The sequence below is a fragment of the Manis pentadactyla genome, chromosome 12 (assembly GCF_030020395.1).
Source record: "Manis pentadactyla isolate mManPen7 chromosome 12, mManPen7.hap1, whole genome shotgun sequence".
Taxonomy (NCBI): Eukaryota; Metazoa; Chordata; class Mammalia; order Pholidota; family Manidae; genus Manis; species Manis pentadactyla.
This window is the reverse complement of record NC_080030.1, coordinates 100,216,200-100,288,288: the sequence shown is the minus strand read 5'-3', so window position 1 is coordinate 100,288,288 and position 72,089 is coordinate 100,216,200.

Here is a 72,089-nt window from a genome sequence, read left to right as displayed (position 1 = left end):
CTCAAATATCTTTTTTAAATGTCGGTGTCTGTAACTCTCATTAGGGGTCTAATCCACCTCCAAGCCTGAGATCTGTAACTGACTTTGGCATGTACAGTACCTCGTCCTTATGCTATTGTCCAAAATCTCACCATCAGTGACCTGCTGCCGAGTCTCTGCCATTACGTCTTGGGTGATTCTTCTCTCTGTTCGCCACACTAGCACACCTACTTCCTGTGACACTCATCTGGATTGCTGGACTCCACATATCAGTGAGTTTTTAAATATATATTTTTTATTTTGTAAATGAATCAAATTTTCCTCATTTCTCTCTTGATCACCAGAAGAAAATCAGGAGAGTGGAGCTTCCTCTCTTTGTCCTAAAATTCCAGATTTAGGAAGGAAAGGAATACTTATAAAACTGGAATGTCCCTCAGATAATTTTTGGAGTCAAGGAACAGACAAAAATATGTATACAAATGTCCTTAGATTTCTTTGTTAGACTTTTATATAATACATATTTGTTTCTATTGTCTTAAAGAAAATTATAGTCCAAGGAGTAAGGCCATAATTTATGTAGTTGAGTAGAATGTCTAATAAGTACCTAATATTTTAAATACAATCAACTATATTGATTCTATCATCCAACTAATGTTTAAAGGTATTCAAGACCACAGTGAATTGTTTCTGTTACAATTTACTTTCTCTTCAATACTCAACAGACAGGCTGATTTCCAAACTGGAATGCCATAAATATAAAATTATACAAAATCTTTTAAAACTTCAGCTTTCTGGATTAATTTTCCTAACAAAACTACTATACACCAGGAACTATTTACCGGACCAACTCAGGTCCCCAGTCTCAGAGACCTTACAGTCCAGCCAAGGTAGCATTCAGATATACAATTCACCCTATTTTTTGTATAAAACTTCTTAGAACTGATGAGACACTTCTCTCACTGCTATAGCAGAGACAATGGCCTATGATCCCCACATTGTGGATACACAGGAAGACTACATCTTCTGGGGCGCTTGTATCTAGCTGGGGACATGGTCAAGGGAATATGGGGGGGAGAAGATAAATTTCACTTCTGGGAAAGACCCTTAAAATATCTCATGCAATCCTCCGTGGGACCTCTTTTGCTTTACCCAATGACTGAACAAATGAAGTGAGTCCAAGACAGAATTCCAAACTGTGATGAAACCCAAAAGAAAGGAGTTTGGGTACAAAGGGTCCCAGAAGAACCTCCTGACTTTCAGGGGGCGGTGCCGAGATGGGAACCAAAGGGTCATTGTGTTACACTTCTGGGATTTCAGGTTTGTGTGTTAACTTGTCTCAATAAGTCTCTACGACCACCAGATCACTTACTGCTCTGTGTTGTAATACAAAGGCATACACAAGCTTAGCAGGGAACGTAGGGCTTTGGGTTCCTACACTAAAGAGCTACAGAATTTTGCCTTTTTTAACAGTAGCTTATTTCCTCCTGTGGATTTTTTCCTGACCGTGTTTTCAGACCATGTTCTGAAAGGGTGTCATTCTTCATTGAAAATCACATAATCCACCTTAAAATTATTAGCTACTGTTTATATAACACCAAATACCAGGCAAAAATTTAATCCCATGCAGACTTCATTAAAACCCTTTAAGGTAGATACGAGATACTATCACATCCATGGTTATATATGAGAAGATGGAGACTTAAAGAATCAAAATTAATTGGCAAATTAGTAAATTCTAGCACAAGTGTTTGACCCTAAATAATACCCCAACTCTAAGTTATTTTAACATAACTACATAGCATCTTTAATTAGAATATTTCAAATAATGGTATGTGACAGTTTTTTATCTTATGGTACTCATACTGACTCCTGAAGGCCCTCATTTTTTGTAGGGTGTTATTTTTTGGACTGTGTCCTTGATAGGTGAGTTTTCCATGTAGCTAAGTTTCAGAAAGGTGGGATGTCTTTTCTTATAATAGATTGGTAATAATCCCTTATCTAACATATATGGATATGATTTTGAATGTCAATTTTTAAAAAATATTTTTATTACAGAAAATATTCAACATAAACAAAAATATTTACTTGACCCCCATATATCTGTCATACAGCTTCAACAATAATCAACTCAAAAGGCCAATCTTGTTTCTATATATCCCTCAAACCCTCCATATTTATTTTGAAGCAAATCATAAACTTCAAATAATTTCATTTGTAAATGGGAGAATAGATATCTTTTAGATATCTCTGAAAAATAAGAAAACTTAAAATATCTATAATTGCAATGCTAATATCACACCTGAAAATATTAAAATAATTGGGTAGGAATTCTTAAAAGATATTTGCTAAATAACATACATTGAGTATATGTTGTGCTCCAGGCTTACCTGAACATCTTCATGCCCTAACCAATAGATTAAAACAACTTTGATTCTATACTCAAGTTATATACCTAGTTCTTTTTAATCCCCCAGAAGTCTTTAAGATAGCTGTTATTTGAAAGAGGTTTTCATTTGTAATTGTTGTGAATTTTACATCAGTGTCATTACTTCAAATTATTGTCAATAACCTTCCTATTACTAGTTATTTGCAGCTTGTTTGTTATAATATCTATATTACCTAGGAAGCAATAGAATTAACTTACCCCAAGTTATTAAATTTTTCCTTGCTACCAATGTTAATATTCTAGAAGTGAAAAGTAGGACTTAAAAGATAGCTACTAATTGCCAGGATTCCATTATCAAGTGCATTAATAATTCCTAGAAAGCATGGTCTGGTTTAACTGGAAGTCAAATCTTGATCTGTTTCTGGCATCCTGTCTCTTTCTTGTGTATCATTTGCTGCATACATGCCTAACTATCCTTGTTGTTCAAAGGGGAATAACAAGATAATAATACACATCCCTGTCTGCCACACAGAAATCTTGTGAGAATTAATACTCAGAAAGGACTTCAGAGCTTGGTGAGAAAAGGCACTTTAGAATATAAACACCATGCAATTATTCTTATTACTGTGAGCTAGGAAAATGCTAGGAAGAAATAGCATGATTATTGTGGCATCCATTAAGCCAAATAAGAAAGCAGGCTAGTGGGGAATCCCACCGAAGATAAAAATTACTTTGACCAATTCTTCCTTCCCTCCAGCCACCAAAAGAAATTATTTTTATAGCCATGTTTAAATGGTATCCTAACTTCTTTTCATTTTGCTTAAAATCTGTGATACAGGAATTGTGCTTAAATGAAATTTCCATAAGCTTTTACATATTAAAAAAAGCAAGTACATTTTAATGCACATATTGAACATTAAATCATTTTTTGCTGCAGGTTATTGCAAGTAAATAATAATTGTAGAATAGATTATTTTTGATGAGACAGAATAAAAATAGATTGCTAATGTTCACCTTAGATTTTCTCATCATTTTATTAACAGTTCAGCTAGGAAAGGTATTTTTATAATGATGGGCAGGAAAATCATACTCATCAGTATGCACCCATATTCACATGTTGGTACATGGAAACTTAAAATTAAGGGCACAGAAATATCTGAAATGCATATGACCCTTAAAATGATTTGCTAGAACCATTTTCTCTGTTTAACAATTGTGTCTTCATTCACAAAGTTCAGACAGCAGATTCATTAAGAAATATAACAGAATTTAAATAGGAATTGGTTTGCTTTTTCCAGACTTGTCTTTTCAGCAAACAGGAACTGGGCATAAACTAGTGAAGCAGATTAGATTACTAGTGGTCTAGCACAAACTTCTGTCCTACTTCCGTGCCAGCTATAAACTCAAACCCTCTCCAGCCCCATTTACTCTTTGTATCTCCCTGAAATATTTTTCTTTACATTCAACTCTTTTACATTTCCACATATGGCTTGCCCCCAAACCTAAGTAATTTTGCACTTTAAGACATTGTGAAACTAAAGATTCAGCCAGTTCTAAACAAGAATAATAAAACAGCAATGCCTTGAAAGGACAGTTTGAGCCAGTGCAGACAGGGAGCAAAGAAAGCTACTGCTGAGCTTGCATTGCCCCCTATGGCTGCTATCTGACAGTTCCCCAGGAAAAGAAGCAGTGCGCTCTGTCCTGTCTGTGTACATCAGCATCTGGGCACTGTGCCCTAGGCGTCAGCTCACTTCTGAATAAAGGCCTTACAGCATGAGAGCATCAATTCATGCTAATATTTTGGAAATGTATATGCTTTATTTCAACTCTTATGAATGCAGTAAATTAACAGCTCATAGACTTTACCCTTCCGTATATATTGTCAACCTTACACAAATTCTCAAATTGTGGTGGTGAAAATTCTTTTAAATAGCAAGCATTTTCATAGTTACTTTCAAGTATGTAGCTCCTCTTTTTCCTGAACTCTAATTGTACCTCTTTATCAGTTGGGTACATGTGGCACTGAGTTGCAAGCTTAAGTCGTGCACACACCTATGTTTTCACTTCCACACTCCGTGGCGAATTCTGTGAAAGCAGAGGCTCATGTCACCGCCCACCCGCACAGTGGGAGCAGAGTGCTGGGCTCAGAGAAGCTGCCCTGCCAACTAGGGTTACTGATACGACCTTGAATTCATTTTATTACTAACTGTCTTAGGTCCTGTTCCCTACAAGCAGCGCCTAAGAGAGCAAACTGGTTATACTAAGGGAGTGATCTTTAAGCAAAGCCTGAAAAGAAGAAAGGAAAGAACTCACCAAAGATGTCTCAGGTAACGTCTAGCCTTGCCTGATCTTTAGCATGAATAGGATGGGAGTTGGAAGCATAAATTACACCACAAAAATGCCCTTTCTTGAGGCAAGAGAGCCAGCCCATTATACCCCTATAATTTTGGGCCATTAGCTGCAGCCACGGGTGGATGGTGGGAGGTGTGTAGCCTCCTGGGTGAAGCGGCAACCTCAGTGGAGGGCAACTCTCCAGAGAAGGGGGCAGCTGTGAGCCAGCACTCCCAGCAGGTGAGGGGCGATAAAGGGGCAGGTAAAGGGCATCTGGGCTGAGCATCGGCAGCATTGCCTTGAATGCACTTGTTTCTTATATCAGATTTATTCCATCTATTAACACGGATCCTCCAGGACCCTGTGGTCACAAATCTTGAGGAAACTCACTAGCTGCTGCAGCTGGTCTTACGGCAAATGCTGATGATTATCCCTCTCTTCTGTCAGTGTTTCTGCATTCTTCTCTCTCTGGAACTTGCAATGGCCTTGGTGGCTTGCCTACTGGAGTAAGAATCCTGGAGGGATGAGCCCCTGTTCTCGAGCCCTTATTAGGAAGATCACGGTGGCTGTACTTGCTTGTGCACAGTTACAAATCAGCATGAGAGGCCCCAGAGACACCTCGCTGCCCCACCCCTGTGGATCACCTGCTGCCAGGCAAGCTCTTCCCTGCTCTCAGCAGTCCTGACTCCCAAGGAAGGTACGGGTCAATTACTCTTGCTATGTGTTTGCTGGTCTACTAGCACTAGCTGCTCCAAACAACCAGGTGGCAGTTGTGCCTCCGCATGTAGTAGGAATCTTACTACCTTCCCAGATGGAAAGGACACCTCTAGAAACCCAGAACCTCTAGAGTCAGACGTTTCAGGGTAGGAAGTACAAAGTCCCTGGACAGATCAATGGGAATCATGGTGAGCAGGGCCATTCCTGCTTTCACCCCTTAGTTCCCAAAGCCACGTGTATCAGTTCGTGAGAGATACTGTAACAAAATACTACAGCCGGAATGGCTTAAACAAAAGAATGTATTTCCTCGTAGTTCTGGAGTCTGGAAGTGCAAGATCAAGGTGCTGGCAGAGTTGGTTTCTCCTGAGGCCTCTCTCCTAGGCTGGCAGAGAGCTGGCTGCTCACTGTGTCCTCACGTGGCCTTCTTCCTGCATGCATGCATCCCTGGAATCTCTTCCTCTTCCTTTAAGGAGACTACCTGGTAGACTAGGTCCCTACCCTTATGGGACCTCATTAACCTTAATTACATCTTTAAGGGATCTGTCTCCAAAATAGTCACATTGAGAGTTGAGTCTTCAATATATGACTTTGGGGGTAGGGGCCACAATTCATGTCCAAAACCCTGTGAATTCTACCTGTTTCTGACACAGAACCACATAATGGATGTTGGTTTAAAAGTATACCACAGTCTGAAAACCAGTGCCCCGTCCTTTCAAGGTGGCATCTCCAAACTGGTGCCCCAGATGGTAGATGGTAAGACCAACAACTCCCATGGTCATGTCCCCATTTTTTTCCCTTCCAATAAAAAAAAAAATGGATCTGTTGGTCTGAGATGTTGTTATCCCAGATTTCATACCAGTAAATCAAACTCCACGGGCACTCAGAGTATGATGTTGTTCAAAGTTTTATGGGTAAGAAAGGTGAACCCACGTGTGACAATCCTTGTCAGTGAATTCTGCCTTTTTCAAGGCAGAGAGGGTCCCATGAAATCAAATTGGCACCAACTGGCTGGTTGGTCTCCTTTGGGGATGGTATCATATAGGACACTCAGCATTAATCTCTGCTGCTGAAAAGTCAGACATTCAGGAGCAGTAATTGGTTAGATAGGTCTTGGTGAAACAGAGCACACATTCTTGGGCACATGCATGGAGTCCATCTCTGCCACCATAGCTCTTCCACTCGCAGGCCTATGATGCCATTACCATCATGGTCAAGGAGAGAAACTGATGGATAACAAATAGCCAAGTCATTCTGTGCATTTGGGTGTTATGTGCTGCCTCTGTAAAAGATACATGCTAGTGTGTGCAATGCAAAGACCTTCATTCTTCCTTTCCACTCCCATAGAGCCATCTGCATATTCCTTCCCAGATATCTTTAACCTTAATTTCACAGTGTTCCTCTTCCTAGATCCCTTGATCACCATCTGAATTATTTATCACTATGAAATCATTAATATTATTACCTCCAACCATTTCTCTCTTTACACAATAACCAAGAACTTGGCTCTAAGCCCTGCTGCCTGGTAGGTTTCCACTCCCTCATCACTGCCTTTCAAAGCCACAGCTGAGCAGAAGTATGGTGCTTCAGCCCCGCATTTCAGGGTTGTACCAATGTGCCAACCCATCTGTTGAACCAAGCTCAGTGTTTTATCAACCTGTCACCTGGTCACAGAAAATACCTGTAAGGCCTGTCACAGGTTGTGTTCCCTGAGGACTAGGCTCAGTTATGGGATTCAGAATATAGGATGTTTACTAAGGAGTTGCCTTGGGATCAACACCTGTAGAAGGGAGAAGAATGAAGTAGGATTGAGAAGTCAAACTATAATGCGGCCTTTGGCACCCCATGTAAATCTCCAGATAAATATCCCTGGTAGGTAGCAAAGTGGCCCTTCAGAGTTACCCTAAGAGTTAGCCTAAGTTGGATGGAAGTGACCAGGACTTTATACCTGCAGTGACTGCTAAGGGGTGTGACCACAGCTCTCTCTGCAGCTGAGGCAATCCGTGAAAGATCTGAGAGCTGAAAGGTATCATTTCACAGCCCCCAGCAGATGGGGCATTGAGCCCTCCATTGAGGAGGGAGCTGAGAAGCTCACCTCAGTGTCCATCATAAGGCCGCTGGTATAAGCTGAGATTTGCTGGTGCAACAATGACTGGTAACGGTTATAGCTTCCTTGTTTGTGCATCTTTCACAAGCCGTCTGGCCTTGCCTGAGCCTACATAGCCTGATGTGTCACTTCCGTCTTATAATGGATCAATGCTGGACCCACCCTAACCAATCTTTTTTTATTAAGGTATCATTGATATGCAATTTTACACTTGGGTTTCACATGAGCAACATTGTGGTTACTACATTTCTCCTACTATCAAGTCCCCACCACATACCCCATTACAGTCACTGTCCATCAGCATAATAAGATGCTATAGAGTCACTACTTGTCTTCTCTGTGCTGTACTGCCTTCCCCGTGCACCCCCCCATATTATGTATACTAATCATAATGCCCCTTAATCCCCTTATCCCTCCCTTCCCACCCACCCTCCCCAGTCCCTTTCCCTTTGGTAACTGTTAGTCTGTTCTTTGGTTCTGTGAGTCTGCTGCTGTTTTGTTCCTTCAGTTTTTGCTTTGTTGTTATACTCCACAGATGAGTGAAATCATTTGGTACTTGTCTTTTTGCTACTGGCTTATTTCACTGAACATAATACCCTACCCAATCTTTTGATAGTAGTCTTACATTATCCTGCTCACAATGAGAAATTCTGGTTGCACAGTCACTTAATATCCCATTGTCAGATGCTCCGTCTCTACCAGAGTCTACCAGCACACCAAGACCTGTTTGTAGAAGAGCATGTAGCTCTCTGTTGCATATGACAATGTCCTTGCTCCAGAACCTCAGTGATCTATGTTGCAACTCTTCAGTTGCAGCTTGAAAGAGTCTCCATATAGCATGATCATCTACCAGAAATAACTCCAGATGGTTATGAAGTATGTATAAAGTATTTACGAGGTATGCATGAGGTCTGCCTGGACATACGGCCTAGTAACAGGCTACTTGAACCACCTACAAAGTCATTTCTTGCTCCGGCCTCCTTCAAACCTAGCAGCTTCCAGATCATATGATAAATGGGTTAGAGCAGTATTCCCAACTGCAGAATATTCTGCCTCTGAAACCTGAAGAGGTCTGTCTAGAGATATGATTCTTAGTAGAAGGAGGTGCAAGATGCAGTAGCTTGTCCTTTACTTTGAAGGGGATGTCCTGGCACGACGCAGACCACTGGACCACCACTCCCCTCTAGAAAAGTGCCCTTTGGAGGCAGCTTCTGAGTATTTGTGGAGTCCACCCCTCACCCTGTGTCACTTCAGAGGAATCATGCTTGCATGCCCTAGGCCACCAAACCTCTACCCTGCAAACATAGCATTAATGAAAGTTCCTAAGTATTTGTGAAGTTTATCTCCCACCAACTGTGCACACGTGTTTTGCCAAGGAACCCATAATTATTGCCACTTTTTGTTCAAAAATATAGTGGACCAATATGATACTCTGCAGGATATCCAAGTGGCCCATACCCCCTCTGAAATATATTATGAGACAACGAAAGATTTAACATACCTCCGAGGACAGATGGTAAGTGTATATTGTTGTCTGTCCCATGTGAATGTTAACTGCTTCTGATCATCTTTTCTGTACATCAGGAAAAGAATGTATTCCAAATTCTACAGATCCAAATTCTACATATCCAAAGTTGTGTTAATGCACCCAATGGAAGTGATATCTCACACAGCTGCCAGGACTGGAGGTGCCACTTGGTTCAGTTTGTGGTTAATCTGCTCTCATCTTTCGTGAGGCATCTGGTTTTTACATGGGTTACACTGATGAATTGAATGAAGATATAATGGTACCACGATCTTTACAACCTGTAAGGATTTGTGGAAGCACTAATCTCTTCTGTTCCCCTGTGAATACAATATTTTTATTTTGATCTTGGCTGAGGAGGGGAGAGTGGGGCAGTTTCAGGGACTTTGCTTTCGCTGCAGCAGCTCTTATTGAGCTAGTCAAGGAACCATAAGACAGTTCTGCCAACCGCTAGTATGTTAGGACGAGGCACTCCCAAACCAAGAAAATGACTAGCAGGTGAATCTGTGGAGGCCTGGATCCACTGTGAGACAGGCCTAGGGCAGGAGTCCCTTATCAACTGCTCCCATACACCTTTGCTGGCAGGGAAGCTATGAAAGGCCTTTAGTTTCTTGGGTATCACCATCAACTTGAATGGTGCAGGGTACCCAAAAGGCCTCAAATGATCGGGATATTCCTCTTTCCTCTTGTGTTTAGTTACCCAAGCAAACGGCTCTAGGTCCCTTTGGGAAAGGACTGGAGGAACATTATTCTGTACAATTGCCATGATATTAAAAGGGTCTTTCTTATAAATGGGAATCTGACTTCTTAAGTTGATGGATTCTGGGTCTAAAAACTGTACAGGTCTGGAAACTTGGCCAAGGCCCATAACTTTCCACTGGAGTGGCTGATCTCATCTGATTTTAAACAGATGACAGGTCATAAGTATAGATAGCACAATTCTATATATTGAATATGTAAAATGTAAATGTAGAAATTAAATTCTAAAAAATTAAAATATTTCAATAAATTATATAAAGAAATTAAACATTTTAAATATATAAATAGTAGACTGAGAATATATTCAATATGTATAGTGCTATCTATCTATCTATCCATGGGGCCCAAGTCTATCACACTGTCTCGCCTACTACCCGTCTCAACCAGCTCGCTATGAGCTTCTACATGATGCTGGTGCCCTTCATAAAAGGACCTTCTGAGAAGCAAAATCAGCAGACAGGTTTGCAGGATCCACAGAGTAAATCCTTTGCAGGGCATCTACTTTTCTGAGCCTCTGATCACTTCCATCACCGCTCAGAGCAGCCTGGCATCTCCACTACATTAGATGTAAGCCACTGATTTTCAAGCTTCCAAGAAGCTTCCAAGCAGTGTGTTAGAATCATCTCCAGGCTGTTAAGTTCTGGGTCACAGACGGTACCCCCATATTGACATATTTTCACTTACTTATTCAGCTTTATCCTTCACTCCACCACTTCGATCCAGCCCTTCAGGACTCAATCTCAGGAATACTTTCCTAGTTACTGTCGTACTTGTTAGTCGTTTCTGCAACTTGTTTGGCATTGAATCCAGCCCCTCCCTTAGCAGGCCCAGTACTTTACCAGTTGAGTTATGCTGATCTCAGTTGTTGGTTATGAGACCAAGAGGGGAGAAGGGGGCAGATTCGGAGAGGGTTAGCATTGTTGGGTAAGGCACCTGCCTCATTTGAGGCTTCTGCATAGTCTTCAGTCAAGAGGTGAGAAAGGCTCTACCTTTCCAGGGGATTAGACAAGCTTAGAAGTTTCTGGGAAATCCAGGAGTCCAAGGTTTACATTTATACACCCAGAGAACCTTGTCCTGACTTTCGGGGCCACTTTCTGTACCTTTCAGGGCTATGGCTTCAGCATTCAAGACCTTCATAGACTGAGAGTTATGTTTTCTCTTGTGGTCTGTGACTTTCACAATTAAGTCCTATGCCTGCTCTTCAGTTCTACCTGCTTCAGGAGCTGAAGGGCTTTTTAAAAGCTGCCAGAGAGGCTCTCTGACTCTCATTCTTGGCTTGAAACTAGTGATTGATTGCCCCGGGCCTGTTATTTCATCTCTTCAGAGAGCCAATGGCATTGAGAAATCACCTCTCAATTCCACAGTCTTCATAATTTATATTCTCTTAGGCCTTTCAAATGCCAGAGATGTTTCACAAGCCAGTGAGCCTCCTTTCTGCCAATGCCTTGTCCCTGCTGACCTCCATAGCAGCCTTAGCAACTGCACTGTTGCTGCACGTCAGAACCTTGCAAACGCTGCCTACCACCAGTGATGAGGTATTTGTTGCACACCAACCCTCAAGTTTCTAGCTTTAGAATCCCATTCTTGAAATCTGCTTCCTACAACCACTTGCGGTATCATTTTAGTTCAGTTTCCCTCAGAACAGAGCCCAATACAGGGTTCCAGATGCTTTATTGAGGAAGACCTCTTCAAGAGCACCTATAAGGGTAGGTGTGAAATTGCATAAAGAAGGGAAATCAGGAATGTGGTGTCAGGTAAAGTCTAGCCATGACCTGATTCACAGAGATAGCAAGGAGTTGGGAATATAAATCTCATCAAAGCAATGTCCTCTTTGGAGGCAAGGAATCTAGACTTCTAGACCCCTGTTTTCAGTTAGACATAGTCCACATGCCATCCCTGAATGGGGTAAAGAGTGTCCCAGCCTCCCTGGCTAGACTGCTCCCAGAAGCCAGGGACAATTCTCAGCGTGCAGTGGGTGGAACACAGAAGCCAGGGAAGTGGGATGGGAACTGTGATACATCTGTGTGCAGCACTTGCCAGTAGCTGGGGTACAGGTGTAACTACCCAGGAAAGGGGATGGAGACAATGTACCCCAGCTTCCTCCAAGCTAGAAAAACGACTGCCCTTAACATCAGGAACAACTTTTAATTAATGATCCCAGATAGTTTCTTTTTTGATAACTTAATAAAAAACTGTTTGGGCATAGGAAAAAAAACTATTATATATATGGATGTCCACATAATTAAAGATCTAGGAAGAAGTTGCGGTAAGACCACATGGGAATTAAAATACCTGTGTGGACAAAGTCACAAGATGACATCAAACAAAGGACAAGTTGGCACCACGTAGCTCTTGACTGGAGAGGATATGCAGGACAAATTCATTTAGCTGCCAGCCCATGCCCGTCCTTTAGGAGAGGCTGCCAGCCAGCAGCAACTCAAGCTCTATCTAAACATAGGTTAAGAACTTATAAAGTAACCAATTCAGAAATTCAGCTCTTAACAAATTAATTACAACATTATCTGCTTTATCATGGATGACAGAGAAGAGATTCTTTTGAATACATCAGTAAATCTTTAGTATCTAAAGGAGCAAAAGAACTTAAAACCTCACAGTTCTATCCACAGGGTAATTCAACTACTGAATCTGTTCTTACCAAACTGAAATCAAGAAAGTATGTCTTTCATATATTATTACCTTGTTCATGCACATTTACCTCCCTGGCTAGTATCCCACTCCCCATACCAACCCAGCAGCCTGGCCTTCCTTTGATATGAACTAAAAGACCTCCAATGCTAACATCCCCCACACCAGTCCATTCCTAACAAGGACACTAGGTATTTTCATCTTCTTTCTCCTTTAGAGGACGAATAAACTTTAAAGGACCATTGTCCATTTCAATAAGATTTGATCTACACATTCCCAATACAATCCCACAAATAGGATTGAGAGTACATAATGCAGAAAAGAAAATTTTTTTAAAAATGTAGTAGCACTACTAAAATGCAAAAGCTATCAGAGGTCAAGAAATTTTTTTTTTTTCTGGAAGTTGTGAGAGAGAATGACCTAGATTAAAGGAAAAGCTGGTTGGTGTGGATTAGCCGAGGCCACAGGACAGTGAACCCCCACTTTCCACCGCAGGGTTCAGGTGAGCCATAGAGTCTTCTAAGATTTTAGAATAAAAGCTGTGTCTCTGCATTCTTGAGCTGCCTACTGACGGCTCTCACCTACTGGGCTGACTTCTATGGTGACCCCACCCACCCAAGCTCCACTCACTATGTCAGGATAGAGACGCCCCTGACATGAGAGAAATGTTAATGAAACAGTACAATGGAAACTGCCTGAAGACCATCAATAAGTAATTATTCAAATAAGGAATACTGAGCAATTGTTAAAAGATATGAGTTAGATCCAAATTAAGATTTAAAAATTGCCAAGACATATTAAGGGATAAAAAAGGTATGGAAGAGTTTCTACAACATGGTTACATTTTTATTTGAAAACTTTGAAGTGTTTAAGTAGATGTAACGTATAATATGGACAGAGTACATAATGCAGGCTTAGAACAGTGTCTGAAATAATATGTAACAAAATGTACATAATGATTATATGAGTGTTGAAGATTATAGACAGTCTTTTTACTCTATATTTTTGTTTACTGTGTAAATATTCACTTTTTTACTCAGAAAAAATCAATAGAAATGTTTCCATTGACAGTGGTAGCTTACCATTTGGAACTGATAAAAATATTGATGTTTCATGGCTATGCATGGGCACCCTCTCTTCAACATGTGTTCTTTTTTTTTTCTATTATCTAAAAAATAACTTAAGGAGAAGTTGAAATTCAATTGGAAGGAATTCTGACTGTTAGGCAAGATAGAATTTTGCCTCACCTTTGAAATAAATGTCTCCTTATTCAGGTTATATGTTAGTATAGCTCTGGCAAAGTACAGCCTTCAAGGACAAGCTTAGTATGGTGGCCCTACTTCTTCTATGGTTCTGTGTGGAAGCAATTTATATCTTTGAAGTTTGGTTATTTGGTTATTTATTTACATAGCATAAACTTCAGATCTCTGTTTCTGTTAATGGTGGATTAAATAATTCCTTCTAACTCCTGCTAAAGACACTAGAAAAATTGAATAAATATAAGAAAAACTAGATACATAGACAAATATTTGAATGCATTAAAAACCCAAGGTCGAGATCTGGGAGAAGGTGAAACCTAAATAGATGAGTTTGGCAGTTTAGGCAACTTCTCCCCTAGGGGCATCTGCAGTTCCTGAAAATCTGACTCAAAGACCAAGGAGATGAGCAGCAACTGTCTTAGGGATCAAGGTGAGGAGCTACAAGCAGGTTTCTCAGGAACTGATGTCCTGCTTAAAATCATCTCTACTCTTGAGCTTGGATTAAGGTGATCCCAGATTGCTATTTTGTCTGACTGCCTGAAAAAAACAAAGATAAATCTCTGGGCAAAATAAAATTATCCCAGATGAAAATTGATAAAAGTTATCTGAAGTACAGGATGAGATGACTTTTGTCCAGAGATTTATCTGTGGTTTTATTGAGTGTTATCAGTTGCTTTCATACAGTTTGCTCATGAGTCTTATTAAAAAAAAAAGTTTTGTGCACACACCCATTCTATATGGACATCTATTTTGAAATGAAAACATGCTAAGTAGACTAATATATCACGTAGAAAAACTAAAATAAATTAAGGATAAAAAAATGTAAGTGGAAGTTCTCGTATTTTTTCTGGCATCTCACTGAATCTGCTTATACACTTTTTGTGGGGTACACCCTTCTTTGGGGAGCATTAAAAGAGACATCATTCCCATTATAACACAAGAATTATTAATAACCTGTACTGATACTGCTTTGGTCATCTAGTATTATTGAGAAGTGAACAGTCAATGTAGTTGCTTTCCTACGTAGTGGAACTTTAACCCATTACAAGTAGGAAAGCACTCTGGCCAGCTGCCAAGCTGTTCAGTGAATGCCCGCCACTTGCCAAACATCGTGACACATCATTTGTGTCCATTATCTCATTTAAGTCTAAGAACCATCCTGTGAAGTATGTATTATTACGCCCATCTTACAGGTAAGAAAGTAGATTTTCAGAAGATTAGAATGTTCATGACAGGCACGTATTCTAGAAAGCATAGCCTAGATCCAGGATTGGAATTCACATTTGTCTAACCCTAAAGTCAATAGTCTGCCCCATCGTCTTCTAGGCAACCTAAAGCATGTGCAGACACAACGCTTCTTTCCTGCATACTGCGTTTCCAAAGAAAACTGAAGCAGAAGAAAAATGAAGGCAGACAACCTTACCTTCTTGAAAATTATAGTGCTGCAACTTTTCTCATCAATGTCTATTGAGCTTTGAGGATCAGTTAGAATGGTTTAGGGTACCTCTCCCCACCTACTCTCATAAAATAGCCATCTCCTTTTTAGCTTTCACTCTTTTCTCTGGGCCACTCACTCCAGATATCATGATGGAACACTACCATGCTCACGAAACCTAGTACAAGATATTAAAGAACTTTATCACTAGAACATAGTACTTCAGAAAACATAATATTAAGCCAAGATTTTCTTCAAATTATTCTTAAATAACTATTTTTAGCAGAATTTCAGACAGAATCAGTATAGAGTTTATATACAGGTCTCTAGATCTAGAATGATATTTGAAAGTCTGGTAAGAATTTCTCAGGAAATATGTTCTTAAGAACATACTGAGATAAAAAAAGTAAAAGTATTACCTTACATTGATAGAATTCTGCAAGTGTATAGCAAAAAAACACCATGGATATCCTCAGGAAGGCTTATAATAAAAATGTTTTTTCAGTAAGAATAACAATAGTGGTAGAATCAGAAAGAAAATAATTCATATATATATATTTGGATAAATTCATTTCTGATTTTTTGAAAAAGTGAAATTAACTCTTAAATCATGCAATGTTCAAACTTAAGAATATTTCATTTTCTGGCATTGGCTATGGCAAATTTTGGCAAATAATGACAATTTCACATGATTTGCAACACTATCAAACAATTGTTTAAATTACACTCATAAAATATTCTCTGAAATCTCAAGAATTGTTCTGTAGCTTCACAATTTCCCATATTTTATACTAGTATTTCTCTTTTGTTGATGCTATTTCTCAAATGCCAACTAGACAATTCAGAGAATTTACTCCCATTTTGATTTAAAATGCTTTGCTTTTTAATGAGTATTTAGATGAGACTGTTGTCTCCGATATCTATTCTTCCCTCTTCTAGGAAAAAGAACCCCAAGACTGAGTTAGGCACACATGAACAGCTTCCTGGCTGTGTCCACAAGGGAAGGGGTATACCACACAGTGACTTTCTTTCTTCCCTCCCACCAGGTATGAGAGCTGGAGAGGGATGCAGTGAGGCGGCAGACAGAAGGAGCTTTGGCTCCTGACACTTGAAATGTCATACTGGCCATGGACCAACACCCATACTGATGCGACAGACTGAACCTCATCCTGCTCAAGCCACTGTATTGGGGGTTTCTTATTGGAGAATCCTTTCTTTGTCCTTAAAAGTACTGTTAGAGATAGAAGCTGATTTTTCAACTGAGACAGCACATAGACTCATAAAAGGTAAAGGCTAAACAGATTTTTTTGTTGTTGTTTTTACTTTGGAATAGAAAACAAAAGGAAGAACAAATGAGCAGCTACTTTCATACAGGCATTCCAGAATTTGCTCATTAAACAAATGCTTATTTGGTATAAAAAATGCCAGGTACCTTGCCGTGAATTGAGATGTAGAGATAGTCCCTATCATTAAGGATATTATTCTCCAGTTGAAAGGACACACAAACTGTCAAGCACTAACTCACTCATTCATTCACTCGCTCCCTCATTCAAATATTAGTGTGGGCACGCTGAGGTGTGGAAATACAGAGTAACAATGGCCCAATGCCTTCTGGTAGGTAAAAAGATCTTCTCTTCTTAGGGTGTGGTGCCAGGAATGACTTTTGGAACATTACCAAGAATTAAGAAGGAATGTTGAAGAGGCACAGACAAAGGCATTTGGGAGTGGGATTGTGGCCAATTTGCATCCCTGGGGTTTCTCTTGGTTGGTCTATACAGATTGTGTCTAGAAGCAAAACAGCCAGAAATAAAACTAGTAAAGTTAACAAAGGAAGATTATGAAAGACTTAACATGCCATGTTAAAGAATTTGATTTTAACCATTCAAGGTTTTTATCTGAATAATTACAAGTTCGTCACTGATGACTCAAGTAGGCTAAGAACTGAACAGTCTCTGTTACACTGAAAGATTAACTGGAGTGCATAGGGGTAGCAGAGAATAGCAGGAGTATGTTGGAGAGAATCCAAAAACCAGATTTCCACAGGTTGTTTGTTAGTAGAGGAATACATGGGCACAAAAATGAAGAGAGATTCCTGTGTCAGGGTGCTTGGTTGCGGAGAATGGAGGGAAAATTAGTTACTGAAGATTTACCACCTATGGAACGGTCATCCGCGGAACATTTCAAGTTTCTCTCTTAGGGCAGCACAACCCACTAGGTCACTGAGTTTTCCATTATCTAAATTTGGTATTCTATCAGAAGACGGGTTTTATAACATAGCTTATGTCTGCTGCTATGAATATGCTTTAGACAGAACATCCAATTGGCATCTGTGACTGTTTCTTTGCAGTTTAGTATTATGCCTTGCCTTAATATTATAAGGCGTTACACGAATCTCTTCCATACTGGCAGACATGCCCCTGGAATGGTATTGTGGGAATCCAGTAATAATCCAGAAGGCTGCTGACATTCCTAAGACCCGACTTGCCCTTTCGCTGCCGAGCTGCGCTGGTGCAACGTGCGCACAACACAACAGTCAGATGCTTACGACACAAATAAATCTGCATGGCTACTTCTGTTCGGACTCCGCTTTTCCCTTACTCTCTGCAGCATCAATAAACCATGGCCTGCAAGTGAAAGCCAGCCTACAGTTTTTGTAGGTCTCTAAGCTAAGAAAGACTTTTACAATTTTAAAGGACTAGAACAACAACAGAAATATGCCTGAGATTTATGTGGTCCACAAAGGCTGAAATATTTACTATTACGTCATTTGCAAAAAAGGCATCATTTGCAAAAAAGGTCTATCAACTCCTGCCCTTGAAATGGTACAGAGGTATCCTATCACTTCGGCCTCTGCCTGTCCCTTTCACTATCTCTGCTTTTAAGAGGACTTACGTTTCCTCCTAATTCTCCTAAGTCTCCTAAGGTTTGTCTCCATTTCTAATCCCTGCCACTTAATTGACTGCTCCCCAGTTCTTCCCATCTTTCCTATATCACTTGCCTTCCATCTATTTTCCCTATTGTCCAAATTTTTGACCTCAGTATAGAGTTGCTGGACATTTAACAGCCAATGCAAAAAAAATGTTCTTGTCTGTGACTAATTACAAAGCATCATATAGGAGATCTTTAAGCATTCATCTTCCCTTCTGCTGCTTCTGCAGCAAACAAAAGAAAGTTAAAAATGTTGTCCCTTTATTTCATGCGCTCCTTTTTCATCTAGCAACCCTCCCTCACTCATTTCTCCTCATTTCACTTTTTCTCTTTGACTTTCATGATCCTAATTAGCTCTCGTCCATCCACTTGCTATTAATTTTCTCACCTCCAAGCAATTCAAACAATCCTGTTTTCATCTGCTTGAGTTTTTTTGTTTGTTTGTTTAAAATGTCAAATGTAGTCATACACATATCTTAGAGTTTCCTAAGTTATGCTTCACTTTTTAAAGATGAATTGAAGACTGCAGAAAAGTAAGCTGGACATTTTCTAACACGGGTCTTCCGCTCTTTCCAGATAGCAGGCTTGGCAACTGCCGATGATCAGCATGAGAAGGAGCTACCACAACAGCTGCCCACTTTTCACCTAATTATGTCCATGAAAATGATAAAATGCCCTTAACTTTTTCCTCATTTTACAGCATTAGAACCTCTACTCCCTCCCTAATTTACAGACCTGTGAGAAGTGTGGTTATAACAAGGTCCTTCATTTTTCTCTGATAGTTTCACCATCACCTTACATTCCAAACAGTTTCTTTTAAAACCTCAGTGGTATCTATTTCAACTTATTTTTTTTTACACTCAAAAGACACGTGTGCTTTCTTTCAGGGCCCTCTATTACCACAGTCTTGTGCAAATGATAGGACATTGTGGTCCAAAAAAGTCCAACACTATAAGCAGTATGAAAAAAAGTTTCTTGTACAAAGTACTAACATCTACTTGATCCATAAAGACAAAGGGGTTTTCTCATTACTGGGATAATATAGAAATATATTCCGGCTATGCAAGGCAAGAACTTCAAGCCTGAATGGCAACAACATTTCTATGTAATGAGTCTGCTTACACACACCAAATTTAAAAGTCTTGGGTTTTTTACCAGTATCTTTTATAGACTAAATCAAACCCTAAGGATGTAATCAAATTAAAAGGATTAGTGCTCATTAATAAGCTGGCAGTAATATTGCATCAAAAGTTTGCTAAGTGTCTCTCTGCAAAACCAATAGATAAAAGCAGTCAGTGCATAAACGTGTCTGTCTACTGCATTAAAACATGACAAAACTAATATTTCTTAGCATTGCCAAAGAACCATCTATTTCTGAAGATCACACCAGTTCCCATTGCATAGGCCAGTAAGGGTCATTAAACACCAATGGGTCTCTGAGTCCTTCCTCAGAGTCAATGACATTGTAGACTTCACTCAGGATCTCATTTTCCTCCACAAGGAAGGTCTGCAGGGCAAAGAAGGCAAATGAACTATGAAAAACATAATCACTGCTTTTACTGTTGCTTTTTTTGTCATAAAAATTCCATTTATTTAAATTCCATTAAAAAGCACATTTGGCTGCCGAGAGCATAAATATACACTTTTATTATACTTAGCATTTTTCATTTTCAAAAAAAAAATTTTGACACTTGGTTAGATAAAAATGTTAAAATATTTTCAAACTACCTGTTTTAGCTAACCACTTTCTATATGTTTGTTGCATACCATAAATGCTGGAAAAACAAGTGATTTGGGATGCAATGCAAAAACTCTGTATATTTTTTTCCCATTAGAAGTTACCAGCTCACACTGATCGTTATCCTCACCATGTCATGTGCCTGCCACTACGACTCTTCCCAAAATGCATTTCTTAGGAAACTGTGATTTAAATGAATTGAGCTATAGTCGATAACATTTTTTTAATCTCATTTTTCTAATTGCTCTGATGTATTTAATAAATCTTTTATTGAGCAAGTTACAGTGCTAGAAATTCAAGAAGGCTCTTTACTACAATGATTTCCTGAAGACAAAACTGTGACTCGGTCATTCACATCTGTCTGTACACCATGGATGACTACCAAAACCAAAGTTTGGGGGAAATACCCAAGCAATGGCATTGACGATACCTCTGCCTTAGAAATAAATTTAAATTAAGCTGTCAAATATTAGAATCATTCTTATTTATCAATACATGCGAGACTAAAGTAAGATTACTATTTTAGGGAGATAAGGAATTATATCTAATTTCAAGATACTCCCAGACTTGTGCACATGGGGTGTTTGGAAACTATTTGCCATTTGGATCAATCTCCAAAATTGTAAGGAGAGGGCAGAAGACTATGCACATTATGATACCATTCATATAAAGTTTTAAATCATTCCAGAATAAGTTTATAAATTATTTGTAAATGATACATATGTCAATATGAATCTAAGCATACAGAGAAGACGCGTCTGAAGAAGGTAAGGAGGGGAATAGTTCCAGGTAGGGGTACACAGGAGTTCAACCCTAGCAATCTATTCCTTTAAAAAACCTGCAGCAATTACAACAAAATGATAAGGTTAACAAATAGTGATAGTGTGTACATGTTATACATTATATTGGTGCGTATATTTTATGTCTATGTGGAGTATGCTTAGTAACAAAACACATATATGCAAACAACACTACTGTGGCCTCATTGCTCTGTCAGTGAGCCAGCGATGGCTTCTGGACATCGGCCCTACGCTGCTGACTTCTCCACAGCAGGCTGGGGCCTATTAGCTCCAAAGCCCAGTGGCACCAAAACTCCCAGTGCTGTACACATCCAGTTGTTACAAATGTAGGCTGAATAAGCAGAATTTTAGCTATTTAGAGCCTTCCAGCCTTGCACGCCGCACAGAGCTGCACCCAGTATCTGCTTGTCATACACAAGATAAACTCTGCAGCTCTAAGAGACCTGAAGCTGCCGCTGCCCTTGGGAGCTCTCCACCCAGAGGCTCTCTGCTGTTCTGCAGAGGAGCGTCCGCCAGGCTCATAACGCCCTCTCCAGTCTCCTCTGCCCGGAGCTCCCCACTGCCCTCCCCCGCCTCTGGGAGGTCTCCTGCTCTGAGGGACTTGCCCGCTTAGCAAACCTGCCACAGCAGAGCCAAGATCCTTGAGCAGCCCTCACCCCTCAGACTCCGTACCCCTGAAGAATCGGAAAGGCTATCAGAATGAAGGTCGGAAGACCTGAATTCTAAATTCTCTCCACTTTGGCTCTTTCGGTGATCAGAAGGGTTCAAGTGATGTTAATCTAGCTGAACATCTCCTGTCTTTTGCCAAGAAGAGGATTATTATTTCTCCAGTAATGATGCTAGCTGAGAGTTCTCAGAGAACTACCAAAAACAGATGGCTATTTAAAGCACTAATCGATTGTCCCAGAAGAGGGCTAGCATGGTGGTCATGGGGTTCCTGGGATCCTCCCAGCCTGCTCTGCTTGCCCTCTGAAGCCCTCCTCTCGTTATTACCGTAGGGCAATGAGCACAGTTCCTATCAAGCATCAAAGACACAGCACTTGAAACTTACAAAATAAAAAATTAAACTAGGAAAGGAGGCAAGCGTGTTTTATTAAAAGTAAGAATTTTAAAATACTAAGACAATGACAATAAAAGTGGCATAAATGAAAGCATCAGGTAATAGTCATAAACAATAAAATAAGCTATTAATTGTAAAAATGAGGACTTAAAAGTATGTATGTGTGAGAGTATGTTCTTTTCCTATACGTATATATAAAATGATCTTCTTGGCAAAAAACTGGAGATGTTCAGCTAGATTAACATCATTTGATGTTAATGTTTAGGAAAAATGTTTATCATGGTCTTGTTTATTTCACATGTATGCTAATATAAGCATGAGCATTTATAGAAGAATACTTAAGAAAACACAAAAATGGGACAAGGAGCAAGAAAATTTTCTTGTGACTCTCTGTACCATTTGATTTTTTTTTTTTTTTACAATGTGGATGAATGACATTTACATTGAAAAAATTTTAAGACAAAATAAATATCAAAATTGCCCAGATTTTCAAATTGAATTTGCAAGTCTGGATTTTAACAAAATTCCCAGTGTCTAAAAAGCTATTAATATCTATAGAATGTCAGCAGGTGATTTTGTCCCAGTGTCACAGATTTTGACCTCTACTCTAGTCTCAAAATTCTACCACAAATCATTGGAATTCAGAAGTGTAGAAATCCTATATCTTAAGGCAACAAATAATAAGAATAAAATAGATTGCTTCCTTCCAAGATTTGATGTAAATTAACATTATAATGCATTGAATCTGAAAATACACATTTTGTTTAACTCAAAATAAAGGTAGCACTTTTTTCAGACAATTACACTTCAATTAAAATACTTCAATATTCATTTTTATAACCCATTCAGCTACTTTCTCAAGACTAACAATGAGAGAATATCTAAATATTTTGTGAATCTTAACTGCTTAGCCTTTCAAAATATTTTTTCTATACTTGTATTTTAGCACATCTGCTAACTTGTAACACATTTCTGCTAACTTGTAACACATTCATATTTCTCTTCAGAGCTGCTTCCTGAACACAATGACCTGCTCCAACTTTACATGGGTGACACTGCGGCTGCAAGGGACAACAGGTGCCTTCCCCATCTTCCATGCCTCGGAAGAGCACCTGCCATCTTCAGAAATGATTTAAATGACCCAGGCTTAAGGCATTCCCATTGCAACGATTGCGGTTTCTTGTAACTGAAGAAAATTGTATGAAAGCTGCATCTTCTCTATTGGATTCAAATTCACAGAACTGCAGAGCTGAGATTCAGAGCGCCCTAATAGGATGTCATATAGGAAAACACCAAACTGGCTCTGAGCGATGATTCCTTTTCAATTTTGAAAATAATAATGTTAACCATTGCATCATTATCTATTTTCCTTCTGCTAGATGTTTTATAGGAGATCTATATTTGGGAAAGTAGTGCATTACCTCATGGCCCTACCGCCTTTAATTGTGGGTGTATATAAACATATACACATGTAGCTATTTAACAATTAAATGAAGATACTAAAAATATTTTAAAAATAATTTAGCATATATACACATTTGATATCCTAACAAGTTTCTTTTACTTTTTTTAAAGGAAAGTAAATAAGACAGATTTAAAAAAACAGTCAGCCCAGGAACTATCTTTATCTTTGAGATAGTGGGGAACAGTCAGCTAGAGAGAATGAAGCTACTATGGCTATGACAAAGTCAGGGGTTTGGAACCCTGGCCAAGTACAAGCTGGTAGGGCCTGCAGACTAACTTCAGCTCGTGCAGTTTCTGGGCATATAATAGCTGCATAGTTAGAAACCACTTCACTGCTTCACCTGAACCCTACTCCCAGTTTCCCTTTCATGCCAACCTCACAGCAAGGTTTAGAAAATATTTTATCTTTGAAGAGACACCAACTTACTAATTATCTACCTGACAATATACACAGATTTGCATCCAAGCAGGAGCTCTTTCTCCTGGAAATAGTTAAGATGTGCACAAAATTTAAAGCAATAATGCAAATGTTCTTCACTGTGGAAGAAAATAGAAATCATTTGAAATAATAAATCTGTTCATTTTTTCTCACTACTACATAACAGAAAGAAGCAAACAAAATTCTAGTGTATTCCTCTATAAATTTTCAAATCCATGTGCTAGTGTAGGGGACAAACTTTTTCTATAAAGTGCCAGATTGTAAATAACCTAGACTTTCTGGGCCTTTAGGGTCTCTGTCCAACTATTCAACTGCACCACAGTAGCAAAAGAGCAGTTGTAGACAACACACAAACACCTGCGGTTCAGGCAGGACTTGGCCTTTGGCATTTGGGCCATAATTTGTCAACCTCCATGATGGTCTATAACATCTTTACCAACGACACAGCTTATAACTATTAAAATGAATATCTATACATACATATAAAGGACAAAAATTATCCATTCCCTACTGAGGTATACATGCAATTCACTCTTAAATTAGGGCATTAAATCAGTACATTTCTTTCCAGTACAGGTTTACCCTGCTATTGAAGATAAAGCATTCCTCTGAAACCTTTTTTAAGCTGAAATGGCTTAAAGCTAAGAAGCAATTACCATTAATTGATATGGAAAAAATTTTGAGCATTCCCAGACCCCCAAAAATACCCTCTCTTAGGCTTTTCGGATACCTGAGGACACATCTTGCTGATGGATGCACAAAACAAATCGAAAGAAAGCGCAGATGCTCACAGACGCAGACGGAAGCCATGGCAGCTCGCTGCGGAGGTGCTGGGAGCGGTCCCCGGGGAAGGGCTGGGCGGCGCCACCGTCTGCTTGGGGTGCGCGCTACCTCTGCAACGGCTCGCCGCGAAACACCCGCTGCCCACTCTTTTACTTTCTGCCTTTTTTCATAAAAGCAAAAATCCTCTTTGGATTTCTTTCAATTACTCAAAACAGGTACTCATGTCGGTCTTCGTAAAGGTGAAGTGGCATATCGCAAACTTTTGAAAAGCAGGGGATATCTGTATTTCTGGGTCTTTGCATTTACTATGAAATTTTTTTGTTGTGTTTTAAAAATACTAACTGACCGTACTTGAGGGAGGGAAAACTACCATTTTAAAGGGCAGCGCTACTGACAATTGAATTCTCTGCTAGGTGATCTGGGCACTGATATATCACGAGAAAACAGAAATGGATGTTTTCAGTGAAGACCCTAGAAAGTGTGCTTTTAATGAAAGATTAGTTAATAGATGCAAAATGTACTTCCTCCAAAACTCGAGGTTCAAAGTAAAAGCTTTCTAGAAGAGATGTCTAGAATGCTCTGGATACTGGCTTAGTCCCACAAAACCACAGCACGGCCTTTATTGAATTACCATCCCAGGAAGCCTTCTGACAGCCCAAATGCAGTGTTTAGTAAGCATTTTACTCCAGACAGCTTGAAGACGCATGGTAGCGCTGAAATTACAATATGCACCATGACTTGTTCTGTCAACCAACTTTAGGAATGGAGCACACATATCTCTGTAATGAGCTGTCTGATCCACCCAGCTTACCTGTGGCAAACAGGAATAAACGTGACTAACCAAACGCTGGCATATTAGTGAGATGCAAACAAAACCACTCTTTTTCAAGAGGCTTTAAGCAAGGAGATGTCACCAAACATAATTTACTCACATGTGCACATTGATGCGAGAGAGCATGCACTTCAAATTTTTCAGCACACATTAAAATTTACTCCAGGGCAATATTTCTTCTAATGTTTCTCATAATGTTGAGATCTGACTAAAGTATTGATTAAAGTCTATAGAGAAAGAAATGTTATGTCTTTTGTCCATTGTGGGCACAAGAAGTGATTAAGTCCGTTGAATTTTCTTCCAGGACACATGTATTCTTCACAGACTAAGCTTGCTTTGTCAGAGATTAAGGTATTAAGTTGTACAGTTGAAGGTTGGCAGGACATACAAACTAGGAAAATAAAAAATACTTATAATTATGTAATTATTGTAAATAATTGTAAGATATTGCTGTATTTGTTTATAGATATGAAAAAGGGTGAAATAAGATTATGATTGAATGTTAATTTTGTTAAAAATCTATGAAGCCTTTTATTGGTCAACTTTATTATACATTTCATTGAAAAATTTTTCACTACTAAAATGCTAAAATAATGTTAGGCAACTTACAGACTTTATTTTTGGTAGTCGTACATGGAGAAAATCTAAGATCCATAAGAATAAAAAGGGTTGTTCAAAAAATTTATATAGAAAAAAAGAGAAAAGACAACAGGCAACCTCTTTTCTCAATGAAAAAAAATTTTTGAATGTTTTTTCTTATCAGTGAGAATCACTTCTCTTGAACATTAACCTTTAGCAAAAACAGATTATACAATGTACTTTAAAAAAGACTTACAGCTAAAGAACATATGACCAAATTGGTCTCTGGGTCTTAGGATAGGTCTCAGTGAAGACTATTATGTCTGTGGCCCACAGTGTGGATATATCATTGTTTTTTGAATTTTTGGCAGTTAGACTAAACTTCATTAACAAAATTAGGTTCTACCAATCCTTGCAATGCTTAAGCAACTTACAAATTTGAATATACAATGTATTCAAGAAAACAGAAAGTATACCTAGGCTTTCATAATATAATACTGATGTTCTAATCTAGCTCCATTTTGAGGATGAACAAACTGAGATCCAGAAGGTGCACAGCGGGTCCCAGCCAGAAGGCCGTGGTGGGCTGTCAGGCTCAGTGTTGTCTCGGAGAAATGACGTATTGTTAGCTGACAAAATAGGTGGAGGGGCTGTTCAGCAAAAATCATCAGGGAAGCTTGTTATAAGAAAAGTGCTTTGTACTGTTAGACACCGTAAGCTTAAAGACCTTATGTGTCACTCCCTACAGCCCAAGCTAAAGCCTGTAAGCTGTAAGTATGAGTCCAAGAACCAGACTTGTTTCGCATCTGCTTCTCTCGTCACTAATATTATCTCTTCCCTCAACTTCTCTTCTTCTATTTCTAATGATTCTAAATGAACCAAATAAACACTGGGTTTGGGAAATCTTCACATCAAAAATCAAAGGTATCTATACAAGTTCAAGATTGAATTTTAGCATTTCTTTTCATGCAACCATGTGAAATTATTAAAAGCAGTTACAAACCTCTTACCATTCTGTGTCTCCATGCAAATAGAACGAACGTGACTAAACAGTCTCTACGTGTGTATCACAAAATTCTTAAATCACATGAAAGGCAAACTTTTAGATAATTTAGAAAAGTCCCTTTTTTCTGTCTTCTAGTAGAATATTACCCATTTTTGTTTTGCCCCATTACTCTGCATTTGATAGAAATGAAAGGGAGGCAGACACACTGACAAGCTCCTTCATTGTCCAGGGCTTATAGCTCTGTTATGAGTATCAAATTTGGTTGTAACATTCTTTTTAAGAAATGCAAAAAATGATTGGAAAGTTTGGATTCCTAAAATTTTCTCTGAAGTCTAATAAAATATGCTTCCCTTAATTTCAAAGAGACTATAAAACAAAGGCCAAATAAATACCATTATCACTATTTCAAATCTTCAGATTATTTGGAAAAAGAAAAAAAAACTATTGCTAATTAGAAATCATTTTCCTTCTCACAATTAGTTGAAACCTAAAATCCTTCCCTGTGTTCTCTAAACAATAACAAAAGTATACATTAAAAAATAAAACACCTGGACAAAGGTAAAAATCATAGACTCCATCCACAGCCTACTTTACATGATATGCACAATGTCCACAAATGCTGTCTTTGTCGAAAGCATGTTTCTCTTTCATATAAAGATAAAAAGAAAAGCTTCTAGGTCATGGGCTATGAGGGAAAGAGATAATGTTTCTTGTGCTTTGATGTTACAAGCAGCTCTTCATTACAGAGACTTCTGGTAGCGTAATAAAGGTCCTGGTAAACTGAGCCTGAATATTTAATAACCAGCTTCTACATGGAGGCTTTGTAACTTTCCTGTCCTTGGCACAGCAGAGCAAATGTGCATTATGAACAAATAACAAAGCTTATTACTTTAGTGTAGAGACTTCAGTATTTAAAGATATGTCACTAAAAGGGAAAGCATGATTTATACATTCCTTAGGCAGCTTTCTGTTTAGAAATGTTTCTAAAACACCGATTAATAAGAAATTAGGATGAAATGATCCATTCACAGTTAAATGCAACATGTAAATTTGGTTATAAACTTTTATACAGAATTATAGCCTACTGAATGATATTCAAAACTGCTATGTTGACCTATGTTAATTTTGAAGTTAAAGGTAAATCGAAGTGAAGTTTGAAAAAATATGTTAATTGCATGTAAAGAATTTAACTGAACTTCAAACTTTGACTTTCTAGACATACTAATTATTTTTTTTTTAATGTGTCAAATCTCTCTTAGGAAAATAAAACTTTATGATAAAATTTTATATGCATGTATCAAACAAACAACCAATGGAAATATAAAAGAGATTATAAAATTCACACAAAATAAACCACTCACCAATTATCACAGGCAAACTCCCTTTGTGACCTCCCTCTGGGCATAGATAGAGTGGGCATATACAGATTAACATAAGCATGTCTGCATTAAAGTCATGCCAGTGTGCACAATGCTATGTGACCTGTTCTTTTTCTCTCTCCAAAAAATTCCATAACCATCTTTCTAAGTCAATAAAAATAAATTTTTTCATTTGATACAGCACTCACTTGTACTAACACTTGCTTTCCCAATTTCTTGATGATAGACATTTAGTGATCAATCTTTTGTAGCACAATATTAAAATATTATTTATCTATCAATGGACTTATAGCTCATCTCTTCCCAAAAAGAATTTATGGTACCTTACCGTAAGAATACAAGTGAAAAATAGAAAATATGATTTAATACCAAACAAACCAAACAAAAAACTAGGAACTAACAAAGAAACGCAAAAGAAAAATACTAAATTCTCTGTAAGTGGTGTTTTCAAAGTCCTTACTTCAAGCTCTCAAAATTCATCCCTGAGACACCCATTAAAAAAGAAACAGGAAACTACAAAATAAAAATAAATACTAAAAATCAGTAGCCCATTGCTAGGATCTACAAAGAATCTCCATAAACTTTAAAACAAACTGAATTAGAAAAACAATAGTGCACAGATATCACCACGGGTGACACAAGAAACAGAAGATATTCTGAATATAAGAAAACAACATGCCAGTTTTGTAGCAGTATCTCTGCAGACACATAGAAGGCTGGCAAGTATGGGTGTCTCTAGCTCAGGCAAGTGGAGAACTCGGGAGATGCAGAAGGGGAGGTCACATTCATGTCCTTTCATGCCCTTTGTATTTCACCTACAAAATTGTATTTCCTCTTTAAAACAGTTATAATTTCTAAAAATTAGTAAGCCCACCACAGAAAAATTCAGGTTATAAAATTACTAATAAACTAATAGCCCAGATTTTCATGAAACTATATATGTATTTGAATGACTGGAAAACAGGTAATTATTATTTTCTTCTTTGTCCTTCCTTGGCTTTCTTCCATTGTCCTACCATGAACATGTTGTATAAGCAAAAAAATTCATACCTCAAAATAAGTATAACTAAAATTAGTAAAAAAAAAAAGAGCACAATGTAAAAAATTAGTGATTCGATCAAAATTTCATTCAAAGCAAAATGTATAAAGTACTTAATTCAGTTTTCATTATTTCATTAAAAGAGAAGGAACACAAGTAAATGAAGTCAGCTTGAAAAGTTAGCTGGATTTAAAAAACAATGGAAAACAAGGGAAAGGAAACAATATACTACAAAAAGGAATTTATACAATGGATATTCATTAAAAAAAAATCTAAGGTATGTTTTTAAATAGTACTGAAGCCCTGAACAAATCTAATCAAGGAAAAAGTAAAAACTCAAATAAATAAAACTAGAAAGGAGAAATATTCAAAGGGTAAAATCTCTGTTCACGGATCTTTGAATTCCTCTCCGATTTCCCCCTTATCCAGTCCACCCACACTGGCTCCTTGTTCTTTCTCACACATGCCATGCACATGCTTGTGATCACACCTGATTTTCCTCCCACCTAAAATTCTCTTCTGGGACATCAGCCTAATTCACTTTCTTTGTTCAATGTCATCTTTGAGTGGAGCCTTACCTGTGTATTTACATGATATGTATTACATATGTATGTGTGTGTGTTATATATACATGCATGCATGTTACACACACACACACTTTCATATAGGTAAATATAAAAGATCATATATTTGACATGTAGATTTCCTTTTAATCTTAGATTTGTTAAAATTAGTTCATCACATAAATACTGGGATACATGCTCTTTTTCTTAACCACATATAACAAAAAGCACCAGAAGTCACTAAATATTTTTGAAAAATACTAATTTTCATCATCTATGGTATCCAATAGACAGATATAAAAGATACACTTAAAAATTAACATGTCTTTCAAGTACCAAATGATTTCACTCATATGTGAAGTATAAGAACAAAAGAAAACTGAAGGAACAAAACAGCAGCAGAAGCACAGAACCCAAGAATGGACTAACAGTTACCAAAGGGAAAGGGACTGGGGAGGATGGGTGGGAAGGGAGGGATAAGGGCGGGAAAAAAGAAAGGGGGCATTACGATTAGCATGTATAGTGTGTGTGGGGCACGGGGAGGGCTGCGCAACACAGAGAAGACAAGTAGTGATTTTACAGCATCTTACTATGTTGATGGACAGTGACTGTGAACGGGTATGTGGGGGGGACTTGGTGAAGGGAGGAGCCTAGTAAACATAATGTCCTTCATGTAATTGTAGATTAAAGATATCAAAATAAAACTAATAAAAAAATTAACATGTCTTTAATTTTATTAGCTTTTTATTTTTCTACTGAAATGAAATATGAAACACTTCTTATTAATTTACTAAAAATTTAGTGATTAAATGAACTGGAAATGGCACTTCAACAACAGGAGGCAGAGGTGAGAACAAAGATGAATCCCAGCCTCCAAGAACTTACAACACATGCAGAAAATGATGAAAACCCTCCCATCATTATATCTGTGAGGCAGTGCATTGTGGGAGGGACTGCTTGGGAGTATAAACCACCATTGCATGTTGAGGAAGAGACATTTCACCTGAGACCTGAAGGAAGCCCAATGAAGTAGTTTTCTGGGCAAAAGAATTGTGTACTGAACATCTATGTGCATTACATAAAATCTTCCTGCAAATCTCTATTTCCTTAGGATAAACAACTAGACATTAAATCACCAGATAAATGGGCATGACCACTTTGACGGTTTGGATGCATACACTGAGTTTGTCTCAAGATATAATCCCGCCAGCAAAGTACGGAAATATATATCTTACTGTTCTCTCACCAACACTGACTATTGTTTTGACCTTGATTTTTAAAATTATGCTATAAGAATGCCATCATTATCATAGAATATGTGTAAGTCTAAAAAATTATTAAGGAGCTTACAGCTCCCAAATTTCCACCATCCCAGAATTGCTACTTTAAAGATTTTATTACATACTCAAGAGATTCTTCTACATATACAAATAAAAGGTGTCATTGCCCTTGTATTATGTTGTTTGTCACTTAATATAAACATTTTCTAGAATAATAGCTATACATCTACTTCATATGCTGAACACAGTCCCATTATAGGCTACAGTAAGTTTAGCCAATTCCACATTGTTAATTTTTCTGCAGTTTCATTATTATGTGTCTAAGTATAGATTTTTTAAAACCTATTTATCTTTCTTGTGGCTTACTGAGGTTCTTAAATCAGTGGATCAATGTGTTTCAGTAGTTCTTAGAAATTTTCAGTCTTTATTCCCTCAAAATTGTCTCTGCATAATTTTCTTCCTCTTATTCTGGGGCCCAGATTAAATCTTCCTGCAGGTCTTCTAGGTCTTTGACTATTTTCTGAATTTTCTGTATTTTTGTCTCTCTGTTTTTCATTCTACATAATTTCTAAGGACGTACCCGGCAGTTTAGAATATGCCAAACATACGTTATCTCCTTGTAAACCTATCCTTTGAGCTCTTAATGCCAACTGTGATTTTAATTAAAATTTCAGGTGGGCTTTTCTGCATGATTATCACATTACTTTTTATAGTTGCCAGATTTCACTTAAACTTTTAAGCTTGGCCTTTACCTCCACTAACATAGAAAACATAACTGTTTGATATTCCCAATATCTGGAGTGTCAAAGGACTGTTTCTGCTGTATTCAGTTTTGGCTGATAGTGGCTGATGCTATCTAGACTCATTGTATATCTCATTATCTTTGGTGGTTTGTTGAATGTTTATTTGATAAGTTACTTTTAGAAGTCATCTGAGATGAAGAAAAATGAAAGATTCCTTTGAAGGAAAACTTTCACTTCCTTCTGTTAGCCAGGTGGCAGTAGTGGCCATCTGAGACCAAGAAATCGTTTAAAGTTTGGAGGGCTTTGTAAATGAGCAGTCGGTAACATTCATTTTCCCTATTCCAGAGAGCAGCCTTCCAGGGTTCTAGGCCGTAACTGGGGTTCCTCACTTTAAATAGGGACTGAACTTTAGTCTCTGCTTCACAGTCTACCAAAATTCCAGCTTTACAATTTAGTTGTTTACTATAGCCAAAGATCCGCTGGGAATACCTCTTTCAGCTCTAATACTCTCTGAATGGTGTGGTATTTCCTTATTGTCTTATTTACTACATGATTCATTTAAGAATATATTTTGCATCTCTTCCATTTTTTTTACATTGTCTTTTCAGGGTATTTGGTTTGAATTATCAATCTATCATAATAATAAAAGTTTCCCCACACTTAATTCCAAATTGTTTGCAATTAATTTTATTTCTAGTTGTGATTGCTGTTTTACTATTACAAAGGAGGCCATCATGAACATTACTTTAAATATATCTTTGTGTTCTTTTAGTTATTTCCTTATATTCTTACAAATAAATTGTTGTGTTCAAATGATATGCATTTCAAGGCCTTGACCTGTATTACCAACTTACCCTCCAGAAACAATCTGTGTTTATTCTCCCTTTAGATTTTCATCAGAAAGTCAATCACCCCCAGCTCCCCTCCCCATCTCACATAAGCAGACATTTGCACATATAACTGGGTAATGACTTCATTTTTGGCAGCTTGATAGGCATATAAATATAAATACGTATCTTCTTTGGAAGTGTTTATTTATTTCACTTCTAGTGAGACTAAGCATATGTTCATGTTTATTGAACATTTATGGTTCTTCATTTGTAAATTACTTCATCAAATTTTCTTAATCATTCAGTGAGTAGTCAATGGACAATTTTATTCCTGCTTGTACTATTAAAGATTAGTAGATACAAATATAATTATAAATAAAAAGGTAAAAATAAAGTAAATGTAGTCAATAAAGGAAAAGTAGCATGAAAATATGAGGTTTTAAAGCAGAAGTAAGACCAGGATTAACTACCTAAAGTAAGAATTAGTAAAACTATTGCCGGGAGGTCAAATCTGACTTGCAACTTGCTTTTATAAATGAAGCTTTATTGGAACACAACTGTGCACATTCATTTATGCACCGTTAATTTCTGCTTTCCCATTATAACACTAGAACTGAGGAGCTACCGCAGACACTGACAGCAATGCCTAAAATATATGGATCAAGAGTGACTGGTCTTAAGCCCTCCTAAATGTGAAAGACTGGGAACTTTGACTGAACTCATCACAACTCTCAGCATTATCATAAATATTGATCTGGATATTATTTAACACAGCTTTATAATTATATATGAAAGATAAGCAGTATAACTGTTGAAGAGGAGAACAAAGCTTTTGATTGGACCAAATATCTAAACAAAAGAGAAAATAAGAAAAAAATGTAGAATTAGTTAAGATAATACAGTCTTTGAGAATATTAATATAAATAAAAACCCATAGCTTTCCTTTACATTATCCTTATATAGTTACAAAACCTTGTATAAGAATGTTCATAGTAACGCTATTTGTAGTACCCAAAAGAAGTTAAATAACTACCTAGTTGGAAGGTAAAAATGGTGAAAATCTCTTTTCAATAGCCATTAACACATAGGTTATCCAAGAAGAACCCTAAGAAAACAAGTAGTTTCTTTACAAATAAAATTTCAAAGTGAATAAAGACACACACCAAGTTTTGGATTGTAGAAGACTCTCACCAATATATCAATTCTTTCTCAGGATTCTTATAGAGGTTGAAAACAATTTCAGAATTAAAAAAAGAAATTGTTTAAAAAAACAATTTTATTACCTAACAAATTAATTTAAGTTGTATCTAGACTAATTTGGTTTAAAAACTAACTAAATGTGGGGGAAAAAATAAATGATAGAGAGCCATTGCCCTATGAGATATTAAAAAATATAATAAAACTAAAGTGATTAATACTGGTGATAGGATCTACAAACCAATAAATGGACAAATGAACAATCCTAAAAAGAGGCCTGGAATATATAAGAATGTAGCAAATGATAAAAGATGCAATAGAATTTGAAGATTAATCAATAACTATTGATTACATAAAAATATTGAGCTAGACAGAAACTAGACTTAGAGCATTACCTTGTTAAAATATGTATCAAAACAAGGTACAGATGGATTGAAGAATTAAAAGCAAAAATGAAACACTGTGCTAGAATTTGGTCTCCTATGAAAGGCTGAGCATGTGACAATTTAGAGAACCTGATTTTCTCTATACTGAGCCTGCCATATAGCATGAACTCAACAAATGTGTGCAGTGAACTAATAAATGTACTTACTCTTTTATAACTAATTGATTGATTCATTCATTATAATAAAACAGAAGCTGCATTTACAAAATCTTCATTAATCAAACCTTATTGAGCTTTGAAGGAAACTGGGATTCCAAAAATATGGAGTAGATTTCTGATCAAAATCTAGCTCGTAACAAATGACATAAAGAGATTTTTTAAATAAGGTATTTGATCTCATCTTTTGTAGGAATTAGTAATATATAACATTTGAAATTGCCAAAATTAATTTGAAATTCCCAACCTTGGCAGTGAAATGTAGAATTCAATAGCACATTATTTTAACTATCAATACAGATATCATTAGAAATCATAAGAAGGAGATACCTTTACAATAATATTTACATCAAAGGAGGACTAGTTGCTGCTCCCAATTCCTTTGGACCTCTACTTTCATACTTGGAGTCCTCCATGAAATGGGTGTATGTCAAAAATTATAAAATTTTGGCTTTCACATTGCTATTACTTCCTTTAGATTATAGACATATAGAATTTCCCAATACGGTATCTTGATATTTGTTTGTCTAAAAAATATTAATAAGAACTTAATATGTACAAGATGTTGCATCAAGTAATATCACAAACTGTGCAACTTTGGTTATTTTTCATTACTGCTGAGCTGTTCATATGGAATATAAAAATTCATTCCTTAAAATAACAATAAGGTGGGTCATTGTTAATATCCAGAAACTATACTAATTTTATAAAATTACTAGGAATTTTAAATAATGATTATTATTCATTATCTCAATTAATGGTGGTCAACAGTCATCATTAATTCCTAATTTTTAATCAACCATCAAAATTTAAACAAGTTATATGTTATCTCAGCTGGAATGTATTTTTAAATTTCACTAAAATTACTAGGTTTTTTTATTTAACATATTCCCACTGCAGAATTTTGTATTATATATGTTTAGGATATGGCTCAGTATATATTTATTATCTCCCCATAAATCATCCCCCTTCCTCAGTTCCTTTTCAGTTGTTACTCTTTTATCAACTGACTCCAATTTTCTGACATATTTCCAATATTGCACTACCAGAAACTTATGTGATGTTCATGCAAGGTGCAGCTGTTCAGGGCAGAGTTTATACTAAGGCAAGTGGACCCATAGAACGTCTGGTAGGAACAAAGGGAGTCCTGCAGTATTCTATACTGGCCTATTCTGTAGGTCTAACTTCCTCTGAACACAATAAATACACAAAGGAGGTTGAGGAGATGGAGTTTGTGGAGAAAGGAAACATTTAGAGTGGCTTGATCATGCAAACACAGAGAACAAAGAAAGCAAAAATCACTAATAATTAATGCTTTTGTGCTTTAAGGAATAGTTTAATAACAAATGTTCCTGAAACTTTTTTCTTTGTAATCACTATTACTCTGTACACAAAATCACTTACTAGGATTGTTATGACTTTCGAATATTATGTGGCCTTTGTCCATAGCTATGAAAAGTTGTTCCCTTTCTGCTTTTCACCTCTCTGTATTTTGAACTACCAAACATATCCTCCTCAACCATATCTTTGTAACAAGCAATTGAATTTCTCTTTCACCTTTTTACCCTGTGCTAACATGTCACAAGCACACACATGCACATACAAAAACATGCACTCACGTACTTCCCATGATTGTCCAGTCTCCTCCATTTTCACTGCTATTCCCACCATCTCAGTGGTTCATACCCACATTTGAAAAGAAAAGGCACATCCAAATCTATGAAGCCTCTTTCCTCAGGAAAGAAACTTTACATGAGTTTGCCTGTTACACTGCAACTTTTAAACAACAATTTTTCATCTTGTTGTACAGCTGGACTTCCATGAGATATCCAGTTGAGGAAGATAAAAAGATGTACCTTCCACACAATATTTAGTATCAGTAGAAATAAGCTAATAAAGTTCCATAAAAGCAAGAGCCATATCTGATATTCCCCTCCAGTGCCTGAGCAGGTGAACTGTTTTATAAATGTTTGTTCAAAAAATAACTTTAAGAAGACCAATGAATTACTAACCAAATGCAAAATTAAATCAGCTACCCACAAAGAGTCAGAATATGACACCTAACATACAAAGAGTGAAGGAGGAAGAAAAAGAAGGGAGAGAAAAAAGAATCTTCAAATTGTATTTATAATCACTAATAAGTGACTTAAGTTAGACTGCTAGATAGTAAAAAAGCTGCCCTTGAACCTTTGTTAACCACGAATCCAAAGCCTGCAATGGCAATAAGTACGTATCTATTGATAATAACCCTAAATGTAAATGGACTGAATGCACCAATGAAAAGACATAGAGTCACTGGATGGATAAAAAAACAAGACCCATCTATATACTGCCTACAAGAGACTCACTTCAAACCCAAAGACATACACAGACTAAAAGTAAGAGAGAGAAAAGGATATTTCATGCAAACAATAGGGAGAAAAAAACAGGAGTTGCAATACTTGTATCAGATAAAATAGACTTCAAAACAAAGCCACAAGAGACAAAGAAGGACATTATATAATAATAAAGGGCTCAGTCCAACAAGAGGATATAACCATTATAAATATCTATGCACCCAACATAGGAGCACCCAAATATGTGCAACAAATACTAACAGAATTAAAGGGGGAAATAGAATGCAATGCATTCATTTTAGGAGACTTCAACACACCACATATTCCAAAGGACAGATCAACCAACAGAAAATAAGGAAGGACACAGAGGCACTGAAAAACATATTACAACAGATGGACCTAACGGACATCTACAGAACACTCTACCCAAAAGCAACAGGATACACATTCTTCTCAAGTGCACATGGAACATTTTCCAGAATAGATTACATAATAGGCTACAAAAAGAGCCTCAGCAAATTCAAAAAGATTGAAATGGTACCAACCAATTTCTCAAATCACAAAGGTATGAAACTAGAAATAAATTGTATAAAGAAAACAAAAAGGCTCACAAACACATGGAGGTTTAACAACATGCTCCTTAATAACCAATGGATCAATGTCTAAATTAAAACAGAGGTAAAGCAATATATGGAGAAAAATGAAGAAAACAGCTCAATGCCCCAACTTCTGTGAGATGCAGTGAAGGCTTTTCTAAGACAAAAGTATATAGCAATTCAGGCCTAATTAAAGAAGGAAGAACAATCCCATATGAACAGTCTAAATTCACAATTAATGAAACTAGAAAAAGAAGAACAAATGAGGCCCAAAGTCAGTAGAAGGAGGGACATAAAAAAGATCAGAGAAGAATAAAACAATAGAAAGAATCGATGAAAGCAGAAGCTGTTTCTTCAAGAAAATAAACAAAATAGATAAACCCCTAACCAGACTTATCAAGAAAAAAAGAGAGTTTATACACATAAAAAGAAGCAGAAGTGAGAAAGGAAAAATCACTACAGACACCACAAAAATACAAAGAATTATTAGAGAATACTATCAAAAACTATATGCTAAGAAACTGGATAACCTAGAAGAAATGGACAATTTTATAGAAAAATACAATCTTCCAAGACTGACCAAGGAAGAAACAGAAAATCTGAACAGACCAATTATCAGCAATTAAATTGAATTAGTAATAAAAAAATTATCCAAGAACAAACACCCTGGACTAGATGGCTTTACCATTGAATTGTATCAGACATTTAGAGAAGACCTAATACCCGTCCTTGTTAAAGTTTTCCAAAAAGTAGAAGAGGAGAGAATACTTCCAAACTCATTCCATGAAGCCAGCATTACTCTAATACCAAACCAGGCAAAGACACCACAAAAAAAGAAAATTACAGACCAATATCCCTGATGAACATAGATGCAAAAATACTCAACAAAATACTAAAAAACTGAATTCAAAAATATACCAAAAAGATCATACATCATGATCAAGTGGGATTCATTCCAGGGATGTCAGAATGGTACAACATTCAAAATCCATCAACATCATCCACTACATCAATAAAAAGAAAGACAAAAATCACATGATCATCTCCATAGATGTTGAAAAAGCATTTGACAAAATTCAACACCCATTAATAACAAAAACTCTCAACAAAATGGGTGTAGAGGGCAAGTACCTCAACATAACAAAGGCCACATATGACAAACCCACAGTCAACATCATACTTAACAGTGAAAAGCTGAAAGCTTTTCCTCTAAGATTGGGGACAAGCCAAGGATGCCCACTCTCCCCACTTTTATTCAATGTAGTTCTGGAGGTCCTAGCCATGGCAATCAGACAACACAAAGAAATAAAAGGCATCCAGATCAGTAAAGAAGTTAAACTGTCTCTGTTTGTAGATGAAATGATATTGTACATAAAAAAATACGTAAAGGTCCACTCAAAAACTACTAGATCTAACATCTGATTTCTGCAAAGTGGCAGGATACAAAATTAATACACAGAAAACTGTTGCATTCCTATATACTAACAATGAGCTAACAGAAAGAGAAATCAGGAAAACAATTCCATTCACAATTGCATCAAAAAAATAAAATACTTAGGAATAAACCTAACCAAGGAAGTGAAAAACCTATACCCTGAAAAACTACAAGACACTCTTGAGAGAAATTAAAGGGGACACTAAGGAATGGAAATTCATCCCATGCTCTTGGGTAGGAAGAATTAATATTGTCAAAATGGCCATCCTGCCTAAAGCAATCTACAGATTCAATGCAATCCCTATCAAAATACAGATGGCATTCTTCAATAAACTAGAACAAATAGTTCTAAAATTCATATGGAAACACAAAGGACCCCAAATAGACAAAGCAATCCTTAGAAAGAAGAATAAAGCAGGGGCCATTATGCTCCCCATTTCAAGCTTACTACAAAGCCATAGTAATCAAGACAATTTGGTACTGGCCTAAGAACAGACCCATAAATCAATGGAATAGAATAGATAGCTCAGATATAAATCCATACATATATGGCTAATCAGTATATGAGAAAGGAGTCATGGACACACAATGGGGAAATGACAGCCTCTTCAACAACTGGTGTTGGCAAAACTGGACATGCAAATTAAAACCACAATGAGGTATCACCTCACACCAGTTAGGATGGCCTACACCCAAAAGACAGACAACAACAAATGTTGGTGAGGATGTAGATAAAGGGGAACCCTCCTACACTGCTGGTGGGAATGTAAATTATTTCAACCATTGTGGAAAGAAATATGGAGGTTCCTCTAAAAACTAAAAATAGAAATACCATTTGACCCAGGAATTCCACTTCTAGGAATTTACCCTAAGAAAACAGGATCACAGATTCAAAAAGACATATGTACCCCTATGTTTATTGCAGCACTATTTACAATAGCCAAGAATTGGAAGCAACCTAAATGTCCATCAGTAGATGAATGGATAAAGAAGATGTGGTACATATACACAATGGAATATTATTCAGCCATAAGAGGAAAACAAACCCTACCATTTACAACATGGATGGAGCCAGAGAGTATTATGCTCAGTGAAATAAGCCAGGTGGAGAAAGACAAGTACCAAATGATTTCACTCATCTGTGGAGTATAACAACAAGGCAAAACCCAAAGGAACAAAACAGCAGCGGATACACAGAACCCAGGAATGGACTAGCAGTTACCAAAGGGAAAGGGGTTGGTCAGGGTGTGTGGGAAGGAAGGGATATAGAGATTAAGGGGTATTATGATTAGCACACATAATACAGAGGGGGCACGGGGAAGGAAGTATAGAACAGAGAAGACAACTAGCGACTCTACAGCATCTTACTATGATGTTGGACAGTGACTATAAAGGAGTATGTGGTGGGGATTTGATAACAGGGGGAAATGGAGTAACCAAAATGTTGCTCATGTGAAACCTGAGTATAAGATTGTATATCGATGATACCTTAATAAAAAATAATAACTTTAAGAGATGTAAGGAAGTCAAGAGAAAATGGTTGTTGAGAAGCAGGTTGCTATAGTGATTAAAAACAGAATCTGAGTTCTAGAGGTATAGATTAGAATCCTATCTACACACTGATCACTTACCATCTCAAGCAAGTTTCTGAACCTTCCAAAAGCTTGTAAATGTCCTCATCTGTAAAATGGAGGTAATCATAGTACCTATTTCATAGGATTACTTTGAGGATTACATAAATTAATACATTTAGAATATTAAGCAGTTGGTAAGCATAATATATATATTGTCTTTTTTTTTAATAAAGTTCTCAATCTTCCTTAATTAAAACAAAAGTACTGACTCTTCCATACAACTCATTTGCCTATCATTTCTGTAGGAAGATGGTTGGGTCTTTAGAGGTCGTTCTTCCCTTATTTCCCTAACGTTTTATGGGAACCACGTTTTTTGAAATGAATTGTTTGCTGTGGGCTAAAACGGAGATACAAAAAAGGCAAAATGTAGTGGTAAGTGAACTAATGGAGGAGCACATTTACTGAAGCAAGTGAGCAAATGGACCAGAAAATTATGTAAAGTGAGTTACAAGATACTCTATTTAGCCTAGTGCATAAAACATGGGGTGAAGAGTTAGAAGATTTAGGTTTGAGGCCTATCCTGAAACATAGTAACTCCTTTATTTTGCACAAGTTAACCTTTCTGGGTGTCTTTTTGGTTTTTTTTTTCATATGTTAATATGTCACAACTCTTAAAGGGTTCCTGTGGCAATAAATAAGATAATTAAGCTACACATATGAACAAAAATTTTATTTCTATTTGAATTTCTATTTATTTCTATTTGAATTCTTTATGTAAGATATACTGCTCTTTTTCTTTCAACTTTCCTATTTAATTAATTCCCCAACTAATCTTGAAACAATCCTAACCTACTTAAATATTATTCCTAACTCTTTTTAGACATATTATTTGCCACACTACATTGCAAATACCAGAGTTAATAGACTATAGAGTGCAGTTCTGTGAATCCAATTGTTATATTTCTTTACATAAGTCATTCATTTTTAATTAAACTTCTGGTCTGCAAACATATTACTGCACTTCAGAACAGAATGATTTTAGTGGCGTTTGATTTTCCTTGTCATGCATTAAATTGTATCAACTCTTGATGAATAGCATAACCCAATAGAAACAGGAAGGGCAATCTGGGAACACACGATGATAGCTCTGTTCTTTCATCCAGCACTTGCACGCCTATTAAGTGCACCAGGCACTGTACTAGGAGCCGGGAACCTAAGTATAGACAAGATCATCCTGGCTGTGCTCTACACAGAGTGCAATCTAGTGAAGAAAACGTATAATTATACAAGATATTATGAAATCTGTAAGAATCAAATGTTACAATAATGCAGTACAGAGCATCCTTGGAAGCCAAAAGAAAGAATAACTTGGCCTGAAAAACAATTCAGGATGGGTCTCTGGAGGAAGTAACTTCATGCCAAGACCTGAAAACATTTGCCAGAGGGGAGTAGAGATTATGTGGCAGAGCATGGCACATTTAAAGAAGTAAAACATCCGGCGAATTGGTAACATAAAAAGCAATGGGGGAACATCACAAATAGGAATGGGGGAAACAGACTGTAGAGCTCCTGTAGACCAGTCTCAGGAACAGTGGAAATCCCCTGAAATATATGAAACAAGAGCAAAGTTTGGTCAATGTGTTAGAAGCTAGCTTTGACTGTTCTATAAAACATGGAGTTTTTGAAACTTTATGAAAGCTTTAAATGCAAGATGGTTTTCAGAGAAATCAACTGGATTCTATTGCTGTGGGCTAGGTGGGAAATGGTGGTGGCTTTGGAAAGGAAAATTACCATGGAAAACTTATTTACAGAGGAGAAGTGTTTGAGCTTGATGAGTCCCTCACTGATTCATCAGGCATTCATTTAACCAATACTGTTTAAGAGCTTACTAGGTTGGGCAATGAGCTGTCACTGTGGGTGTGGTCTTAAACAAGCATGCATGCCTTCATTTGTTTACAGTTTAACAGAATAATTAGGTAGGAATTACTATTTGACAATTTGAGGACTTAAATGGTTCCTTCCCTCACACCTTCCACCAAAATACATTTCTATCGAAGTGAAGATGTCTAGCAGAGTATTGGATAGGTGTGCCTGAAATTCAGAAGTCTGTGATTGACACAGACTGGGGAGCCCTCAGCACATATATGACAATTGACAATTCCAGCTAGAGAAGGGCCCAGTGACACAAAGAGAGAAACCAGGACAGAGGAATGAGGAATGTCAATATTTAAGGGAGAGGGGAAGTTACACCCTTTAAAAAAAGATGAGAAGCCATGGACAGAAACAGAAAGAATGTTAGAAGATTGTGGTCTCCTAGAAACCAAAAAAAAAAAAAAAATTCAAAGAGGAGAATGTGTTTAACAATATCAAATGTAACGGAGAAGTCAAAAGTGAGAATTTTCTACAATACTGAATTTATTGGAACATAGTCCGCTACGACTAGGTAGAAAACAGTTTTCGTGAAATGGTAGGTTGGCCATGAGATTAAGTGGACAGAAGTTAAAATATTTTTCCCTACATTTAGTAAATTTATGTCAATACTATGAATCTATAATATCAGAGGAAGATACTTGGTTGTAGACTAGATTTGCCTTTTGCACATGGGCAAACTAGAGCACATCTTAACTACATCGTTGTTTTCACAATTGCTTTCCATCCCATGTGTGCTTTAGTTTGTCCACATTGAGTATGAAGAATGGTAATACGTAAGGAGGTACTTACCTGGTTATTAACCAAGTCTTTTGTATATTTGTGCTCTTTTTCTATGATCCTTCACTTATAAGTTATCATTTTCTTCCTAATTAAATGTTTTTACTGCAGTTTCAATCGTTTGCTCACACTAAGACCTCTTTGGAGAAATAATCCATTTACTAACAAATGCATAGTGCTGCTTACTATATGCTAAGCAATTGATGAACTATTTTACTGGCTTACTTTCTATCCTACCTTCACATTACCTCTGAAAGTGATAAGCATGACATTTATTGTTCATCCAAATCATTAATGAAGATATTGACAAAGCCCAACATCAAGGATCACCCTTCTTATAGACGTCAATCCATTAAGAAGCATATTTAGCATGTAATCACTCAATCAATAAATTACTAACTTGCTTGCCTATGCTATCACATGATGCATGTCTCTGCACTGTTCAATAATTTAGCATCAGATACTCTCAAATGCCTTGTTGAACATTCATTGAGTGACACCAATTCTATCATGTTGCTTTGATTGACCTGTAATAAACAACAGAGTAACAACCATACGTTAGCAGGACTTTCTGTCTACTCACAAATTATTTTAGATAATACAGTATAGAATGCCTTAAGATCAAAAATGTACATCACTGGTCTACAGTTGGTAAAGTTGCCTTTCTTTCTCATACTGGAAAAAAATGTAAAAAAAAAAAAATTGGAACTCCAATCTTCCATCACTCTGATGTCTACAATGTTACCTATTAATCCTATCAGTGTTCTGGGTTTCAACTCATCCAGGAAAAACAAATGTGTTTGGATTCTATGTTTTGCTCACAATGGTATGTTTAATTTTCGTAGGCTTAAATTCCCGTTTATGTCCAAAAGAGAAATGGACTGATGGTCTCTCTTCAGCTTCCTTCTGCTATGGTGCTTTATATTAGAATTCCCTGGAATTTCACACCATCTTATTGTGATGCTGGGGCCTTTTTTTTCTATAGTCCATTTAGAAAGATAGCGCGATCATTTTACACTAATATGCACTTGAATTCAAGTTTAAGATATCTTTCCTAAGTTGCTTCTGCCTCAGAACAGTTTTTATTATTGCAGAAATAATTTGAAAACCCCTGATGGACTTATTGGGAAGACTACATTATCTATTATTCAGTAGCCTTGCTTGAACTTCTCAAAGCCATTGCTCTGGATAATTAATAAGTAAACCTGCCAATAAAATAATTCATGTGGAACTAACAACAAAGTAAACACATTTATTTGCCAAAACTTTCTAGCAGGAGTATTATTAAAGGAGACTCCATTATTTTCTTTTTTAGTATATGACACTTAGGCTTAGGATCCAAATTTCCTAGTCCATCACATGAAGTACTTTTCTGTTAGAATCATCAGAGGACAGTATATTAAAAAGTATTATTAAAGACTGGTTATTCACTTGTTATGGCAATACACCTTTGAAGGACACAGAAATTATTTTAATTGGATAAATTAGATGTTCTTTGTGTCCATATGGAGTGTTGAATTTAATGATTTGGTTGAATGGATATCAGTGTTTCTGTTCAATCTTTCAATTAAACTAATATTAATCTTACATTTTCTAAAGAAAGCTTAAGAGCACAAGATAACTGTGATATCTCCAGGACATACAGTAAGGTCGCTGGATATAAATTAGCTCATATTGTTTTTCTGAATAATTCACAGCAAAGAGAGAAGCTGTGAAAATTGTAAGCTATACCAGGTTTTCTCCCTTTCAATCTCTTCGGACCAACACTAAAAGATCTGTATCTCTCTTTTGTCACATTGTTATACCTGATACTCAGTTACACTACTTCATAAGACTCTTTGTAAAATCACCAGTTAATTTCTTGTTTTGTCTGTTTTAACTCACAAAAGTGAAGATAGCCTTTCAGCAAATGCCTTTCTATTTCTGACAGTTCTATTACAAATAAAAATACCTTTGTTTTTTAAAACTAATTTAATGTAATTTGCACAAAGTTTTAATCACGTATCTTCACACTAGGAAATAGACTAGGCATTGGTTTTCTTTAAAAATGATATTAAAATACAAAGTTATAAAATAACAAAATCATTTTACATTCCCAGAAAATTACAAAATGTTGAGAGTGCTTCAATTTGAAAATGACTGGGGTTCTAGAAACACAATTCAGAGAGGCTATACAATTACAAGGACACTTAAGCATTTCTGTGAGCATTTCCATTCAAAGGTGATCGACCGGCATGGATCGCTGAACAATTTGCCTGGCATTCATAGAAAAGCCTTGTTCTTTCACACTGAAGAACTCTTAAAAATATGAAGAAACTCCAATAATTTTAAATTGCAGTATATACCATACATGCCCAGAAATCCCAATTTATTCTCTAAATAAAAACATTACAACTTTTAAAATATAAAAGGCCTACCTGCAACTGAACAACAATCTATCCCTTCCAATTCAAATACCAAATCACTCTAGCTGTTATTTCTCCCAATCTGGGAATTTTGGCATGAGGAACTGTTCTGGTCATCAAAAATTATTTATTTCTTTTAGCTACTCTTGGATCATTACGCTAAAATGTTTTCTGAATTTCTTTCCAAGCACCTTGTGACCTTTGTAAGCCTTTCTCAATTTAGTTGAATTATGCATACTTACATACAAAACACACAAACTGTGTCCTCTCAAAAGTTACAGTTGGAAACAAAGCTAAATGTTCAAGAAATACATATATATTAATACATATATATAATTATAAATATGTATTTACTGTATGATATATATCAAATATAAATATATATTTCATACATACTATCTATTCAATATAATTCCTTTATTTATCCATTTATAAAATGGGGATAACAATGTCCACCTCAAAAACTGACTGTGGAGTTCAGATGAGTAAATAGGCTGATACGCAGTAGATATAAATAAACAGTTGCTATTGTGATATCACCATCATTATCATCATAATAATCATTGTGAACCCAAAGTTTCACATAATTGGATTTCAATTGCTACTCTAACACCCGCTTTGTCATTTTGTGCAGATTACTCACATTTTGGGGCCTCATCATGAAATGTTAACAGTGGCTGTATCTGGCTGTATTGTTAACATTATTCTCAAACTCAACTTTTTTCCCTTTTCTCAACTATATTATCTAATTTTTACACTTAATACACATTAACTTATACAAAACAGGAACTGACACCGTGTCCATATTGCCAATCATACTTGGTATTTGTGCATTTACAACTTCCCTGATAGGCGATAGAGAGAAAACTGTATGGTGTTTCTAGGGAACTGAAAACTAAAATCAGCAGCTAGAGAGATTCAGAAGTTACATGAGATACACATAATAAATGCAGGTTATGAAACATCTCGTAAGTCATACATCCCTTCTATACCCTCAGACTGGAGTGACTTGGAAGAAAGGTCTCTCGTCTTTAAGTTCTCCACTGATACATCTCCAGTATCTGGAACAGAAGATATCGAGGCACCAGTGATACTCCAATATTTCTGTTAACTGAACGGCCTGGATGAGGCTGGTTTTCCAGATCAACTAGTGAGGCTCAACTATGGAGTAAAACTGGACTAGCGAATGAGACTCGAATCAGGGTAACTAAGCCAGATCTTTTGATGCTGAAAAATCATAGAAATTTCCACTTTCTTTAAATCTTAGAATCTAGTCATCCTAACAGTTATAAGAATAAGTAGCTGGAACTGAATGAGAAAAGGTGGTCCTGACTGGTTCACATATTCAATAAAGTTAGAAGAGATTACACAGGGAGATAGCATCAAGGAACCTGGCTTAAGCCTCTTGACCTAACTCATGTTCTCCAATTCTATTTCTCCTGTAGTGGGGATTATCAGACACATGTACAGTAATTAATAAGTTGTTCTTTTGTTCTCCATTAGTCTATTGTTCCTAAACAGATTAGCTTCTTTGAAAGGCAGCCCAGAGGGAAGATATAGATATTGGCAGGCCTTGAACTCTAATGGGTATTATAAAACTGCCAAGGGTAGGTTTCCAGGATAGGGGTGGAATAATTATTTGGAAATAATATTTGGAGTGGGTCAAAACAGAGTTTTAAAAGGTGAATAGGAGTAATGAAGTAAGGAGAAAGGAAAAGACTTTCCTGACAAAGGCACCATGACCAAGAGACAAAGCATCATGTGAACAGGGAAACAACAAGCAGGTCTAGAAAGCTAAAGAATAATTTACAGGTAAAGAGGGATAAGAAATAAGACCAGTGATGCAAGACAGCAGAGGAAGATGGAATAAGAGGTCACTATGATAACCACCTCAATGTATATACTGAGGAAGCAACTACATGTAATACAGCTAAATCTGAAAATGACCAGAAGAGCCCAGAACAGACCTTCTAGAACTGGGATATAAAGAGATGATACACTAAGAAAGGTAAAAGGGTAGAGCCATGATGGATTGGGATCCAAGTCCTTCCCCATCCTACCTCAGAAATGGGAGGGAGAGAGATAAAAAAAGGTGAGGAGAAAAATGCTTGGAAACCTGCCACAACTGTCCCTAGGGAAATGCTCTGAGAAGATGAGTCCCTAAAGCATTGGGCTTGAAGATTAGTGTGGTTGGACAGCAAGGAGAGTTAGAGGTCTGTGGGAAGCCAAGTCTCCACATGTGGAGGACCACCATGTTCTGTTGATCCCTCTGAGACCCAACACAGAGGCGGCAATTTTAAATGAGACCTTGCAGCCTTGGGAAGTGTACTAGAGGGGTGGGGGTCTGAGGAAACTTTCTCCAGAGGAGAAAGTACTAGTAGCCACCACTTTTCCACCCCTGCCTCACCGCAGCTGGCCAGATGTTTGTAGAAGCTAGATCTAAAGTCCCTACCTACCTTGTTTGCTCAGCCCTGACATTCCTCAGCAGACTTGCCCTACCCAACACGCTTAGCCCAGTGGTAGAGGGTGGCCGTACCCACAGTGCGTTGAAGAACAGTCAGGTGGTGCACTCTGAAGTATAGCAGTGGGGATGGTTTCCAGGCAGAGGGAGGGCCCAGACCACAGCCTACCAACAGTGGTTGTGCTCAGCCACAGCAGGGAGCAACTGTGGAGCACCTGGCTCTGGTGGGCAGTGAGTTTTGTACTTCTGGGCACCACAGGATGCCTATTATACAAATTCACTGCTTGCAAGACCAGGAGCCATAGCTTCTGTATCTAATATATAGAAACAAGCACAGATAGCCAGACAAAATGAGGAGGCAGAGTGATATGTTACAACTGAAAGAACAAGACAAAGCACCAGAAAAAGGACTAAATGAAATGTAGATAAGAAATCTACCTGATAAAGAATCAAAGTAATAGTCATAAAAATGTTCACTGATCTAGGGAAAAGAATAGATGATCTCAGGAAGGACTTCAACAAAGAGATATAAAGTGTAAAAAAGAACCAGACATAGCTGAAGAACACAATGACCACAATGAAAAATGCAACTGAAGGAATGAATAGCAGATAGAGGATACAGAAACACAGATGAGCAAGCTGGAAAACAGGGTAGTGGAAAGTAACCAAGCTGAGGAACAGAGGGGAAAAAAAGGATTTCTAAAAATGGGTAGATGCTAAGAGAGCTCAGCAACAACTCCAAATGAACTGTTTTCATTATAAGGGTCCCAGAAGGAGAAGAGAGAGAGAAAGGGGTAGAAACTCTATCTGAGGAAATTATAGCTGAAAACTTCCCCATGCTGGAGAAGTAATAGCCATCAGGACCTGCAAGCGCTGAGAGTCTCTAACAAGATGAACCCAAGGAGGTCCACACAAAACCACAGTAATTAAAATGGCAAAGATTAAGATTAAAAGAAAATCTTATAAGCAGCAGAGAAAGGTCGATGCCTACAAGGGAAACCCCATAAGGTATCAGCAGATTTCTCAGCAGAAACTTTACAGTCCAGAAGGGAGTAGCATGAAGTATTCAAAATGCTGAAAGGGAAAATAAAAAAACTACAAACAAGAATACTCTATCCAGAAAGATTACCATTCAGAATTGAAGGAGAGATTAAAAGTTCTCCAGAGAAATGAAGGTTAAAATACTTCATCACCACTAACCGGCCTTACAGGATATATTAAAGGGACTTGTTTAGAATAAAAATTGTTTACAAATTTATATGTTTATCACCAGAGATAATAAATCCACAGTAAAAGTAATAAACCAATCACTTATAAAGTGAGTATGAAGTTCAAAAGACAAAAGTAGTAGAATAAATTATACACAATTAGTCAAGGAATACACAAAATTAAAAGATGTAAATTATGACATTGTGTACATAAAATGTGGAGGGTGGAATATTAATAAAATGCAATACTTTTTAAATGTGTTCAAAATTAAGCACTTCTAACCTAATATAGACTGTTTTATATATTAGGAAGCTACATATGAACTTTACAGTAACCACAAACCAAAAGCCTATAATAGATACACAAGAAATAAAGAGAAAGGAATCCAAGCATAGCACTAAAGAAAACCATCAAATCACAAGGAAAGAGGGGAAGAAAGGAATAGAAAAGAACTATAAAAATAAACAGAAAACAGTTAGCAGAATGTCAAAAAATACATACATATCAATAATTACTTTAAATATAAATGGACTAAAAGCTCCAATCAAAAGACATATGGTGGCTCTGCATAAAGACACAAGGCCCATATATTTGCTCCTACAGAGGACTCACTTCAGATCTAGGGACACATACAGACTAAAAGTGAAGGTATGGAAAAAGATACTCCACCCAAATAGAAGTGACAAAAAAAGCAGGAGTAGCAGTACTTATATCAGACAAAATAGACTTCAAAGCAAAGAAACTAAAAAGAGAGAAAGAAGGATATACATAATGATAAAGGGATCAAGCCAACAAGAGGATATAATAATTGTAACTATTTGTGCACCCAACATAGGAGCACCTGAATATATAAAATAAATAATGATGGACCTAAAGGGAGAAATTGACCATAATTCAACAATAGTAGAAGACTTTAACACCCTACTTACAACATGGATAGATCATTCAGACAGAAATCAATAAGGAAACAGTGCCATTTACAAAACATTAGACCAGATGGACTTAACAGAGATATACAGAACATTCCACCCAAAGTCTTTGCAATATACACTCTTCTCAAGTGCACATGCATGTAGTGTTCTCCAGAATAGATTACATATTAGGGCACAAGTGACAATAAATTTAAGAAAACTAAAATTGTATCAAGTATGCTTACAAATACTCAGTGTAGCAATAAACGGGTCAAAAAGAATAACAAACAATACATGGAGATAATTGAAAACAAAAACACAATGGTTCAGAATATGCAGTATGCAGCAAAAGCAGTTCTAGGATGGAATTTCATAGTAATACAGGCCTGACTCAAGAAAGAACAATCTCAAAGAAACAATATAACCTTATAACTGAAGGAACTAAAAACAGAAGAACAAACAATGACCAAAGTTAGTCGAAGGAGGACTAGAATTAATATCAGAGCAGAAATACATGAAATAGAGACTAAGAAAACAATAGAAAAAAATCAATGAAACCAAGAGTTGGTTCTTTGAGAAGATAAACAAGATACAAAAACCCTTAGCCAGACTTATTGAAGAAAAAAAGAGAGAGGACGCAAATAGACAAAATCAGAAATGAAAATGGGGAAGTAAAAATTGACACCACAGAAATTCAAAGAATGATAAGCAAATTCTATGAGAAAGTATTTCTAATGCTAGTAAATTAGAAAACCTAGAAGAAATAGATACATTACTAGAAACATACAATCTCCTAAGACTGATTCAGGAAGAAACAAAATTTGAATAGCCCAGTTACAGATAATGAAATTGAGTTGGTAATCAAAAAATCCCACAAACAGAATTCCAGGTCCAGAGGGTTTCATAGCTGAATTCTACCAAAAATTTATAGAGCTAATCCCTATCCTTAATGTACTCCACAAAAATAGAAGAGGAAGGAATACTTCAAACTCATTCTACAAGGCCGGCATTCTACAAAAACCAAAGAAACTAGAAAAAAAAGAAAATTACCAATATCCTGCTGAACACAGATGCAAAAATCCTTAGTAAAATATTATCAAACTGAATTTAAAAATACATCAAAAGGATCCTTCATCACAACCAAGTGGAATTTATTGGGAAGCAAGGATAGTTCAAATATCCACAAATTAATCAAGGTGATATACCACATTAACAAAAGGAAGGACAAAAACCACTATAATCCTCTCAATAGATGCTGAAAAAGTACTTGACAAAATTCAACATCCACTCATGATAAAACTCTTAACAGAGTAGGTATAGAAGGAGCATAATAAAGGTTATACTATAAAGCTATAGTGATTAAAACCATATGTTATTGGCACATGAATAGTTACATGGATTAATGGAACAGATTAGAGTGCACAGAAATAAACCCATACTTATATGGTGAATTAAAATATGACATAGGAGGCAAGAATATACAATGGGGAAAAGACAGTCTCTTCAATAAATGGTCTTGGGAACTGGGCAGCAACATATAAGAGAATGAAACTGAATCACTGTCTTACACCATACATAAAAATAAACTCAAAATAGATTAAAATTCTAAATGAAAGATACAAAACCATAAAACAAAGAAGAAAACATATGCAGGAATCTGTTGAACTACAGCATGAAAATTTTTTCTGAATACATCTCCCCAGACAAAAGAAACAGAGCAAAAGTGAACAAATGGGACTACATCAAACTAAAAAGGTTCTGCACAGCATATGATCAACAAAATAAAAAGGCAATGTACTGCTTGGGATAATATATTTGCAAATGGTATATCTGATAGGATAATATCCAGAATGTATAAAGAACTCATACGACTCAACACACACACACACACACACACACACACACACACACACACACACACACAGATTAATCCAATTAAAAAATAGGCAGAGGACCTGAAAAGACATCATTCCATAGACATAGATGGCCAATAGACACAGGAAAAATTGCTCAATATCACTAATCCTCAGTGAACTGCAAATCTAAACTATAATGAGCAGTCACTTCACACCAGTCAGAATGGCTACAACCCAAAAGAAATGACAAGTGTTGATGAGGATGTGAAGAAAAGGCAACCCACCTTCACTGGTGGTGGGAATATAAATTGATCTACCACTGTGGAAAGCAGTATGGAGGTTCCTCAAAAGACTTAAAATAGAAATACCATATGACCCAGCAATTCTACTTCTGGGAGTTTACCTGAAGGTAACAAAATCACTGATTCAAAAAGATGCATGCACTCCAATGTTTATTGCCACATTATTCACAATAGCCCAGATATGGGAGCAACCAGTGTCTGTCAATAGATGAATGGGTAAAGAAGATGTGGTACATACAAAATAATATTACTCCGCCATAAAAAAGAATTAAATCTTATCTCAAGACAAATGCTGGGCATAGAAGCCACAGGGCATAAATCTGCAAAGAAGTAAAAAAGCTAACCTTTTCAAATAATATTGCTTCTCTCTCACTTACCAACTTTACATTTCCCTGTGTGGCCCCGGAAGATGACTGGTTAGCCAGAGAAGGGGAAGATTCCTCAAGGGAGGAACAACCTAAGACAGGCACAGTCGCAGGGGGGCCATCAGGTGAGAAATTGGGGATCAACAGAGGTGAGGCTTAGAACCTCAATCCCCCTGTTTTGAGAGAAATCTTCTGCATCCGTGGATGTTTTGTTGCCCTTGTCTAGCTTGTATTAATACTTAGTCTATAGGCACAGACCTGATCATCTACATTTGCCCTCTTACAGCACTAAATTATGTTTTCTACCTTTATCTTGCATCTACCTACCACTTCAGCAATTTATTAAAAAAATAAAAAATAAGGGAGAAATGTGGGATTCACATACAAATCAAGTATAAAAGTCAAATGAATAATCATATCTGATTTGATTGTTTATAGTTCATGATGCGTGATCAAAACTGAAAGTTTCTGTGATGACTGCCCTTGCACTGTTCACCATGTAAGAACTTATTCACTATGTAGGAACTTGTTCACCATGTAAGAACTTGTTCGTTATGCTTCAGAAGGTTGGAGACTGTTGAGAATTAGGCTTGGGGTTGATTAATGATTGTGCATTGAGTCCCCTATACAGAATTTTATTGTTGTTAACAACCATATGATCAATAAATATGAGAGATGCCCTCTCAAAAAAATAAATAAGTAAATAATAAAAAAAAGAATGAAATCTTGCAATTTGCAACAAGGATGAACCTAGAGGGTATTAAGCTAAATGTAATAAGCTAGGCAGATAAAAACAGATACTATATGATTTCACTTTTATGATACAGCCAATAATACAGCAATATCATTGTATGCTGACAGATAGTAGCAACACTGATTTGTGTGAGCATTTAATAATGTAAGTACCATGTTGTACACCTGAAGGCATATGATATTATAATATATAATATATATTAATAATAATTCAAGAAAAGAAAACAAAAGCCTTTTGCAATTAAAAAATAAAATAAAAAAGACCAGTAGGCCTGGCATGGATTGAATCATAGGAGAGCTTTGAATGCCAAGAAAATGAGTTTATCTTCTACTCTATGTACAGTGAAAAACCATTAAAGAACTCTATAAAGGGAAAGAATGCCAACAGTTAGGTGGGAGAGAGAGAAAGCTGAAATCAGGAATATCAGTTTGGAGATTGTAACAAAGACAAAAAACTGACTAAATATGAGTATCAAGATATAAACAATTAATGATTGCACCAATACATATTTAATCACATTTTGACAATTTTGAAGTATTATCCCTTGAAACTTCTGAATTGAATCCAAAGCAGTGCTAAAAAAAAACATGACTCTAAACATATAGAATCACAGAAGAGTTTACCGGACTGCCATGTCATTAGCAGCACAGAAGCTAAGAATTGGAGAAACTCTACACCTGTGACTTTCTGCTCTTCCAGAAACCAAGAATTCAGCTGAGGTGGAATGACAGGACTACAATGTCAAGGCAAATCACTGAAAACAGAGATGGAGTATCCAGCACAACCACGAAGGAACCTAATAATTGCTGCCCCATACTTCCATCAAATGACAAACTATGATAAACAGTCCAACCTAGGGCACACTGATGATATCATCTGACTTTTAGATGCATTCTTATACCATTTGTATGAGATCTGAATGTCTGTGGGCAAACATTGGCATGATAGAGACCAGCTTAAGAGCATGGAAGTTCATAAGAGAAATAGAAAATTTGAAAGAATCAGTTTAACCCTCTAGACTTGATTTGATAGATCTGAGTGCAAAACCCAGTTTATTTAGTCAGAGTCAAAATTATATAAAACTGTTGGCATGCCTTTGAAGATCATAACAAATATTCTATTTCCTCATTTCCCATATATAGGTCTGGATTGATTTGTGAATTTGTTTTATTTTATTATCAGACCTTTTTCCAAACAAGAGTTGAGTTACTTATCCCAGGTATACAACCTAAACTTTACCTTTGCTAAGAATATCTTGTTTAAAACTGTGGCTTAATGTTAAAAGTTCATACATCATTTATTTGACTCATGAAAGTAAATTTGAAGTTTTAAAATAAAATGCTTAGAGTAAATTAAATAAATCTTTAACTCGAAATTTCCTAACAATGTATGCCATTTGAATTTCAGAATTCATCACAAGAAGGCAAGGACTTGAAATAATATAATTTTTTAAAGATAACGTAGGTTAAAATTCATAGTTTCTGATAGAATAGGAAGTGTCAAATCAAGAATTTCTCAAATTTTCAGTAATTGTTACATTGAAAGCCTATATTCTAAAATAAGTGGAATTATTTTCTACTTTTTTCACAATTATTTTCCATTATTTATTTTCCACAATAATAATTTTCCACAATTATTTTATGCAAGATTCACAATCTTTAAATTTTTCAGTATCTCACAGTTGGTTAAAAAAAAAATACAAAATCATTTTAAATACATATCAATTGGTTAAAAACTACTAATTGAAGGCTGACTAAAAACTTAAAATAATAAATACTTTGTTCATTAGAAAATTCATTCCTGTTAAAAATAAATACACACATAAACACACACACAAATACACACTCACTCTTTCTGGAGTATATTACCCCTGGGTATGTTCCTTATGGAGAAATAGAAATGTATGAAACACTGAGAATTAGGCTGTGAAAAGAATTCTGATCATCTGTGATTTTTGTTTTTACATGTGATAGTAGTGAGATGAGATATGGTTTCCTTCCAAAATCTCAGAGTCACAAAGATCAAGGGATTGATTTGAATTGTCCAAGATTACATGGCACTTTTCTTTCACATATAAATATGAAATCACAAATATCACAGCTAAATTATATCATCCAATATAATATAAAACTATACTATACATAGGTGTTTTTCCCATGAAATCTAATAATTCCATTCCCTCTTCTGTAGAAATATTTAGAGTTTCCTTTAGATTATTTCTAAAAAATAAGAAATAAAGACAAGAAATCCTTCCTGTACAAAGCTAGTAAGCAATAAATCTGTGCAGTTTGAAAAGAATGAGTTTATAAACAACAACTTTTTTCTTTAAGTCATCAAATAATCATGCATGTTTATTGAACACCTATTATGTATAAATCATTGTTTCATAGTTGAGACTTGGGAAAGCCTTGACCAAATCAATAATTCAATGTGAAAAAGAAGCACAGAGGTGCACCAATTCTTTCTAGTTTTCTATGCCCTAGATTAACATTCCTGCTATTAAATTGGCCCTTGGCATTATAAGATTTAATTAATCTATTAATTCTAAAATCACATTAAGATTTGTTAATAAATGTTAATAAAAAGTGATATAAAGATATCATCTAGGTGTGCATCCACAGTGCTTCATTCATTATCTGATTTTAGGGGCCCTCTCACATGCCACACTTAAGTGAACAGGTGCCCAAACCTTTCAGAGGCAAAATATACTTATAGGTCTTGGCCTGAAGTCATTATAGGCTTGAAACTATTATGGTTCCCAACTTACCATGAAATCATGATTCTTACTACACGTACTTCCATGATTCCTCTCTGATTAATTGCAAACATGTAATCTACTGTAGAGAGGCTTTTAGACTACCTTGATTAATTTACACATGGCCTATACCAGTTCTCCGAAGATCACTCATGTGGCTTGACGTAATTATCAAACTGTTCACCAAGCACTATAATAAAAGAAAGAAAGAAACCTATGGGACTAGCACCCCATTGATCATTTTCTGAACATCTTATGCTTGGCCCTATAGCAGAATGACCCTATAATGTGTATTTATCCCCTTGAGATGGAAATGGCTTATAATTAATGCAATATAAATAAGCAATTCCTGGATTATGGTCCAGTTTCATGGGACCCTTATATTCCTGTCCAGCAAAAGCCAGAAGAAACTGGGATACCAAGCTTTATCCAGGAAGGTTATCTGTAACATCCACTGCAGCAGGTGTGATCTGAACAAGACGTCTTCAGTCTATCTCAATCCCTGACTCTCACTGCTTACAGCAGCCAATCAGAGGAAGAATACAGCTGTGGGTACTGCAATGGGGAGGGAGAGGGGCTTATTTCCAACCTGAATATTATTAATTCAATTGATCTATTTTACTTATGGGGACAAGTTTTTGCACAGATTTTTTTTTTGGCTCAGTCCTATTGTCTACCCCCAATATATCCCCTATCTTTATTCTCAAAGATGGCCTATTACTCTGAGATAATAGAAACAATTAGCAGAGATCTCCCAAAGGCTCCCATTGTCAAGTCAACCCACTCATTTGTGCCCAAATACATACACTCTGCCTTCCGTCGGTTTACTAGGGCTGAATTGTTTTTGATCCTATTTGTCTCTGACACCTTCACCTATGCATTAATCCCATCCCTCTCACCTTCTCAAAGATAGTATCAAACAAATTCTCCTGCACCATACTTTCCTCTTTTGGTTTACCCCCATCAGCAAAGAAATACGCTGTTATTTCCTCTTTTCTTAAAAAAAACAAAACATATACTTAACTAACATTGGATAAGGAAGTCAAGATACTTAAAGGAGAAGACACAGTCTCTTTCATAAATGGTGCTGGGAAAATTGGATATTCATGTGCACAAGAATGAAACTAAACTTCTATTTTATAGCACTTACAAAAATTAACTCAAAATGGCTTAAAGACTTAAATATAAGACCTTGAAACTATAAAACTCCTAGAAAAAAGCTCCTTGACATGGTGTTGGCAATGATTTTTTGCATATGACAAGAACAAGCAAGAAAATAAAAAATAAGTAAGTGGGACTACATCAAACTAAAAAAGCTTCTGCACAACAAAGAAATGATCAAAAAAATGAAAAGACAACATGAGGAATGGGAAAGATTTCAAACCATATATCTCATAAGGGGTTAACATAAAAATTATAGAGAGAACTTACACAACTCCACAGCAAAGAAACAAATAATCTAATTAAAAGTGGGTAAAGGACCTAAATAAACATTTTCCCAAAGAAGATAAACACATGGCCAAGAGGTACATAAAAAGGTGTTCAACATCCCTAATCATTAGGGAAATGCAGATCAAAACCACAATGAAATATCACCTCACACTGTTACAATATCCATCATCAAAAAGACAAGAGATGATAAATTCTGGCAAGAATGTGGAGAAAAGGGAACCCTGTGCACTGTGGCTAGGATTATAAATTGGCACAACTGCTATGGTAAACAGTACAGAGCTTCCTCAAATTTAAAAATATAACTACTTTATGATCCAGCAATTCTATTTCTGGGACTATAGCTAAAGAAAACAAGGATACTATGCCAAACACATACCTGCACCCCCATGTCATAGCAGCATTCTTTACAATAGCCGAGACATAGAAACAACCTAAGATTCATTAATAGATGAATGCATAAGGAAAATGTGGTATATATATAAAATGGACTTATTATTCAGTCAAAAAAAAATCCTACCATTTGTGACAACATGGATAGACTTCGAGAGTATTATGCCAAGTGAAATAAGTCAGACAAAGATAAACACTGTATGATCTCACTTATATGTGGAATGCAAACAAATGAAGGACTCAGAAGAAAAAAGATCAGATTTGTGGTTACCGGAGTGGGTGAGAGTAAGGGGAATCAGATAAAGGTGGTCAAAAGGCACAAAATTCCAGTTATTCGATAAATAAGTACTAGGAATCTAATGTACAACATGCTAACAGTTCTGTATGGTATACTTGAAAATTGCTAAGAAAGTAGATTATTAGCGTTCTATAAGGAAAATCACTTCTGCTTTTTTTTGTATCTATATGAGAATATGGTTGTTAACAAAACTTACTGTGCTAATTGTTTTATAATATATCAAAGTCAAGTCATTATGCTCTACACCTTAAATGTACACAGTGCTGTATGCCAATTATCTCTCAAAATACTGGAAAACACACACACGTGCAAACAAAACAAAAACATCATTTGACATCACTTCCTCTTTCCAGCTACTAAATCTTTTCTACAATCCCTTTGTAGCAAAACTTCCTGAAAGTGTTATCAGTTTTCATTATTTTCATTGGATGTAATTACTCTCCACATTCTCACTGGGATCCATTCCTGAGTTTTGTCTCTAGCATTCCACTAAAACTACTCTGAACACAGTCAATAATAACCTTCATATTGCTAAATTCAGTGGTCAAATTCTAGTCCTCATCGTATTTCTTCTATCACACACAGCATTTGTCGCACTGGAAACATATGCTTCATGTGGCTTCCAGGAAACCAAAACTCCTAAGTCACTAGGTTCCCGTTCTCAGTCATGCCTTTACTGGTTTCTCCTGATCTCCTTGGCCTTTTAACATTTGAAAGCCCTAGTGCTCAGGCCACGGCTACTTTCTTTTATGCACCTGCTCTTATTGATGGGTACTCTCAGGCAGCCCGACAGCTTTAATAACATCTCGGATGCTGACGGTTCCCAACTTGTATCTCCAGACCCGACCTCTTAACTTTACACTTTTATGTCCAACTGTTAACCCCACAGATTTACTTGGATATCTAATATAAATCACACTAAAACATATAATAACTCTAAATCATTTTTTTTTCAACAAAACTTGCTCCTACTTCATATTCCCTTCATCTCAGTAAATGATAATTCCACATTTTCAGCTGCTCAGGGGCCCCAAACCCTGTCACTTCCATCATTCACATCCCACAACCAATCCTTCTGCAAGTCTTGTCGTATTGTCTTTAAAATATATGTCAGACCCAACCATTATCACTATTGCAACTGCTATCATTCTGAACCCAAACATCAATGTCTCCCATCTAGATTATTGCTTTGCTGCTTTTACCAGGGCAGCCAACTAAACTGTTTTCAACACATCGGCCAGAGATCCTTTAAAGGTGAAAAGCAGATCATGGGGCTTCTGGAACAATGAATCATGTTGGGTCCTTTTCCTCTTCGTGGTCTTCCCTCTCCGTATTCTCCATCTGTTCTGCTCTTTCCCCCAAACCCTTAGAGTGCCCCAGAGCTCAGTCCTTGGATTTTTCTGTTTTTTCTATATTCAATTAGTGATCTCATCCAATACAGATGCCACAAATATCATCTATATTCCAACAGCTCCCAAGTTTATATCTCCAGTTTAGTTATACACATCCAACTGCCTGCCTGGTTCTCCCAATTGGATCAAAGAGATATCTCAAATTCATAATTTCTGAAAGTAAATCAGCTCTACTTATGTCTTTCTCATCACAATCAATGTCAACTTTATTCTCCCAGTAGCTCAGCCCAAAAACGTAGAGACACGCTTAACATTTCTATTTTTTTTCCCCACGACTTATATCCCCAAATTAGCAGTATCGGCATAATCTGAAAACTTGTCAAAAATGCAAATTCTTAAGTCTGTCTCAGACCTACTGAATCAGGAACTCTGAATGGGACCCAGAAATCTCTTTTCAACAAAGTTTCTAGGTAATTCCTCTGGATGATTCCAGAAGCTTGTTCAAGTTTCAGAACCACTGTGCAAAAGAATGTAGAGAGTAGTATTGAGAACTGAAAGAAGCTTGGGAGCAAGGGCTGGTTCTTCAAGTCAAAGAGCTCTTTGTAGGCCACTGAGATATTTATAGTTGTTATTGTTAAACCTCATGGGGGTCTCATGGTGGTTGATGAATATAGATGTGTCATAGCCAGAGCACAGCACGTGAGAAATGAGAGATGACGGCCTGGGTTGAAGGAATTTTGCCTTATAATCTACATATTCTTAAGCAAAGTATTTCATATCTTTCTCTCCTATGAAATAAGGAAAATAACACTTAGCTCACAGAGTTATTGGGAAGATTGAAGGAGGTTATCAATTTAATAATATCTACAGCAGTATTAGCATTTAGTATATGTCAATGAGTGTTAGTGTCTGATGACTTTACAACTAAAAGTTCTACGCTGATTTCTCTGCCAGAGGTGCCACCTTAATTTTTTGAAAAGTAAGTATAAAGGCCAAGGGCCAAGGGTTGAAAAATAATCCTTGAGAAATGCTCACATTTATCGGAATAAGAAGAACTGGTTCATAGTTCCTCTTTTGTCCCTTATTTTAGGCAGCTTCTGAAATATTATCTTGTCTATGAAGTCTTTCCATTTCTGTCTCTCACTAAACATGACTCTTCCATGATGATTCTAAGTGTTCCTTCTACTCCCTTCACTACCTCATCGGCAGGGAATGGTGTTTTCATTTCATGTATTCTTTTAATTTATACACTTGGCCAATGCCTGTCCTCTAGGCTTTGTGCCTTGTACGTAAAATGTCATTGATCGTATGTGTCTTAGGGAAAGCTCCTCAGTAAACAGGGCTTCTTGCCCCTATTTGCATAACGGTTATAGAACACCATGTAAATACAGGGACTTGATTAATGGCTTCTGACAGAGGAACTCAAATAAAATACAAATAAGCCAAAAATTATGAACGTATATAGTTATCCTAACCGTAATTTTTATCATTTTTTCCGAAATTCACAAAGTTCCCATTTTTATCCTATTATTCTCCTTAGTGCTTTGTAATTTGAGCAAAACACATACATAAAAGACCTACCTAAAATGAAAAACACATAAAAACCAAATTGAGAAGCTAAATCAAGCCATTAAACATAATCAATGTTCTCCCGTGGGAGATTCTTCTCTCCCCCGTGCTTCCACCTTCGTCTCTGTGTACACGTGTGTGTGTGTGTGTGTGTGTGTGTGTGTGTGTGACTCTGCTTTTATAAGGCAACATCCCATAGGGATGGGACTGCTAGGTTCATAATCTTTATATCACATAGCATGTTTATTACCACTCACCTTCACTTACATATGCAAGGAGAGATGAATTAAATACTTCTGTAATTACCCCCTTTAATATAGATTTTTGATCTGCTCTTGTTGTAACCAAGACAGAAGGTCCTGGCCAATAACTCTCTCAGAAGGAAAAGCAGCTGATCTGTAATGGACTGAGCTACCGTCTCGGGTGATCCTGCTTTTTGGTTGGAAAACCTCTAAACTTCAAGCTGCTCCAGCCTTTCAGAGATGCTAAACTGTTGGAGATGTCAGTAGAGATTCAGAGGACTGAGGTATCTTAATGGATTGTAACACTTTGTTATGAACTGAGACTACAGTCACCATCCAACAGTTATTATATGTCCTGCGTGTGTGTGTGTGTGTGTGTGTGTGTGTGTGTCGTGTGTGTGTGTGTGTGTGTGTGTGTGTGTGTGTGTCAGAGAGATTTTGGCGGATTTATATACAAATAGTTTACCTTCAGAAATAGATGTGCAGGATCTATCAATGAACGGTGGTTTCACCTTGAGATACTTGACCTGGCACCTTGAAATGGTATCACCTTGACTCCTTGAATTAAAGAGAATAATTATCCAACAAGAGCTGCAGTCAAAGCTCTCCCCAGAGAACTCCCCAGGTCAAGATCAAAAGCCAGTTTGCTTGCGACATTTTTAGCACATCCTACTTCTGGGCAGAAAAATGAGTCACCGCCCATATTCCTCAGTTAATATCTCCTAGGCTTATTTTAGTGTAGGAAAATACAGAAATTATCTACAGCTCTAAGAATGTGAAGTATTCAGCACCACTCAGGGCTATCATATGACAAGATTTATCAATCTTTAAAACGCTCAAAAGGCTGTGAGAACAAAAACTGTCAAACACAATCACAGCGCCAGGGCTCCACAGCACCAGAAGAAATTAAGTGAGGATGTCACTGAGGAAGCTGCTTCTGTGCGCGCGCGCACCCACCCCCCCACACACACACACGCATGCACACACACGCACACACACATACATGCATGCACACACACGCATGCACGCACAAACACACATGCATGCACACACACACACGCATGCACACACACGCATGCACGCGCACACACACACACGCATGCACACACACACACATGCATGCACACACACGCATGCACGCACACACACACACACACACATGCACACACACATGCATGCACGCACACGCATGCACGCATGCACACACACACACGCATGCACACACACGCATGCACGCACTCAAACACACCCCAGTCGCGAAGAAACAGTAAGTGCTACGGAGTTTGAAAAAAAAAACCTCTCCTCGCCTGCGGAAGAGCAAGACACCCCCACAGACAAACGGCGAGCTGGGGCGCACATCGGCCCTGACATTTCAGCTCAGCCCCCGGCCCGCGCCTCCCCTGCTCGGTCCCGCGGGCAGCGCCGCGGTGACAGAAGGCCCGTGTCACTTTCCATCTGACTGTCACTCTCCCTTCTGCCTCTATTATCAGCGGCGCGCCGGGGCGCCCCGCTCGGAAGGGCTGCCGATCCCTATCTCCCCACTCCGGGCCGGCCCTGCGTGCACCTGACGGGGGGCAGGGGAGGGGGTGCGCTCCGGGCAGGGGGACGCGGGAGGGAGGGAGCGGGGCGGGCTGCGGGGAGGGGCGAGGATGAGAAAAGAAAAGACAGAGGAGCCAACGGGAAAGGTTAGGGAGTGCGGGGTGGGCCCGAGGGTGGGGGCGGGCGTGGAGACGAACGGACCGGGATGGAGTGGGGGGCGCTGATACAGTTTGGGTCCTTTTCTTATTTTTCCTATCCATTCTCCAGCGTTCAGCCTTTTGTGTCAGCTTTCAGAAATGCTCTGTTTGACTGGCAGCCTGTCACAGATCAGTTACCACCTAAAGCCGCTTGGCAGCGAGAGGTGACGGCCCAGGAAGGGATCTAAGTGGGTTTATCAGTGCTTCTTTACGCCTCGTGAGCTCCTTGACACAAAAGGAAAGGGTATTAAAGATCTAAAGCGAGCCCAAAAGCGTGAAAGCTCCTTATAGGCTGCAGGATGTGGATGTGACTAAATTTTTAAATATTTTGAGTTGATGCTATTCATTTTGCCAATAGAGTAGAAAGAATTTTTGTTACAGAAATGAGTGTATGTTCCACTTGAGTGAGATTTGGAAAAGGGAGGAAGTCCCTAAAATATGTGCTCAGAATATTACAACCACCCTGTATTTACAATCGTGCATCTGTTTTGAATATAAATAAAATGCAACACATTTCGAATTTTAAAAATTCACATTTATATGATTCAAGGTCATCGTGATATTACAGATTTTGCTCTTTAAAACACTGTAATTTGATATTTGGAATTCTTTTTTTTTCCCGAAATGGTAAGAATGGGGAAGATCCAGAATTCATTAGATCTGTCATATTTTCTCTCATGGTCCTTTATGCATGGGTTATTATTAAAGTCGTGTGTTTTAGCATGCCAACAGCTTCTCTCAGCACTTTCCTTCAATGATAATGGTCCTACTATAGTTGTCCAAAGTACAAAGCCATCCCCTTTGTTATGTAATGATGATTTTTCTATTTTGTTATTTATTTTAAAATTTAAAAAAAAAGAATGGGGCTTCCCTGGAATATCATTTGAATGCCATGATAATGGATTATCAATAATAACCTACTCCCTGATATCCAGGGCAGATTTAATTTAGAAAGTGACTAAACCAAATATACTCCTGATTCTACAAAACACACATGATCATGGCAGTCAGCCACTCAGCACAAGCTATTGAACTCTGTGTCAGGAGGCACCGTATCTAATGCCTGTTAAAGGATTCTGAATCTTATTTTTGTAACAATGGAAACAATATGAAAATAAATATATTCCATTAAATGTTTACTGATTTCTTAAAGTAGGAAGTTTTCTAATTTCTTGGTTTTATGTAGACCTTTTTACAGTCCTATTGTTTGCCTGCTAACCTGTTTTCCACCCCATTATCTAAGTCTCTTTCCAGACTCCACAAATGTTACCAAGCTAATAAAATTCTCTATTTCCTGAGTTAACTACTTACAGACTATGTGAGGACAATCAAATTCGGGTCTTTCATTGCATATACACAAATATATGGCTAAGCAAAATTTCCTACCTATATAAAGCTCTCCTATAATCCTAAGAAGTCCATAATGCTATTATAAGAAAAAAAACCTAAGATTTTTTAAAGTCTTAAGAAATGAAGTTAAGCAGCACAGAGCAGATGACCAAAGGGGTTTTGCAGCCTCAGAGATACTGAGTACTCTCCCTACTAGCTAGTGGCCTTTGGTCAGGCAACCTTACATGAACCACTCTAAACTTGGTACTGTCATCTGTGAAATGGGAAAAACATCCATCTCGTAGTGTCATTATGGGAATTACTAAAATAAAGCATTTCAAGTTTTCAAGACAATGTGTGTCATATGGTAAGCACTCCATAAATGTTTGCTAGATTGTTTCAAATTATTAGTACAAAGATTCACAGATAAATAATCAAAGAATTAAAAACGGGGTGGGGAGGGATGTCTTCTGACCCTGACAACACAGAGCATTCACAAACCACTCAGCACAAGAGAATGGGTGTCTGGTTTCCCAGTGAGCTTAAGTGGATGATTTGCTTCCAATATGAAGTAACTTCAGCTAACTTCCATCAACTTAAATATTAGCCCAAGGCAGCTTTCCTTCATTCTCAATTTAAAAGATGGTCTAAATGTGGCTTGTGCAAGTACTGGCATCAATGATGAGAGAGTTAATCCAGGCCAGGCATAGGTGTCACAGACAGAAACATCAAAAGCAGAAAAAGACACCTGCTCTGTTCAAATTTGGAGCTAAAGGTTCTGACTTAGAAACCCCTATTAACATTGTGAAAAAAAATTATTCTTCAATTGCTGCTGCACTACTATGTATTGTCCTAAATGATAGAGACTAATTCACTAACTAGAAGCTCTTCATTTTTAATTGCAACTGAGAGTCAGAAAGAAGGGTTTTTTTCTATGGTCCCACACGAGCTATGATCATATTAGCCCACATCAGTCAGGTCACTGTGGGTACCACATGTAAGTATTAGGAAGAAGTTAGGGATGGTGTGAGGGGTAAAGAGGAAAAATAAAATTTCGAAGTATCAGCAAAGACTTCATGATCTAATCTCACCTCCAGCCAAATGTAACTCATGCCTGTCTTCTATCGCTAGCAATGTCTTACATAAAAGAGAGGAGCACGAAAGGGGAGACTGACTCTAGTCTCAATGGCAATTTTTCAAATCCATAACCAGGGAAGAGGAAAGAGCCTGAAGAATTTTGAAGCATGTTCAATCCCCATACGTGTCCATTAACTTCACAAAAAGAAAACTGCTCCTAATCATAGCCCCAACCCCTGCTGGTCACCTCACAGATGTGCCACTAGTCAAGCACAAAAGAATGTGGATGGCTCTTGTCACAACTTCTAGAAATCACGAGAGGAATAAAGCGACTATGTCTGCTTGAACAATGCTCAAACAACCAGTCAAAAGCTTAAAAGGTTCTCTTTATTTGTTTCCTCCTGTTTCTTTTTTGTTGTTGTTGGTTTTATCTCAAATGAATTTCCATTTGTGGAAGAACAGCATTTTCTGAAGGAGAGTATGGGGTCGTGTTTTTTGGCTATTTTTGTTGTTGTTTTCTTTTTTTATTTTTTGATGATTGAGGGAGCAAGTAAAAAGTGGAAATGTCTAGAAAGGTGAATATCACACTAGATCAATAAGTCGGGAACATAATTTAAAACCGTTAAATACGCCTACTAGAAAATATGAAAACACATTTTAAAATTCAAGGTTCTCTGGTCCTCAGAAATTGTTTTTCATTTGATGAAGAATGTTGTATAGGTTTTAAAGGCAGCATAGAGACTAAATATATTTTTACTCAATATAAAAATAAACAGATTTTAGGTAGCTCTATGTCTCAATATTCTCAGTAGGTCATTTAATGGAAAACTAGAAATCTACTAGTAAATGTGGGGAGAAATAAATTATGGTTGCTGATGACCAAAAATGTCAAGATGTGAGAGGTCTGTTTGAGTAAAATGCTCTATGATACCAATCTTCTTCCTAAGCCATTAGAAGTGTACACAGAGGTTAGCATGCACAGAGCATCATCTTTTCTGTCCAGAACACCACCATTAATTTATGATTCTGTAGCTAGCAGAAACAACCTGGTTGCAAATTTACATGCTCTCGGCATCAAATAAACTAATTAAACCGATCTATACAGTAATTGTCTTATACTGTTCAGTGATTAAAAAGCCCTTGAAATAATGAGAATTCCTTTCAGTAGGAAGGCTTGGACCCATGAGCTATGATGACTATCGATGGTCTCAGAACTCCGCCTGGAGGACACGAGGTTAAGAGCTGGTAAGGAAGAAAATGCCTGGCCCACCTCTCAGCAAAGTTCTTTTGAGTCTCTGACTTTGAGACAGTGTGATCTGTCTCAAAGTTTAGAGCTCAGATTCTCCAAGGTCACAAACAATACTCCTTAGCTAAAATTGCAAGGGAGCTCATGGGATTCTACAGAGAAATGTCTTACACAAGAGTAAAAGCTCTAATGGAAAGGTCAGCTATAAATATAACCCTGTAAGAATAATAAGATGCTCTTACTCAATTTGTCCATCATTTTTATTTTTTCTAAAAATTGTTTGGTTCTAGATCAAGGGGTTTATGACTCTGGCAACAGCATAATGAGGAATATGATTGTTCACAGACAAAAAGCAAGTTCCCAAGCATTTCAGAATTGTATGGTTGTCACCTTGTACTCAAGAACTCTCAACTACCAACATTTGGAGAAATGTTTTCTTACATTTTATGAAATATGAAAGCTGAGAGACTATTCTGAATACTTTTCATCACATTCAAGGTCCTGGGATATTGAATAACCTGAACAATGGTTTCATATATAACCACTTTGCACTCAAAATACCACATGGTTTGCAGTTATTAGGTTAGAAAAAATGTGTTTTAAATAAATTTTCACAATAATCCAGATCAAAGATCAATTATCTGAATATGTTCAGGAGCACCTATTAATTGCTTCACTGCTGCTTTCATTTTTTAACCAACAAGGAAGAAAAGCAGAAGAAACAAATTTAAAACAAATTACTTTCAGTAAAATGAGAGGTTATTGCATTACAGTAATGTCCTTAAGCTAACTCACCTTTATCTTCTAATGAAACCTAAATCTTAAGACTTGCTCAACTATTATAAGTGCAATGTTGGTTTAAAATGTGTATAAGTGTCTGCCAGGTTGGAAATGCCTGCCAACGTTAAGCATGGATTGAATCTTCAGGAAGAAATCTTCCCCAAAAAAGTATATACTGAAAATTCTTAGGTAGCTCTTAGCTACAGTTATCTCTAGAGGTATGTCTAATGTCTTGTAATTTGCTAATGCTCATTCAAAATCAAAAGGACAGACTTTATTTTTTGAGCAAAATAGAGGCTCTCAAATCCTTATATGCTGCTGCTGCTAGCAGAATGACAAAGCATCTTTTTGAAGTTTGATTCAAGAGTGTTAGTTCTGTATTCATATCCCCTCATTCGTGCTGATTCATGACCAGTAAGACAAGACCAACACTGCTGCTTTGAAGTGAAATACTATCATATCTTGGTTACTTTTGTTTTAAATTTATCTGTTTCTTTGGGGTGCCCAAATGTAATGGTTCTTGTCTTTTGGACATTTATTCCATTTTTAAGAATAATTTCTGGTGAATAAAAACAAATAAATTATTAAAATTCTATCAGAACTAATATTCTCCTCCCTAGAGATTCAATGTTTGGTGACAGGCTAAATATCATATTTTCTATTTAATGGACCGATGTAGATATTTAAAAAGTATCTGTATTATATAACAATTCCTGATTTGCCTCTCCCACAGGACTATTTTGAGCATGAAGGAAGATAAAATATGTGAAAGTACTTTATAAATGATAAATGAATAGATTTGTAAAGTACTACTTACTGTTTTTTCTAAATCTGATATTTTCAGCATACAGAATATATACTTATCAATTCTATTCCGTATTATTTTCAAGTGTGTACTCATCAATACTGATATGCCAAGCTCCTCTTTCTTTATTCAGCATAAGAGCTTCAAGGAAGGCTCACCAGAGAAATCTGGATACTTCAGCTGAGATGTCCAACTGTTAACTTCTTCCTGGATGACACCAACAATGTGAGCTATGCAGAACCTTTTCTGCCTTAAATGTCTGACATCACAGTTACTTACTTCCACAGGTTAATATAAGATGATCCTGAGACTCTGTTTCAGTATCTCACTGTGCACGGGAGGATGGACGAAGGCTCTCACCTTAGAGGGCTCAGAGTGATGAAAACATGAGACACAGAGAGATCATGGAGGAGCCAGAGAAAATAGCCAAAGCATGGCAAGATGCTCGTGGAGTCGGCCCAGGGCGGGCCAGGAGAAGTCCAGGTCACCTGAAGCCGAGGAAGCAAACAGGCCCACAGTACAAAGCAGGGCTGCTGCATTTGTGGGGAGTTCCGTGCCCTGAACAGTAACGGCATCCTGTAAGGAGGGTCCGGCAAGAATTAAATCCAGCTCCTTCTCCTCACAGTCCTGTTCCCTGAAGCTGACATGTGCTCCCCGTGGATACACAGTTTTTTCATTCGCTCCTTTATTTGTATGCCTAGGAGGCGGCACCTTACTCAGAAGGGGCACTTTTTCCTAATTCTTCCAGCTGGAGAGAGAGTATTTTATTATCATTTACAGAAAGGTACACTATAGATTGGTGGTGGCTCTGGGCTGAAGACAAACTTAGTGGAGTAACTACTGCTTCCAGGGAGAAGATCAGGTGGAAGGTGTTTCCCTAAAGCACGTCCTCACCCCACTGAGAGTCTCTGAGGTGGCTGTTAGGCAAATTTGTGAAAGCTAAGGATATCTGAGAACCTGCAGCTGAAAGACTGAGTGTATCAAGATAATTCCCAAGGAAACTATAAAATTCTGCTTTAATACCTGGAAAGACCCCAGATATCATAAGCTGCAGGTAGGGTGAGGATAAGAAATGTTTCAGCATCTCCTGGAAATGGAATTAACTCATCTTTTTTCCTTAAATATGTCATTCCCACACTAGGTACAAGTTCCACAATGACAAATGCTATGTGTTCTTGACCACTATACACTTTACCTAGCAGTGCTCACTAATTAATACTTGCATAGTACTCACTCTGAGCCAGATACTGTCATTAGAATCTTATACTTAATAATTAATGTAATACAACATTCCTATAATGCAGGTACCATTATTGTTTCCTAATTTGTGAACAAGGAAGTTAGGTATAACTGAGTTTAAGTGACCTGAAGATAAATCATGGGTATGGCTCGAATTTGAGCTCAATCAGCCTACCTAGCCCCAAGAGCCTGCCCTCTTAACCACCTCTAGACTATTACAAATAAAATATTTTAATGAATAAATGCATGAAGGAATGACACAATGCAGTAAATTCAGAAAACTATTATGGAATGTTAATGAAACTATATAAAAATTACTTTGGTCTCTGGGAAAATCAGAAGTTGTGCCCCTGATGTGCATTACATTAGAAATAGAGACAAGGGACAAAGCAGTTTATAGTCCAGTGTATCCAAGTGCTATGGTGAGAAAATCTAAGGATCTGTGGGAGCACAAACCTAGGGTGTCCAATACAGTCTTGCGGGAATCAAGGAAGGCTTTAAGGAGGAAGGAATAACTCAAATGAAATGAGATCTACAGGATGATAAAGACAAAAAGGAAGGAGGGCTGTTCTCTGCAGAGACAATTCTGAGTATGACAACTAGGGGGATAAAACATCACAGAATGCACCTGAGGGCCAGTGAAAAGATGTCTGGTATCATTTCAGCACAGAGTGTAAGGGAGGCAAGGCCAAAGACCAAACCTACAGTGGGCAACAGATCTTAGAGGGCCTGGACTTTATTCTTTAGACTCGAAGTCGGTGATGGATTTCATGTGGAGCAGATCAAAGAAGTGATACGGGCAGATTACATTTGATGACTGTCGCTGGTTTATGGAGCATAAATTGGAAGCAGCCAAGGCTGTGGGCTCGGAGTCAGTCTAAAGGCTGTTCAAATAATTCAGGGAAGAAATGAAGTATCGCATGTGGTGAGTCTGAGATGTCTAACATATAATCAGGTAAATATGTTTAGAACTCTGAATCTCTAGGGATGGAGCTCAGCAGAGAGGTCTGAGCTGGAGAAACCGATTTAAGCCCCAGGTCTGAAGACGGTCTTCAGTACTCAGGAGTATATGATGATTCCCAGGATGAATGTGGGATGAGAAGGGTCTCCCACTCGGAACCTGAGGAGCATTAACATTTAACAGATGCATAAGGGGAAGGGCATCTGAGAGAGGGAGTAGGTGTGTTCTCAAAGCCAGGAAGAACATGGTAAGCTAAGTCTAAATTCATCCACAGGTCAACAAATGTGAAGTTGAAAATATCCTTTGCAATTACCCCCAAGGAAGGCCTATGTGACCTGAGTGAGAGCATTTTCCCATTGGAGTCTTGAAGACAGAAATAAGAAACTGAGAAGTAAGTATACAGTGAAAAACAGACAACTTTTTTAAAAATTGGGGCCTTTAATAGGAAGAAACAGGCAATAGCTGGATGGGCACAGTCCAGGGAACAGCTGTTCTTCAAGGCAGCAGAGATGTGAATATATTTGAGTACTCGTGGCAAGGAGCCGATGGAGAAAGGTTGAAGGTACAGAACACAGAAGGGATAATCACTACAGCAAGAATGCAGAGAAGTCAGGAAGAGAAGGGATCCGAGACCCAGGTCAGGGGACCACCGCAGAAAGGAGAGATCACACTTGCTCAACCATAAAGGGATGAGAAGGCAGGAAGTATGTAGTGGAACTGTCAGGCAGTTGAGAGATTTTTCGCCTGATGCAAACAATTTTGTAATGAATTTGGTCAATTTTGGTACACTTGTGCTCACTGGAGATGTATCTCCAATAAGTACAAAGAAGATACTGATACGAAACTTTTAAAACACCACATAGCCTAACATATGTTAATATCCTATCCAGCATCTATTACAATAGCTCACATATAACACAATAGGAAAACAACAAATATTTGGTGAGTTATTTTTTAAAATATCTTTTTATACTTGTGCTAACAGCTGAATAAAGGTATAGCAATCAACCTTAAGGAGATTGAGTTCAAAGCTTTTTTAAAGTATTCTTCTGGGTCTGTCACATGCAACAATAAAAGCAAAATAAAACTTGGAGACCCAGAATATTATTCCAACATTTCTATTTCTTGGAGGCTGCCTGATTTATACAGATTCAGTTGTCTGCTCCATGTGATTTTATGTATTAAAATAAGAAAAAAATTAGCCAATGATATCTATTTGCTATGCTCAGTAGATCAATTCCTTGTTTATTAATCTGCCTTAAAATAAAATACTTCTCATTCTAGCTACTACCATACTCTCAAATGCATATTGAAATTTAATCCTTAGTTACTACAGTGATCTTGAAATGTTAGGCAAAGGTCCAAATAAACCTATATTTGCTACTAGGCGACAAGAATGTGAGACTAAATTTCACTTACTCTTCTTCATTAAAAAAAAAAGTGGTGCATGTATGAAAGTCCATAGTTAAACAACTATGTCATCAAACATCACTTTAAAGTGATGCTTTTGAAAAAAGCAATTAAGGGAAAGCCAGGCACTTAG